We start from the raw sequence: 72,089 nt of genomic DNA on the forward strand, positions 1-72,089 counted from the left end.
TGGGAAGGTGGTGCAGGGAGGAGGGGGAGAAAGGGGAGAAAAAATTGGGGCAACTGTAATAGCATAATCAATAAAATATACTTTAAAAATTAACTTTATGGATATATATAGCAAGATAAGTTGAAACTATAAAGTAACATATACATGGAGAAAAATTTAAAGATATGTTCCTTTCCCGGTGTGGTGTCCTTAGGGGCTCAGAATGAGGTCTGAGAAGGCCTAAGGGTGACAGAGCAGCAGGGTGAGCCAATAGGGTGGAGTCTCTCCAGGAGGCTTTCTGCAAAAAAGGACTTCCTCTTGGAGGAGTTAGAATCATGCTCTCAGTAATATTGAATGCAGCCCTGGCTGGTGTGGCTCAGTGGATCGAGTACCCACCTGCGAATTGAACCAAAGGGTCGCCGGTTCAATTTCCAGTCTAGGGCACATGCCTGGGTTGTAGGCCAGGTCCCCAGTGAAGGATGTGCATGAGGCAACCACAATTGATGTTTCTCTCTCTCTCTTTCTCCCTCCCTTCCAAATAAATAAATAAAATCTTTATTGAATGCAAACAACTGAAAAATAAAATTAAAAAAGATATGGACAAAAATAAAATTATAAGATAATGAAAGACTAGGAGAACCAAGATGGAGGCGTAGGTAGACACACTGCGCCTCCTCGCACAACCAGAACTGACAGAGAATCGAACAACAAGGGGGACCAACACCAAGAAAATAGAAAATAACCATTCATCCAGACTGGTAGGAGGGGCGGAGACGGGCACCGGGGTGGAGAGGACTCGCGTGGCTGTGGCGGGACTGAGACTGGCGGAGTGTGGGACAGATGGCGCAGGCAGTCCGAGCACTAGCAGACCCTGCGGCCCCACATCTGCGCAGATAAACCAAGAGGGCCGGACTCAGAGTGGCGGAGAGTGGGGCAGGCAGAGCAGCGGGTAGCACCCCGCGCGGCACCAAATTCGCCCACAGATAAACCTGACGAACGGCGGGCAGCAAAGCAGACCGTGCAACCCAGGGCTCCAGCTCCGGGAAATGAAGCCTCAAACCTCTGATTGAAAGCGCCCCTGGGGGTTGGGGCGGCAGGAGAGACTCCCAGCCTCACAGAAGAGGTTGTTGGAGAGACCCACAGGGGCCTAGCGTGTGCACAGGCCCACTTACTCGGGAACCAGCACCAGAGTGGCCCAGTTTGATTGTGGGTATCGGAGTGAAAGATTGAAATCCGGAGGAGAGTGAGGCGGGCGCCATTGCTCCCACTGGGCCCCTCCCCCTCGTACAGCGTCACAGCTCAGCGACCAGCGTTACCCCGCCCTGGTGAACACCTAAGGCTCCGCCCCTTAAAGTAACAGACGCTCCAAGACAAAAAAAAAAAAATGGCCCAAATGACAGAACACTTCAAAGCTCCAGAAAAAATACAACTAAGTGACGAAGAGATAGCCAACCTATCGGATGCACAGTTCAAAGCACTGGTTATCAATATGCTCACAGACTTGGTTGAATCTATTCGAAAAACAGATGAAAAAATGAAGCCTATGCTAAGAGAAACGAAGGAAAATGTACAGGGAACCAATAGTGATGAGAAGGAAACTGGGACTCAAATCAATGGTGTGGACCAGAAGGAAGAAACAAACATCCAAGCAAAAAAGAATGAAGAAACAAGAACTTGGATAAATGAGGAGAGGCTTAGGAACCTCCCGGACGCCTTGAAACGTTCCCACATCCGAATTATAGGGGTGCCAGAAGGAGAAGAGGAAGAACAAAAAATTGAAAACTTATTTGAACAAATAATGAAGGAGAACTTCCCTCATCTGGCAAAGGAAATAGACTTCCGGGAAGTCCAGGAAGCTCAGAGAATCCCAAAGAAGCTGGACCCAAGGAGGAACACACCAAGGCACATCATAATTACATTACCCAAGATTAAACACAAGGACCTACAGCCAAGATTACTGTATCCAGCAAAGCTATCACTTAGAATGGAAGGGAAGATAAAGTGCTTCTCAGATAAGGTCAAGTTAAAGAAGTTCATCATCACCAAGCCCTTATTATATGAAATGTTAAAGGGAGTTACCTAAGAAAAAGAAGATCAAAAATTGGAACAGTAAAAATGACAGCAAACTCACAGTTATTAATGGCCACACATAAAACAAAAACGAGAGCAAACTAGGCAAACAACTAGAACATGAGGGTTGTCATTAAGGGAGTGGGAGGGGGAGAGAGGGGGAAAGGTACAGAGAATAAGTAGCATAGATGATAGGTGGAAAATAGACAGGGGGAGGGTAAAAATAGTGTAGGAAATGTAGAAGCCAAAGAACTTATAAGTATGACCCATGGACATGAACTATAGGGGGGGAATGTGGGAGGGACGGGGGTGGGCAGGATGGAGTGGAGTGGGGGGGAAATGGGACAACTGTAATAGCATAATCAATAAATATATTTAAAAAAAAAAGATAATGAAAGACTAAAACACTATTTCTTATTTGTTGGTAGAAACTGTTGAAAAAAATTTTAGCAAGAAAATATTTCAGATTTTGCACTATGAGAGTTTATCTTCTAGGCAATGATGTGAAGAAGAAAGCAAGTTTTCGCTGACCTCCAGATACACAGACATTTGTGCAGAACTGGGGTGTCTTCTTCAGGCTACATCAAATGTTTTAATGCACATATTTTTTCCCACGCTTATACAATTACACACTTTTAAAAAGTGTTTATTTTCCTCTCATCCATAGACTCAAATCTCTTCAAAAGCGAAACCTGTGTCTTCACCATGTCTGTAGCCCGCTCGCTCAGCACAGTGCTGAGAATGTGGTAGGCAGTCAGTAAAACAAAGGCGTCATTAAAGGGGTCAGTGCTTCATGAGCATATCCCATAGGTGAATAGAAGACAAATAGAGTAATACAAAGGTATTGGCATATACTAATACAGAAAATGAACTGCTAGAAAGATCATTTTCACTGAAATTTAACTTGTTGCTTCATGTTTCACAAATGCTCTATGGAAAAGATTCACATACTTTTTCAAAGTCAAATCAATGAGGGGAAATAAATATTGGTTATTTATTAGAACTTTAAGCAAAATATGTTTAAAAGTACATTTTATGCATTCATTAAACTCTAAGAGGAAAATCATTGCCTGTGTCTTGTAAAACCAGCTGTCAGCAATCATCAAAAGGACAAATACAAATTATCTCTGTTGTGGGTTGAATTGTATCCCCCTGGAAGATACATTGAAGTCCTAACCCTGCTACCTGTGGATGTCTAAATAACTTAATTTCCAAATAAGGTCTAAAAAAGAAATAAGAAATAAGATCTGGAAAATAAGATCTTTGCAGATGTAATTAAGATGTACGTTAAATGAGGTCATGCTGAAGTAGGATGGGTCCTTTATTTAATATTACTGTTGTCCTATAACAAGAGGAAAAGACACATAGAGACAGCCATGTGCAGAAGGAGACAATATCAGACACACAAGGAGAATGCCATGTGATGACGGAGGCAGAGACAGGAATGCCAAGGATTGCTGGTAACCAAAGAAGCTAAGAGAAAGGCATGGAACAGATTCCCCCTGGAGCAGGGCCCTGCCAATACCTTGATTTCTGACTTCTGGCCTCCAGAACTATGAAAAAATAAATTCCTCTTGTTTTAAGCCACCCAGTTTAGTATGACAACTACTGTAATATCCAATTAAAATAATATGTTTTCACTCACTTGTCCAGTTTACTTACTTCATTCTTCTTTGTCTGTTAAATCAGAACACTTAAATGAGAAGGTCCCAAGTGATTGGGTGGATGAAGGAGAAAGCAAGAAATTTCATTGTGTTTATGTATTTCTACATAGTTTTATTCAACGATAAAAATGTCTCATCCTATAACTAAAAACAAACAAACAAACAGATAAAATCTGAGAATGGGGTACAGTTTTTCACTTCTAGCTCTCTGTCATACTTATAGCTTATCTCAAAAAAAAAAAAAAAAAAAGAATCTCTTTTTGTTAAAGTCCTCCAGAAAGAATTTTCTTGTTCATTTCTCCTGTGGTCATAAGAACAATGTAATAATTCATAATAAAAATAATTAAATCCATGAGTCATTATAGTTGCTGGACTTCAATGCACATTTGGGTGAAAATGTTGGTTTGTAGATTTTGATCTGTTCTGGTACATGCTCTCAAGGAATGTTTGATTAGGTTTTTTTTTTTTAAGATTTTATTTATTTATTTTTTAGAGAGGGGAAGGGAGGAGAAAAAGAGGGAAAGAAACATCAATGCATGGTTGTCTCTCAAGTACCCATTACTGGAGACCTGGCCTGCAACCCAAGCATGTACCCGACTGGGAATTGAACCCACAACCCTTTGGTTCTTAGGCCAGAACTCAACCACTGAGCCACACCAGCCAGGGTGATTCATATTTAATACAAAGCAGAAGTATTATTAAAGACCTTTCTTCTTAGTCATTTAAAAAATATAAAGGAGTGTGAGAAATATCTTTATGCTTTTCACTTAATATTCTCAGGTATTTTTCTTTTAAAATTTAAGAATCAGAATTAACAAGACACCAAATACAAAACATTAAAATTCAAGACACCAAAGGCAAAAGTTTTGCAAGGACTCAAGTTATTGTTGAACAAAGTATTGCCTGAGAAAATCTTGCCAAGGTATATTTAATCTAACAAAAATGAAACTTGTCATGTCCAGTAAATGATCTGATTACTCAAAGTCTGTTAATATGTAAACCATGCAAAAGACTTTCATCATCAGTACACTTGGATAACACATGGCCCCCAAATTTTCTCTTCACTGGCACTGAGAAGCTGAATATAAAAGTAAATTTCTTCTTGGAACCAGGCACAAAAAAATTGAAAACAAAAAGGGAAATGTCTTTGTCAAATTGTTTAGAGTAAGAGATCCAAGATGGCAGAAGAGTAAGTGGAAGCCACACTAACCTCCTCCTGGGACCTATCTGGAATTACAATTAACTGTAGAAAAATCATCTTTAATAATCAACTGAACACTAGCTGGAGAAAAGCCTTATAACAATGAGAGCACAGAAAAACCCACTTCATCACAATGAGACTAGTAGGAAGTGTGGAGGAGGTGCAAGAGGGCTGGCTGAGCTCCCATAGGTGGAGGCTAAAGTTGTGGAGAGATATTTCATTGGCCAAGGGGTTTCGCCTGAGAAGTGTGGGGTCTAAATTCCAAGCTAGGCTCCCCAGACTAGGCACCAGAGCTGGAAAGGAAACCAGGTAACATCCAGCTGTGAAAGCAGCAGGGTTTCTATCTGCCATGGAGAGAAAACTGGACACTCAGAGAGCCTCTTAAAGGGCCAACACACAAAATTTCATTTGCAACCACTTCCCTGGGCTCTGGCAGAGGGAGGGCAGAGTAAGCTAGAGACACTTGAGAAGAGGCTGGGTTGGTAGCTCAGGGGAGGGAACTGAAAGAAGAGCTGTCAGGATCCCTGTGCTGAAGCATCCCCATACTGCAGAAGCCATCTTTCCCAGGCAGAGCACTACTCTCTGAATTGCATCAGCCTGAGGGGAAGCAATAGCCTGACAGCAGGAATTACTTTGCCCCACCCTGTGGAGCTTAAGACAGGCTGCTGATTACAGCTTGAGGCTATACCATTGATTATCTTAACGACTTCAGCAGATCTCTGAGAATTCTAAAAGACTTCAGCTGACCCTCACCCAGGTGGGTGCTGGTAATAGTTGGTCTTAGTGCACAGCCTCTTTCCTTCTGCCCAGTAACAGGCCTAGCAAGGGAGCCATACACTGAGGATCACTGATAGCTTCAAATAAGTTGGCCAGGGCCAATCATAAGCAGCACCTGACAAAGGCCTACACCAGAGTCTTTGCAGATCTACCAAATACATAGAAACAAATAAAAGAGGCAGCCAAAATTAGAAAACAAATAAACAGACCCAAATGAAAGAACAAGAGAATTCTCCAGAAGAAGAGCTAGATAAAATGGACACAAGCAATTTATCAGAGAGTTTAGAGTAATGATTATAAGGATACTCAACAGAATAGAAAAATGACATAGAAACCATAAAAAAAGGACCAGTCAGAAATAAAGAATGCAATATCTGAAATTGTTAATACACTGGAAGGAATAAACAGTAAGTTAGATGAAACAGGGGATCAAATCAGTGATTTGGAAGACAAGGCAGGAAAAAATTGAGGCAAAGCAGCACAAAGAAAAAAGAATTTTTTTAAAATGAGGAGAGCTTAAGAAATATTTTGGACAACATGAAACATAACAACATCCACATCATGGGAATACCGGAAGGAGAGGAGAGCAAGAAAGGGATCAAGAAACTATTTAAAGAAATAATGAGCAGAAACGTTCCTAATCTGGTGAAGGAAAAAGACAAACAAGTCCAGGAAGCTCAGAGAGTCCCAAACATTTGGACCCAAAAAGGCCTACACTAAGCCACATCATAATTAAAATGGCAAGACTTAAAGACAAGGTGAGAATCCTAAAAGCCACAAGAGAGAAGCAGGTAGTTACATAGAAGGGAACACCAATTAGACTGTCATCTGATTACTCATCAGAAACATTTCAGGCCAGATGGGAGTGGCATGAAATCTTCAAGGTGATGAAAGCAAGGACCTACAACCAAGGCTACTTTACTCAGCAAATATATCATTTAAAATTGAAGTAGAAATAAGGAGCTTCCCAGACAAGAAAAATTTAAAGGAGCTTGTTAACACTAAACCAGTACTACAACAAGTGATAAAGGCCTTGCTTTAACATGAAGAAGAAGAAAGAAAGAGGAAAACAGTCTAACAATAAAATGACACTACCTACCTGTGTATCAATAATCACTTTACAGGTAAATGGCTTAAATGCTCCAACCAAAAGACATAGGAGAGTGAAATGGATAAGAAAACAAAACCTGCATACATATACACATGCTGCCTCCAAGACACACATTGCAGATCAAAAGATACACACAGACTAAAAGTAAAGGGATGGAAAGAAAAAAAAAAAAAGCTAGGGTAGCTGTACTTATATCCAACAAAATAGACTTTCAAACGAAGGCTATATATAGTAGGAGACAAAGGACACTACATAATGATAAAGGGAAGAATCCAACAAGAGGATATAACCCTAGTAAACATTTATGCACCTAATATAGGAACACTAAATATGAGAAGCAAATCTTGATGGACATAAAGGGAGAGATCAACAGAAATACAGTATAGTTGGGGATTTTAACACACCATTGACTTCAATGGATAGATATTTCAGGCAGAAAATCAACAAGGAGACAACAGCCTTAAAGAAAACATGAAATCAAATGAATTTATTGATATCTTCAAAGCATTTCATCCCAAAACTGCAGAATATACATACTTTTTAAGTGCACATGGACAGTTTTCTAGGACAGACCACATGTTAGGACACAAAACAAGTCTCAGTAAATTTAAGATGATTGAAATCACATCAAGCATCTTCTCTGAACACAATGTGATGAAACTAGAAATCAATCACAAGAAGAATACTGAAAAACACACAAAGACATGGAAGCTAAATATGTTATTAAACAATGAATGGGTCGAAAACAAGACCAAGGAAGAACAGGCACACCAAGACCAAAAAAAAAAAAAAAAAAATAGCCCAATTGGAAGAACAGATCAAAGCTCCAGAACAAAATACAACTAAGTGACAAAGAGATAGCCAACCTATCAGATGCACAGTTCAAAACACTGCTAATCAGGATGCTCACAGAAATGGCTGAGTATGGTTACAAAATAGAGGAAAAAGTGAAAGCTATGAAAAGTGAAATAAAGGAAAATATACGGGGAACCAACAGCGAGGGGAAGGAAACTGGGATTCAAATCAAGGGTTTGGAGCAGAAAGAAGAAAGAAACATTCAACCAGAACAGAATGAGGAAACAAGAATTCAGAAAAATAAGGAGAGGCTTAGGAATCTCCGGGACAAATTTCACATTCCAACATCCAGATCATAGGGGTGCCAGGAGAAGAGGAAGAGAAGAAATTGAAAACTTATTTGAAAACATAATGAAGGAGAACTTCCCCAATCTGGTGAAGGAAATAGACTTCCAGGAAGTCCAGGAAGCTCAGACAGCCCCAAAGAAGTTGGACCCAAGGAAGCACATACCAAGGATCATCATAATTACATTAGCCAAGATTAAAAAGAAGGAGAGAATCTTACAAGCAGCAAGAGAAAAGAAGACAGTTACCCTAAAAGGAGTTCCCATAAGACTCTCAGCTGATTTCTCAAAAGAAACCTTGCAGGCAAGAAGGGGCTAGAAAGAAGTATTCTAAGTCATGAAAGGCAAGGACCTACACCCAAGATTACTCTATCCTGCAAAGCTTTCATTTAGAATGGAAGAGCAGATAATGTGCTTCACAGATAAGGTCAAGTTAAAGCAGTTCATCATTACCAAACCCCAATTATATGAAATGTTAAAGGGACTTATGTAAGAAAAAGAAGAAGATCAAAAATATGAACAGTAAAATGACAACAAACTCATAATTATCAATAACCGAACCTAAAAACAAAAACTAAAACTAAGCAAACAACTAGAATAGGAACAGAATCACAGAAATGGAGGTCACATGGAGGGTAATCAGCAGGGAGGAGAGAATGGGGGAAAAGGTACAGCGAATAAGTAGCATAAATGGTAGGTAGAAAATAGACAGGGCGAGGTGAAGAATAGTATACAAAATGTGGAAGGCAAAGAACTTATATGTATGACCCATGGACATGAACTAAGGTGGAGGGAATGCAGGTGGGAGGGGGTGTGCAGTGCGGAGGGGAATAAAGGGGGGATAATGGGACAACTGCAATAGCATAATCAATAAAATATATTTTTAAAAAAAGATCAAGGAAGAAATTAAAGGTACCTTGAAGCAAATGTAAAGGAGGACACAACAATCCAAAATTTCTGGCACATTGGTAAAGCAATCCTAAAAGGGAAATTCATAGCATTACAGGCCTATCTCAAAAAAAACAACAAATAGCTAAAATAAACAATCTAACTTTACACTTAATGGAAATTGAAAAAGAACAACAAACAAAGCCCAAAGTGAGTAGAAGGAAGGAAATAATAAAGATCAGAGCAGAAATAAACAAAACAGAGTCTTAAAAAATGATACAAAAGATCCACCAATCAAGAGCTGATTCTCTGAAAAGATAAACAAGATTGACAAACCTTTAACCAGACTCATCAAAAAAAAAAAGAGAGGACCCAGATAAATAAAATCAGAAATGAAAGAGGGAAAATAACAATTCACACCAAAGAAATATGAAAGATTTTAAGAAAATATTATGAACAAATATATCCCAACAAATGGACAACCTGGACAAAATGGATAAATTACTAAAAACATATAATCTTCCAAAACTGAATCAGGAAGAATCAGAGAATCTAAATAGACAGATTACACCTAGTGAAATTGAAACAATGCAATCTTGAAAAAGAAGGACAAAGAAAGAAGACTCACACTTCCTTATTTCAAAACTTCCTACAAAACTCTAGGTAGTCAAGACAGTATGGCACTGGCAAGGATGAATGTATAGATCAATAGAATAGAATTGAGGGTTCATAAGTAAAACCATACATCTATAGTCAACTAATTTTCAACAAGGAGCCAATCCAAGAATGTCCAATAGGGAAAGAATAGTCTTTTCAACAAATGGTTCTAGGACAGCTGAATATCCACATATAAAAGAAGGAAGTTGGGCCCCTAACTTAAACAATATACAAAAATTAACTTCCAATAGATCCTAGAGTTAAATATAAGACCTAAAATGATAAAACTTTTAGGAGGAAACATAATGTAAATCTTTCTGACTTTAGGCAATAATTTCTTAAATATGACACAAAACACAAATGGCCAAAGAAAAAATTGATAAATTTTACTTTATCAAAATTAAAAATGTTTGTGCATCAAAGAGCAATATCAATAGAGAAAAACAAACCATATACTGAGAAAATATTTACAAACCATTTATCTAATATGCATCTAGGACCCTGAACATATAAAAAGCTCTTGCAACTCAACAATAAGAAGACAACTGAATTAAAATATGGTAAAGGAATTGAACCGAAATCTCTCTAAAGAATATATACAAATGGGCAATAAGCTCATAAAATATGCTAAACATCACTAATGAAGGAGATGCAAAGTCAAAACCACAAAGAGAAACCATTTCATTCCTACTAGATTTGGTGAAATGAAACAAACAAAATAACAGAGAATGGCAAGTGTTGGCAAAAATGTGGAAAAAATAGAAACCTCCTACACTGTAGGTGGCAATGTAAAAACCTGCAGCTGCTGTGAAAAAGTTTAGCAGTTCCTCCAAATTTTAAACAAGAGTTTCCATATGACCTAACAATTCTACTCCTATTTTTATACCCAAAAGAATTGAAAACATAGTCACACAAAAAAATTTACTCAACTATTCATAGCGTAATTATTTATTATAGCCAAAGAGTGAAAACAAACCAAATGTTTTATCAACTGATGAAAAAACAAAATATGGTACAATCATACAATGAAATAATTGTCACTTATATAAAGTACTGATACATGCCACAATATAGAGGAACCTTGAAAATATAATGCTAAGTGAAAGAAACCAGACACAAAAGGCCATTATGCCATTTATTTGCATGAAATATCCAGAAAGACAAATCTATAGAGACAGAAAACAGATTACTGGTTGTCAGGGGCTGAGGGAGGAAGAAGGAACTGGGAACAAACACATTTGTTTTGGACGTAATGAAATGTTCAATAATTAGATAGTGATGATGGTTGTATCACACCATGCACATACTAAAAATAACCTAATCGTACACTTTAACATGGTGAATTTTATGTTATGTCAATTATATTTAAGTTAAAAATTGCTAAAAATGTGCCAGCTATGGAAAAAGTTGTGGTTTTGTCCAGATACAATGTTTTAAATAAAGGAAAAAATTCACTTCCTGCAGACCTTATTCTATGACCATCAGGTTTTTCTTTACTGTTCTATTTCACACTTTGAGAGAACCAGGAACTTCAAAACAAAGCTATTCTCTTTTCTTCCCTTGGAAAGCAAGTAAGTATACAGCCTTGAGGGTAATGAAGCAATCACTGAGAGCAACTACCCTTTTAGGGAATCTGTGCCCAACTCTGAACTCTATTTTGAAGCCTAAGGGTGGGGCTTGTTTGCAAATAGCAGCCATATAAAGCCTGGTAAATTTGGTAGATATCAAAGATCTGGCTGAAGGCAGACGTAATACAGTCTTTGAGTTTTGCCCCTCACTATGGGGAAAGACAGACTTCCTCACTCAAGTTTCATGCTACTTCTCCTTGTCCTGTTTTCTACCAATGCCTCAAACTCTGCAGAACCGTAAGTCTCACTCAAAGTCCTCTCCTCAAGGGTCTGTTCTTTATTTTAATCTCTCCTTTATATCTTTGCTTTCTTTTTCCTATTAAATGCTATTTTTTCATTCCTTAAGACACCTTCTAGTCATAAGCAATTAATTATAAATGGTTAATACATTTTTCCTTTTATTTATTCCATACTCTTAAAATAATAGTCATCAACACAGTAAGTCAACACTAAGAAGCATGTTTTCATTATAAACTGAAGCCTCAGACTCCACATTCACAGACCCATTTTTTTTTTTGGATAGAAAGCATTGACTATAAAAGTATTTAAAGTGTATAGTGGGGTGCAATTTAACCCACATTGTAGATCACATGCATAGAGAAAATACAGCTCCTTCGTTTTTCAATAATTTATTGCATCTTCATCAAGGCCCTTCAGTAAATATTCAATGCAGGGGGAAAGTAATTTTAGCCTTACTTAGTTATAAAGTTGGTGAAATCCAAAAACTAAGACTTCGCTTCCACTTCTCTCCAATCCTCTCCAAGGAATGTGATCTTCATTAATTATTGGTGGAGAAAAGGGGTCAGGGTCCTTTGTTGCAGAGTTGTCTGTCTTCTTAGCCACTGTCAATCTGGCTTCTCCTTGTCTGCTAACATTTATTATTTGAATCTTTAACCATCTAGTTTGTCTCAGTTTAGTCCCTTTGCCAAGGAGTCCCAGAAGTTCTCTCTAGCTGACTTTGACTCACACTAGCTCTTTCTTGTCACATAAAACTCCCAACTCTCTACATCCTGCCTCCAATTCCATGGCAGTTGTTCCAACACAGCCTATGCTGCAGGATCACCTTTGCCAGTCACCCATTTGAGGCTTGTGGCCTCAACACAGCTGCCTTTACTTTTCTTCTGGAGGGCTGCACAATTCTTGGATCCAACAGCAACATGTAGGCACTAAAGTATCCTGGAAAGGTTAAACTTCTACACCTCCCTTGCCTACCCATACTGTACTCCTAGATGACTCTGATGTAGCTATATCCCTGATCGATACAGGGTAGCCTCCAGCGTACCAAATGGGGAGAGGGGTAAAGAGACCTTCTGCTCAGTGTGTTATCTTTATCCACTTATCACAGTTGGTCCTCTCCAGGTCAAAGTACAGGAAGCAGAAATCAGAACTCTGACCAACTGAAGTTCTTTCATTCTTCAGGCTTTGTCAATGCACAATTACTTAGTAACCAGTAGGAGCACATTTCTCTTTCATAATTCTTCTACCTCAACTACAACTGTGGATGGTTCTACCTTCTGTTGATTCCACTCACAGAGCAGTTGGAAATCTGTGGCTGCTGTTCAGTTTTCTGAGTACAGGCTGAATAGAAGAAGCAAGTGGCATTTTGGGGAGTCGGAATGTTAAGCAGTCTGTGTTTTCAGTCCAATACAACAGAAAACTATTCTACCCATTGAAACCCATTACTTTACATCTTTCCCACCAATTAACAAAGAACGAGCTTCATGGCCTAGTTGTCAGCATGTGGAAAACCTCATCTTAACCCTCCAGCATTAGCCCTTGATGTGACAGATGAGAGCTATTTCCTAGAGACCCAGTCCTCCCCTGCCTTGTGTCAGTAACTTCAGAGAGATAGAGGTTACAGAAAAACATGATGAAAAAAGAAAATTAAAAGTGATCAGTTTAATATCTGTAAAATTTAATCACTCCTATGAAGGCAAATAGTTAAAATTCAAACATTCATGATTAAGTAATACATTAAAAGATTTGCTCAGTACAAGTGAAATCTTAGGCAAATTACTCAACCTTGATAAGTCCCAATTTCAATATTTGTAGAATGAATACTAACCAAACCTTTGCGAAATAGTTGTTTGAAATATCAAACATATGTGAAATAAATTTTTTAAATTGTGATCTCAATTAGGCTAATAAAAATAAAAACTGTATGTGGAATGAAATTATAATATACTAATGATTTCTTTCCTACTAATATCAAAGAAATAAAAGGGGAAAGGAGATGGGGAGGTTAAGAAGTAATTATTATTTTATAGAGCCTATAATTAATACTATACTGCATACTTAAAAATTGCTAAGAGGATCTTATATTGTATTCTCATTACAATAATAATAATAATTGAAGAGGGGGAACTTTTGGAAATGATGGGTCTGTTTATAGCAAAGATTGGACTGATAATTTCACCGGCGTATACTTAACTACATACTAATCAAGTAGTACACACTAAATATGTTCAACTTTTTGTTTGTCAATCATACCTCAATAAAGTGATTTTAAAACATGTGGAGAAAATAAAGTCTTTGGAAATGAAGGGTTCAGGTAGCCATAACTTTGGTCTACAAGTCTCTTATGTAAGCAGAGTCCAGAGAATAATATTATAATTCAATTTGGGGAGGGGGAGGAGATAAGGCAATAGGCCAATGTACGAGTCACTCAGATAAAAATTGGTCATTTTCTACTTCCTAAATATGGTCAGAAGTTACTAGCAAATGAGGAGTTTAACTAGGAGTTTGAGGGAAATAGAAAAATGTGCAGAGAAATATCTTAAAGTAATCATCCTAGAAGTTTGCCCCTGGTTTGTTCTTCCTGAGTTGGATGGAAAGAGCTCAGGACACAGTTCAGAATAGGAGAAAGGTGTGTAGAAATGGACACTGGATCTGCCTGCTCCCATATGGTTGTTTTTACTGCTGTCAATGCAGTAAGGATTGTGAAAGACTGTAGTTGTGGTTGTTGGGAAAATTTAAAAATTTATTATTTATCACATCTTAGAAAGAGCAGGTGTTCAGTTGATCAGAAATGTTCAAATGCAAGAAAGCAATTAGGTGAGAGGTAGTGTCTGGATGACCTTGGGTAGTTTATTTAACTGCTCTGAGTCCCTCTGCTTTAGAACAAAACATTAGCATTATGCAATAAGAATCTGAGGTTTTAATGATTTAAGAGTGGCTCTAAAGATTCATGGCATATAATTTTGCCAAGGAACAATTTAAAACATATATAGGAAGACTGCTGGACCAGACTATGTGGAGACTGCACTCGACTCCCAGACAACTAAACTGTCTTTGTTATTCTCTACTCCTAGTTTCACACCTATTAACTTTGTAAAGCACTAAAATTGTGTTTCATGTTGGTGATAGAAAGGAAAGGATAATAAAATAATGTAAAATAGTTCTCTTAATTGCAAAGATACTCTATAAATAAATGGCTTAAACCTACAGGCACTAAATCAGTAAAGTTTTGAGGATTCACATTTTATGTATAATATACTGATTTAGTGAAGGGGCAGAGATGTTACCTCACTGTTATATATATTCAAATGTGGGAATGAATGGGGATCACGTGTTTTAGCTCTCATGAACATGAGGATATATTGTATGTACCTTACAGGGTTGTTGAGAGAATTCAACGACCTAATACAGAGACTGGTTAACACAATTCCTGGCAAGCAGCAGATACTTAGGAAACACAGATTCTCTTTCAGCCCATGGAGGTTCAGAGTGTGGGGAGATTATATTGAGCTGAATGCTGCAGGAAAGGTGTCACTGAAGGATGGATCGAACTGTGACAGGAAAATATGAGTATGTCATAGAAAAGGGAAACTCATCAATGAAGTCAAGACAAAAAAGACAAAGCTCACACAAAAAATTTCTCACAACTCTGAATAATTAAATACATTCAAGAATTTAAGTCAGAAAGATTTTGCAAAATAATATATATTACAAGAAATAAAATAGATAATTTATCCATTGACAAGGTCTTCACCCTAGTATATATTTATAAACATAGAAGTATTAAAACTGAGATATTCAGATTGATTACCTCAAGAGAATGAGAATGAATGAGAATGGGAATCAAATGCTCGGTGGACTTGTGTGACGTGTGTGTACATGAAAATTATTGATAAAACTTGTTGATTAAAAAACTATTGATTTTTTGGGTAGACTATATCTGAGGAACCTAAAAGAAAAAGCATGTATGTTCTTTTTTCTGCATTAAGAAAATTATTTTGCAATATACATGTGTATTACTTTACATAATGGATATATGGTCACTGAGGTTTTCCCATTGAATTTATATAAATCCAGTCATGGTGTTCATGCACAGGCGATGTTCACTTGGATAGAGTTTAATGCAAATTGTTTTATAAGGTGAGCAATCACCCATAATTTATTATGTACATGTACTTTTATGAGTACATAAAAGAAAATAATTTAGATATTAAGACTTTAAAACAAAGAATGCCTATAAAATTGAAACATCTTTTTTAATTCTTTTTTTAATATATTTATTGATTATGCTATTACAGTTGTCCCATTTCTGCCCCCCTCACTCCACTCCATCCTACCCACCCCCTCCCTCCCACATTCCCCCCCCTATAGTTCATGTCCATGGGTCATACTTATAAGTTCTTTGGCTTCTACATTTCCTACACTATTCTTACCCTCCCCCTGTCTATTTTCCACCTATCATCTATGCTACTTATTCTCTGTAACTTTCCCCCCCTCTCCCCCTCCCACTCCCCTATTGACAACCCTCCATGTGATCTCCATCTCTACGGTTCTGTTCCTGTTCTAGTTGTTTGCCTAGTTTGCTCTTGTTTTTGTTTTAGGTGTGGTCGTTAATAACTGTGCATTTGCTGTCATTTTTACTGTTCCTATTTTTTATCTTCTTTTTCTTAGGTAAGTCCATTTAACATTTCATATAATAAGGGCTTGGTGATGATGAACTCCTTTAACTTGACCTTATCTGAGAAGCTCTTTATCTTCCCTTCCATTCTAAATGATAGCTTTGCTGGATACAGTAATCTTGGATGTAGGTCATTGCCTTTCATGACTTGGAATACTCCTTGCCAGCCCCTTCTTGCCTGTAAGGTCTCTTTGGAGAAATCAGCTGACAGTCTTATGGGAAGTCCTTTGTAGGTAACTGTCTCCTTTTCTCTTGCTGCTTCTAAGATTCTCTCCTGTTTAATCTTAAGTAATGTAATTATGATGTGCCTTGGTGTGTTCCTCCTTGGTTCCAGCTTCTTTGGGACTCTCTGAACTTCCTGGACTTCCTGGAAGTCTATTTCCTTTGCCAGATGAGGGAAGTTCTCCTTCATTATTTGTTCAAATAAGTTTTCAAAAATTGAAACATCTTTGAGTCAACTTTAGACTGTGTGCCTGAGGGACCATTGATGAGTAAAAGGTATTCGTATGCTAATAAGATGGAGGTCACAGTATAGAATTTATGTAGCAATAAATATATATTTTTATGAAAAATGCAATTATGGTTAAAAATGCTTGCTATCTTCTATTTTTCTCTGATTTGGCCTTTTCCCCCTCCCAGGCAGTATATGGTGCTGGTCCCCTCCCTGCTCCACACTGGGACCCCTGAGAAAGTCTGCCTCCTTCTGAGCTACTTGAATGAGACAGTGACTGTAAGTGCTTCCTTGGAGTCTCCCAGGGAGAACAGGAACCTCTTCACTGACCTGATGACAGAGAAAGATTTATTCCGCTGTGTCACCTTCACTGTGAGTCCTAGCTGCCTGTCCCTGTTTGATACATTATATTGAGTCATATAGACAGCTAGTGTTCAGTCCCAAAGAATGACTTTAGATGTTAGTGAAAATTTCAGAAAGAGCCAAAGTGAATGACTTTTTAGCTATTGAGGAATGAACCATGAATTTTTTCACCAGAGTAGGGGAGAAATATTTTTGTGCATGCTAAATTTTATACATGGAATTTAATTCCTAAAAAAAAATATGAATAGTTGTATTAGCCACAGAAATTGTATGATTTAGAGGAGTTTTCTTGCTTTGTTATGTAACCATCTCTATTGGGCCAGAGTTGGACAATGCCTAAAAACAGCTTTAAAAATAGCTCATTATAGGACAGCATGTAGCAGAATTTCTCTCTTGCAGAGGGATGTTGGGTGTCTTTGTCCTTGGAATGTATAAGTGGTTCAAAATTCTCCAAGCAAATATAGAGTACCTCTGTGAGGTTGCCCAACTTAGGATACTTAGCTCCTATATTCTCCCATACTTTTTCAGAGATGTTTCTCTGCATTTGTTCAGAATACACGTTGTCGTTCAAAAGGAGTACGATTTAATAAGTAGAGTTCTAAATGAGCTATAGGAGGTTCCATTGATGGCTGCTCTTACTGATATAGTACTCCTATATCTTATATTAATATCTACACTTATACCTGGATAAATATTCATACCTACCTAGCCCTTGGTAAAGCTGAAGGGAAGAGAGAAAGTAGTCACAGTTGAAGGAGTCAGAGGGAGAAGACTGAGCGGTTCCTCAGTAGCATCCTTTGTTCTTTAGCTCCCAAGGATCTCATCCTCTTCAGAGGTGGTTTTCTTCACTGTCCAGATAAAGGGACCAACACAAGACTTCAGGAAGAAAAAGTCAGTATTGGTAAAGAATGATCAAAGTCTGGTCTTTGTCCAGACAGACAAACCCATCTATAAACCAGGACAGACAGGTATGTAGGGAAATTCCACCATTTGGGGCAACACTAAGCAGAGCCACCTCCTCAACAGGTTTTCCAGCCAAAGTCACCATTATCCTGATCTCTTGGCCCCCTGTGTTATTATGCAAATTACCTGCTTTATCATGTCTGAGACTCATCAGAGAATTTCTTTTTCAGTAAAATTTCGTATTGTCTCTGTGGATGAAAATTTTCGCCCCCTGAATGAACTGGTAAATATCTCAATATCTATAGTTTAGGTGGGTAGTGGGTGGTGGGTGGTGGGATGAGAGCACTCACCCAAGGCAGGGTGGGAATATACAGGAAAAGTGAGATGAGAGATTCTTTTTGGAACCTAGATTCCAACTTTACTACAAATTTACAGTCTTATATAAGGCACAATTGAGGGCTAAGAGATGAGGAAGCTCTTTTCTCTTATAACAGTATATAATCAGTCTGGAAATAGCTACAATTATTGCCCTCAAAACACTACACTAAGCAAAATGAAGATGCACAATAAAAAACTTACGTGCTACCCAGATCCGTACTCTGAAGGAGTCTATGACTAATTAAAACACCAAAGAGTTCTGCTTCTTCTAAATATATATATATTATAAAATATATTTTTACTATACAGTTAAACCTAGGTTCTCAAATGTCTTGGTTCTCAAACAATTCAGTTCTTGGCCATGTTGTTGATGGAAAAAATGTCTCGGTTGTCTAACAAAATTGTTGGTCTTGATTCTCTACCTGACAACCCTTTCATGCTGCTACCTGTATGATCTGTCACGTGTCCCTTGGGTAACCAAGAAGATTAGGTTTTCAAACAAATCACTTCTTAAACAGTTCTCCAGAACAAATTAAGTTCAAGAACTGAGGTTCCACTGTATGATATATATTTATACATATGTAATGTACATTGTATATGAAGTCTTCACTTATGTAAATTGTGTATTCCTTCCTTCAACTAGCTTTCAACACAATGGCAAAGAAGCAAGGCCACTTTTAAAAGTTAGATATTAAACAATTTTAAAACTAGAAGAAATATTCTTGGTTTACTTTTAACCAAATAATTCTGGGAATTCCTTCCTATTGAGGCTAAATCATAATGACATATAACTCTATGAATATCCATTTCTAATTTATGTAAGTAAGCAGTATGGTTATATTCTTCACAAGGAGGGTTTTTAGTACCTAAATAATATTATTGGTGAATAATATTAATAAATTTATAAATATTAACAAGTATTATTCTACAATAACATTTTTCAGAGAAATGATAACACAATGATTTTTGAAGAAATACATGCATGCTTTCTCAGAACTATTTATTGATTTCCCTGAATAATTCCACTTACTTTATGTTTCAGGTTAAATTCTGGTATATCTTATTACGAATATTATTTTTCCTTAGTAAGCTGTTTGATCATAAGTCTGAAATTGTAGCCTTTGGTGAAATTCTAACCACATCTCTTCTTTCATTTTTTCACATAGATTCCACTGGTATACCTTGAGGTAAGCAACAGCAAGGGTAGCTTATAAGGAAGTCAGTGCATTTAAGAAAGAGGAAGTTCTGATAATATTCTAGACCGACAAAATGCTGTTAAAAAAACTTTCAGATCTATATTTTCCTACTCTCAGATGTCAGGTTTATTGTGGTTCACCTTCTTTCTGTGTATCTTCCCTGAAGGCAATGTCAGTTACCAATTCAAAACTCATGTATTTTGTCAAGGGCTATCATGACTAAATATAATCCCCATGCTAATCCCCATGCTCTTTTCTTATCTCTAGAACCCAAAAAGGAATCGAATTGGACAATGGCAGAAGCTCAAGTTAGAAAGTGGTCTCAAACAATTGGCCTTTCCCCTCTCATCAGAGCCGATTCAGGGCTCCTACAAGGTGGTGGTACGGAAGGAATCAGGCGGACGTATAGAGCACCCCTTCACCGTGGAGGAATTTGGTATGGATCATGAAAGATAAAAGGGTCATAACTTTTTGGTTCATAGTACTAACACACTTAGATCCTTTGACTTTCCCACAAGTATGTTTAACTTGGAGTAGAGTCAACTATATCTTATTCTAAGGTCATCATCATTCTGTGAACACAGAAGTTTGCAAGAGCTTGATGATCTTCAGTAGCGAGTTACACTTTCCCAAATATTAAAATTCTTATTTCAGTGGAACCATCATCATTTGTTAACATCATTGAGATCTGTGGTGGCCACAAAGCCAACTTTTGCATAAATTGTTAAACTTAATCATCTTCAAGTTGATACTGTACATTGAAAATTGAATATAACTTTCTATGGTATTTTTGTGGGAAAAATTATAGGCATAAAAGTATTTGTATTTCCATTAAATGGTTACCAGTCTCCCTATTTTTGTTATCTCTGTCAACAGTGGTTCCCAAGTTTGAGGTCAAAGTTCAAGTCCCAAAGATAATCACTATCCTGGATAAAAAAGTGCACATATCAGTATGTGGAATGTGAGTTAAATTGTTTTTGTCTGAAATTCATATTTTGCCTCAGTTCTGAGTGGTTATTTACCTACATACACAATTATAAATTACTTTTTTCCTCAGCACTTTTTAAAACTTCTTTCAATGACTCCTCTTTATTTTTAGCATTAAGTTTTTCAAATGCACAAGAGTGGAAACACTCATAGTCATGACTTAACAAATAACATCTTTCCTTACTTGCTGTATCTTTTTTTTTAACAATTCAGGATAAATTACAAAAATCATGACATTTTGACACAGCTGCAACAGTATGGACTTCTAAAAATTAGTGACATTTTCTTTCTTTCTTTCTTTTTATTTATTTTCAAAATGTTTTTTCTTTTTTATTGTTGTACAGTTACAGTTGCTCCCATTTTCTCACCATTACTCCCACCTGCCCTACCCACCCCCACCTCCGACAGTCAATTCCCCGCCCCCATTATCTTTGTCCATGGGTCTTTTATACATGTTCCTTAACTTGACCCTTCCCCTTCTTTCCCCTGTTATACTCCTCCCCTCTGGTCACTGTCACTTTGTTCTTTATTTCCATATCTCTGGTTCTATTTTGCTTGCTTGTTTGTTTTGTTGATTAGGGTCCACTTACAAGTGAGATCATATGGTATCTGTCTTTCACTGCCTGGCTTATTTCACCCAGCATAACACTCTCCAGTTGCATCCATGCTGTCACAATAGTGACATCATGTAATCATGATGCCATTATCACACTTAATAAAATTAAAGGTAATTATTCAATACTGATTTTGAATTTATACTCAAGTACCCTTGATTTTCATTAAAATGTCTCATATTTTCCTAAAAATGTCTTTACACATTGCTTTTGGTTATTATGACTCATATACCTTTTCTTTCCAATTGTCTACAATGGAAACAAATGAGCAAAATAGAACCAGAGGCATGGAAATAACAAACTGACAGTGACCAGAGGGGAAGAGGAAGGAGGATAACAAGGGAAAGAAAGGGAAGGGTCAAGTCAAGGAACATGAATAGAGGACTCATGGGCATGGACAATGGAGAGGGACTGACTGTGGGAGTGAGGGAGATGGAGCAGGGGAGAGAAACTGGGAAAAATGCAGGACAACAGTTAACTGAACTACAATAAAAAAACTTTATTGTATTTTTCCCATTACCATTTAGTTCTGTGATCACCACACCATTGTCCATGTCCATGAGTCTTTTCTCCTTTTTGCTCAATGCCTCCACCCCTTAACCTACCCCTGAACTTGGTGGAAATTTTCAACTGCATACAAAAGTTGACAGAACAGTAAAACATAACTGCATGTGCCCGTCACATATTATAAAAATTATAAAATTTGCCAATTTTGTTCCATTGATTCTTCCCCTAAAGTTTTGTCCTAATATTTTTTAATTTTTTTTTATTTTTATTGTTATTCAATTACAGCAAGCAAACAAAATATAACCAGAGACATTGAAATTAAGAGCAATCTAACAATAGCCAGAGGGGAGTGGGGAGGGGATAGGGGGGAGAGGGGTTTACAGGAGCTACTATAAAGGACACAAGGGATGGGGAGAAAATGCAGACAGTTGTCCTAATACTTTTAAACATGCCTTAGGAAATCTATAAATACCTCAAAGTTTTAAAAATCTAGAGCCTCCTTTTTCCCCATAGTATTAGCTTATGGAAAACCATGGGCCAATTGGCCTATAAATGTGCCACCTGTTCCATTTGCCTGATTACTCCCTCAAGGTACATTGATTTAATTGATTTTGCTCTCTCTTTTAGCCAGTTTTAAAAGAGAAGTTTGACTGTTTTTCATTGATCCTCTGGGTGCAGTAAAGGAACAAATTTTTAAGCACTAAAATAATCTCTATTTTTAATTTTTTGAGGAATTCGCATACTGGTTTTCATACTGGTTGTTCTGATTATATTGTTTACTTGAAGTGATATTAGAAGCATCTGCAAATAAGAAAGAAAATGAATAATCCCCCCAAAGAATTATCAATTATTCCAGTGTATTAAAAATAGAGAGAAATAACTAATGTAAGTATAGAGTGCACACATACAAAAAATATTTATATGCCCCATGATTATTGGTTTTTCAGGACTTTCTCTCTCTCTCTCTCTCAATCTATGTGTTTGTGTGTTGTATTTGTTTATTACTTATTTTTTAATTATCACATAATTTTTATTTGGTAGAAATAACAAGTTTTGATTTATAATGACAAAAGAAAAAGAGTAAGAAAAATAAATAGGCTAAAAGGAAGAAATAAAAATATCCCAAAGCAACTTGGTTGTACATTGAAGTAAAGTTTCAAATGTCTTAATGGGTAATATATTGATAGAGGCATTTTCTAGTCATGTTTCTACTTGATATGACTCTAAAATAAATACAGTTATACAGGGAACTGTAGAGAATAATTGTTCTGTGCTGGGTTGGTAGTGAAAACGTACCTACTTTTCCTTAGTTCCTGATCTATTTCTTACGTGACAGATACACCTATGGGAAGCCTGTCCCAGGACTTGCAACTGTGCGCATATGCCGAAATTTACTTCAATCTTTACACTGTAAAAAAGATTTCTGTGAAGAATTCAGGCAACAGGTTAGTATACAGCATTCTCTCTAGAGACTGTCCCCACCCAGTGAGCTGCCCCACTTTACTGACGGGTGTCAGAGTAAGCTGATCCCCAAATATTCCCCACCAAAAATAAAATATTTACTCTTAGTTAACAAAATTCTCATTTTGATGACTGGTCATAGAGATTACAAATCAAATATGAACATTAAATTCCTAAAAGTCGATTCACCTGTTTAGCCCAAAGTTGTCATGGCACCAGAAAAAAAAATAGTGGATTAGTGACTATTGGCCTGAATCAGTCTGACATTTACCAATTCTTATATTCTTCTCAGCTCAACAGCAATGGCTGCATCACCCAAGAAGTAAACACAGACTTGTTCCATATTAAATCTGCGGGTTATGAAATGACACTTAACGTGGAAGCCAAGATCAGAGAAGAGGGAACAGGTTTGAGTACCAAATTAACATGGGAGATAAAGCAATAGACATTGATTTGTTTCCCATAATAAAATAGGGGTCATAACAGAAGCGGTAGAAAATGAGTTTTAGGACTAAAGTAACTTCAAGAGTACTTACTCTTTTCTACATATTTTTCAGAACTAGAGTTCACTGGACATGGGACCAGTCAAATCACAAACACTGTAACCAGACTCAAGTTTGTGAAAGTGGATTCACACTTTAGACGAGGAATGCCCTTCTTTGGACAGGTAGAGTGTATCTCAATTTATACGTAAATGAAGTGTCTAGTTGTATCTAGGTCAAGGACACACTGATGTAGTCCATACCTGGTTAGTGTTATCAATTAATTAATATGACCAAAATCATTGAACCAAACAAAAGTAGCTACTTTCCATCACAATATCACTGATAAAATGCACAAACACACAATACATTATTATGAGAATCAGAGGCACCGTTTCTTTGTTGAACATGTAACTAATCAAGATGATTCATGTCGTGTAAGTTATGTCAAGTCCCACCCATTTCATAATAAATAAGTATATTTCTGCCATTATCCAGCCAGTATCAGAATTTTAATAGACTTTCTCACAAATGATTCTCAAGTATGGCTGTCAGTATCTTTCTTTATATCTCTTATTCTGTTTAAAATAAGTGAATAAGTGGTTTTCATTTTAAACATTGGAATTATAATAGTATGCAGTTGATGGTTATGGTTCTTGTATTATTTTCACACTCAGGGTATACTTTAAGAATAACAAAATAAACAGTAATGGGAGAAAGTGGGGGCAACTGTAATTGAACAATAAAAAATAATAAAATAAACAAATAATAATTATTGTATTCATATTAACCATTAATTTTACCAGTTTTATAGTTATTTAATTTTTCTCAAAAAAAAATTTTGTGTGGATTTGTTTCAGAAAATAAAAATAGAGTGAGAATCCAAAGTATAAAAAGGAGATGGAAACACATGGGGCTTCAAATGGAAGGAAACAGCTTTGCAGTCAATATGGAAAAGCCGATTCTTGGTCTTTGGTTTTTGTGCTCAGTTAGGGCAGCAAAGAAGTCTGTTCCCATGAGTTCTACCCTCTCTCAGTACTATCCACATAACTTAGCATGTACTTTTCTTTTTTTAGGTGCTTCTGGTGGATGGAAATAATGTGCCCATCCCCAATAAACTCATCTCCATCTCCACAAATGAAGCCAATAACTTTTTCAATGCAACTACCAATGAGCAGGGTCTTGCACAGTTTTCAATCAATACTACCAACATACCGGGTAACCAACTTTTTCTTACAGTAAGTATGAAAGGAAAAAAACTTGAGGACAAAGAAGCCTTAGTAACAGTCATGCACTCAAAAGTGAAGAAGGACACAGATTAAGAAGCTGTCCAACTTGGGATAAACGAGGAAAATTTCATTGAAAATAATAAAGATGTCAGAAAAGATATTGTACAAGTGCCTGATAATTTGGTTAGAATTATTTTTAAAATTTTATGTATTATCCAAAAAATTGTTAGATTTTTTCCTAAACAATATCGGTTTTTCAATGGGTAATTCATGTAATTTGTTATGTTGCTTTGCCACATCTACTTATTTTTAAAATGATTAAAATCCCCCTACACACACACACACACACACATATTGTGTAATGAGCATGAGAGAAATATTTCTATAGCTAATGAGCTTTCATGCTTTCAATTTCAAGCCAAAAAATGGTAAAAAATACTATGACTTATTGATTCTAGCTTAGATAAATGGCATATAAATTGCTTGCTTTTCCAAGGTTCATATGTTAATTCAATTTAAAAATATGTAATGATGTTTGTTGTCTGTGTAGTAGATACCTATTCTTCCCTGTGGTTGAAAATGTGAATAAAGTGTCTCTTTACTTGAAAATTTTCTATGAAGTTAACAGAACTGTAAATTATTAGCCTGATTTATTTAAGTGCAATAATTTTTAAAACAGGAACTTTATTATGAGAGCAAATAGGGTCCACAAAATACACCTAATAAATTCAGGAAAAGTGTAAGTGCACCCAGATAAGATCTAAGGAGCAACTGCTGCAGAGGAAATAAATGGAAATATCTGCCAAGCAATATCTTCAAGATTTATAGGTCCATGAACTACACAGGCCTTAAAAATAAGAAGTCACAACAATGATGAGTCATAGATGCTAATTTGCTAAGGATTATTTATAAACAATTTTGAGACCCGTAATGCAATATGAGTTATTGGTTTGTATGTAATGTGACTTTAATTAAACCAACTTAAAAGGGACTCCTATTATCTGAAGATTTTATCCTTCTAATTGGGACATTTTTTACCTCCAGCTCTGAGCTGCAGGAGAGTCAAATAAGTGATGAGCTGGAAGAATCAGGGCAAAGGAGATACCATTGTAGATAATTTTGTTTAATCCGTGCAAATTTAGAGGTTGACAATAGGTTTAGTTGGTGGTCAACAGGACCAAAGAAGATGCACAGTATATTTTAGAGTAAAAGACACAGATTTTTAACTATTGTTTTCGATGGGAGGCTAACATGAAGAACTTCAAAACAATATTAATTCTTCATTCTTCTGTTTTTAATCAGGCCTACCATGAGAAACGCAACCTGTGTTTTAGCTTTGCATGGCTACAAGAAGAACACCAGGTGGCTAATCACTTTGCAAGTCAAGTTTATTCCTTAAGTGGAAGCTATGTTCAGGTGGAGCCTGTGGACAGTACCCTGCTCTGTGGCCAAACACAGATGATCGAGGCACGCTATATACTCAAGGAGTCAGCCATTGGGGAGCTGAAGGAGCTCACTTTCTACTACCTGGTAAGACTAAAGCCACGGAATATGTTTGGAGCTTCCCAGTAGACAAAATGGCGAACGGGGCCAGTAATGTAAGAATTACTCGTGCACTACCACCTTGCTTTCCCACCCATGTTTCCCTTGACTCTTTGATTTTCATGGGGTTGATTCTCTCCAGCAGAGACTCAATAATCAAAAGTAGGTTGTGTGGGGAATAAAGTTGAAAACTGTGAGGCTCAAGAAGAGGTTTTGTTGTTGTTTTTGATAATTCTTCATTTCAGATCATGGCTAAGGGAGGCATCATCAGATCGGGAACACACATACTGCCTGTAGAGCCAGGGGACGGTGAGTACCTCCCAATCAGTCTCCCCATTTCCTTCCCAACACACCCACCCTTACATCTCAGGGAACGTTCACAAATGAGGAAATCATTTCCATTATCTCTTTATACTAAGAGAACACAAAAGAAATTATATATATCAGCAGAATAATTTTGAGTTATTCAGATTTAAGTTGGTTTAGGTATCAATTGGTTGTAAAATCAGATAAAGAAAATCATGAGCGTAAGGAACTTTAACTTATTGTACAATTGAACTTGTGAAGAGAGACATTAGCCTATTAATTTTACCAATTAACTAGAATGACATTAAAGAGATTAAGCCACCCTGGCTGGTGTAGCTCAGTGGATTCAGTGCAGGCCTGCAAAGCAAAGGGTCACCAGTTCGATTCCCAGTCAGGGCACATGCCTGGGTTGCAGGCCAGGTCCCCAGTTGGGGGCATATGAGGGGCAACCACACATTGATGTTTCTCTCCTCTCCCTTTCTTTCTCCTTCCCTTCCCCTCTCTCTAAAAATAAATAAATAAAATATTTTTTAAAAAGAGAGAGATTAATCCATTGAATACGTAAGCATAGTTCTAAATTGGACAAGACTTACTAACAGCATCCTGACCTATGACCATATTGTCTCATTCTCTCCATGCCCCATAAAAGGCAGTTTTTCCTTATCCTTCCCTGTGAAGTCAGACATTGCTCCCATTGCACGACTGTTCATCTTTACTATTTTACCAAATGGAGAAGTTATTGGAGATTCAGAGCGTTTTGAGATTGAAAACTGTCTAACCAACAAGGTGAGTGTCTTTAACATAAAATAAATAAATAGTACTATAGGAACCACCTATTTTACCTCAGAGGAAAAAAAAATGAGTGCAGAGAAGTAAAATCAGTTGTCCAAAGGTTCTCAGCAAATTAATGGCACAACCAAATCTCCAGTCAGCTAACACAATAATTTTTCAATTACACAAAATTCCTTCCACATAAAACATAATTTAATTTCGTGTCCATGGTGCTCTGCTCCATTGATTCAATTGTGTGAGGTATGCAAGGTGCTATGACTCAAAAGTCTCAAAAACCTGAAGAATACAAATACTTTATCATGAATCAGAGGTAAAAATGGACCTCTAAAATTCACACAAGTTATCTATCCCTTACGATCATCCATTGTCTCCTTAGGACAACACAGCTTTTCAATAGCAAAGGAAAGATGAAGAAAGAGGTTGCTTCCTGACTGACTCCCAAACATAGTCATTTAAAGCTGAACGTTAGGATGACTCAAAAAATGTGGGTTTCTGCAGGATCACACAAATAGAAGTACTGGATGACTTTTACTTCGTGTCCCACAGGTGGATCTGAGCTTCAGCCCAGCACAAACTCTTCCTGCCTCCAGCGCCCACCTGCGCGTCACGGCTTCTCCGCAGTCCCTCTGTGCCCTCCGCGCAGTGGACCAGAGCGTGCTGCTCATGAAGCCTGAGGCAGAGCTCTCCCCGACCTCGGTGAGTTCCCTCAGCCTCAGGGGTTAGAAAGGGCCACATGAGGGGCTCAGAGCAAGGAGAAAGCCCTGTTGGGAGTAAAATGCAAAAATATAATAAAAACATTTACCATTTGTCTAGTTTTTTATGATTGCTCAAGCTCTCTCACACATTTTCTCATTTAATCTTTCCAACATCCCAGAGTAAGTAACATCCTCATTTTATGATATAAAAACTGAGGTTTGTAACAGTTGAGAGACTTGTACAAGCTTACCCAGAAGTGACCTAGCTGAGATGTCATTCTGAAATTGCCTACAAACTTTAATCTCTTCCATGATACAACTTCTACTTCTACAAGGAACCAAATCTAAACCCCTATTACTCATGCTGTACAATAATCTTAATGAAAGCTAAATTTTGTTAAGATCCACTACTTATGTAGGTCAGGAAATGAATTAATAAGTTGCTAAAATAAAATCCTTTTTGATCAATGGAGCAATTAAGACTTTTATAAAATTAATAATATGAGCATAAGTCATGAAACTTTCAATGGATCTAACAATGTATGTTTCTCGGGATCTGTAAAAGTGGTAATAAGTGATTCACAAGTTATTTTCAATGAAAAAAAAATGACCTATCTATCCCAACTTTGTCAGAAATGATGATTCAAGGACTAAAAATTTAAGTCCCTGTTTCGTTCTAGAATTACATCATTCCTAGTGGCAACACTCAGGGTGTGGTGCTAACTCACTGTTGTTATCACCATCATCCCCACCACGGTAAGCACACTATGTACCAGGTCCGTTGCAGGAGCTAAGAACATAGCAGTAAACATATCACAGGCCTTGTCCTTGCACAGCAGTGCCTTTGGAGAGGCTATAACAAAAGCCATATATAATACGAGATTATATGTGGCTCAGAAAAATAAAAGGTGAAATATTGGTTAATAATGAGCATTAGGAGAAAATATTTTTAACTATTTTTATTGTTGACACTATTACAAATGTCCCCATCTCCTCTTTTGTCACCCCCACCCATCCCCCACCCCCCTTCCCTCTGGCCAGCACCACACTGTTGTGTGTGTCTATGCATCGTCTGTATGTGTGCACTGGCTAATCCCTTCTCAAACGCGGGGTTTTTGAAGAGAAACCTGTCAGCAAAACGGGAAGATTCAGAGACTCCTTTTCTAACCTACTTAGAACTAGGTTACTCATATTTTGAAATTTTTCACTATAATTCAAGTAAAATGGTATGTTGTTAGGGGTATATCATTGTCAAAAGGTTATCACTGGAAAATTGTATGGCTTTAATTGCCTTGTGCATCAATATTTAAAAGCAACAATTAACTTCTTGTTTGGGAGGTAGTGTTACTTATCAATGTTGGAAGATAAATCAGTACTATTGCCGTTTCTTTTAGGTTTGCTCTAGTTTCTACTTCTCGAACTTCAGTTGTATGTACTAAATTTTAGCCCTGGCTGGTGTGGCTCAGTTGACTGAGCAGGAGCCTGCTAACCAAAAGGTTGGTTGTTCAATTCCTGGTCAGGGCACATGCGTGGACTGCAAGCCATGTCCTCAGTCGGGGGCATGTGAGAGGCAACTGGTCAAAGTTTCTCTCTCACATCAATGTTTCTCTCACTCTCTTTTTTCCCTTCCCCTCTCTCTAAAAATAAATAAATAAAATCTTTAAAAAAAAAAGAACCCTTGTGTTCACTTAAAAAAAAATGTAACTGTGCGATTGTTGTATCAAGGATCACAATCCTGTTTTTCATAATCAAAATTAATATTCTTCAGAATGGAAGGTTTATACCAAAATTCTCCTCGATGTTAATTAGTATGTTATTAATGGGTCAAAATGTAGCATAGCATAATAATTACTACACAGAAGACAATGACCATATTTCTCTGTTTGAATTGGAAGGTGGCATCAGGAAGTTAACCTGAAACAAGGGAATTTTCTCTCTGCGTGATTTCTTTGGAGACGCGCCTTGTTTTTTACATTCCCTACTTACGGTAGTCTATGCTGGGCTAGTTTTTTCAGCTTCTATTGAAGGAATTTGGTCTGCTGCTTAATATTTTATGTCTACCCGATTCTGTTTAGTCACATAAATTTAACAGTTGTTCCAGTTGCATCATGAAGCTTTGAGTATTATAGAGGTGGGAAGGAATTATGAACAAAATGGAACATTTAGGTTCTTGGAGTTGTAAAGATCTTTCAGCTTTCTTGCTTTGAAGATGACCTGGAAAACACTGGTTCAGCTAATAGAGATAGGACATGCTCATCAATGTACTGGTTTGACTCTTCATTCCTGGTACTCAGGAACGAAGATTAATAAAAAAGTGTAAAGGGGATTTGTGTTAGTTACCTACTGATGCATAACAATTTCCCTCCAAAACTTATTGGTTTAAAACCATAAACATTTATTACCACAAGCAGTTTCTGTGGATTAGGAATCCAGAAGTGACGTACCTCGGTGGCCCTGGCTGGTGATCTCTCATGAGACTGCAGTCAGCATGTTGGCCAGGGCTTTCGTTATCTGAAGACTTGATTGAGGTTGGAAAATCTACAATGAAAATGTGTTTCTCCTACACCTGTCAGGAAGCCTCAGGCCCTCACTAAACAGACTTCTCCACAGGGCCGCCTGAATGTCCTCATAACATGGCAGGTGATTTTCTTCAAAACAAGTGACTCAAAGAGAGAAGCTAAAGCATCTTTTGTGGCCTAGCCTTGGAATTCATATACCATCATTTCTACAGAAATCTTACTAGTTATAGATGTCAGCCCCACTCATTATGGGAGTGACTACCAGAAGGCAGAGATTATTGGGGGCTATTTGGAAGGCTGTCTGCACAGTCTACCCTCTGGCTTCCAGTGATTCATGACCCTGCCACGTGTAAACCCTTCATTCACTTTTCTCCCCCAAATTCCTAAAAGGCTCATTCCAAAATAGCAACAGCTCAAAGACAGAACCTCATTCTTTAACTTGATTCCAGGTTCATATGATGCTCCTTCCCTGTAGATCCTCAAGTACAGTTTCTCTAGCTATAAAGACCTTTAACAAAAGTATACAAAAGTTATTTACCCCCCCCCCAATGTACAATGGTAAAAATAGCATACTGGCACTCCTAGAGTGCTTTTTCTTTTCTTTTTTCCTATTTTTAATTAAATTTATTGGTATAACATTATATAAATTTCAGAAGTACAACTTTATAATATGACATCTGTACACTCTGTTTGGTACACCATCCAAAGTTTATTCTCCCTTGTCACCTTGTAATTGACCCCCTTTACCCTTCTCATTCTCCCCCCCCCACCTTCCTTCCCCCCTGGTAACCACCATTCTGTTTTCTGTATCTATGTGTCTAGTTTTTTGTTTGTTTGTTTGTGTATATGGTTTTTGGTTTCTTCATTTGTTACTGTTTGTTTTATATCAACGTATGAATGAAATTGTACAGTCCTTGTCCTTTTCTACCTGACTGACTTCACTTAGTGTAATACTCTCAAGATCATCCATGTTGTCACATATGGCAACATTTTATGGTTTTTTATGGCTGAGTAACATTCCATAGTGTATATGCCCCACATCTTTTTTATCCAATCATCTGTTAAAGAACACTTCTGTTTTTAAAACTGGAGGAAACAGGAGGCACACAGGAGTCACTGGTCCATAACAATTCTGAGATCCAGTCAAGCAAATGTTGGAAGTTCTTTGATTAGAACTCAGTCTTACTCTGGAAGGAATAAACAACCAGGGCTCTTTCATTTGTCATCCTTTTTGTTTCAAAAAGTAATCTGTGTTTATGATACGTAGACACTGTTCTATTGAATAGAGATAACATATAGTCATTTATGTACCTATGTGATTCTTCTATCCAAGAATAAAGCTAAATAGAATTAGAAGCTTAACAGGTGCCAACAATTCCTACCTAAATTTCTCAGGGCATTAATGATTTATCCAACACAGAAGCAAGTTAGGTCTCCTTGCTATATTTGGTCTAGTTTCATCTCTATACTTTACAGTGAAGTGTTCGTTAATCCTTGGTAATTTAAGATTTTGTTCAATGGAAGTATTTTCCCAAGTATGTTTTACATCTTTAGAACAAAGAACACTCTTAAGTTAAAGGAAATTTTTATCCTCTCTAAGGTACTAACTACATGAAGGTACTCAGAAAAGAGATAACAATTATCATATTTTTCTCAGTTCACTGGATATTTCAAAACAAAAGCAGGTAAAAATTCTGTCTTTAATCTCTCCACTGTTGCAGGTATATGATCTGCTCACTACAAAGGACCTCACTTATTTCCCTGAAAATTTGGAAGAGCAGGAAGACAGACAATCACACTGTGCTTATCCTTATAACATCGGTCAAGGAATTTACCTTGAAGAAGATATCTACGGCTTTCTAAAGGTAAAATCCTTACTAGTCATTATGAAATCTGAAAGTTAGTAAAACCTTATAGATATATATATATAATTTTTCAAATTGTTTAGCCTGACAGTAAGTCAGAGCCAGGGTTAGATGTAATCTCTGCCATTTCATTGAGATATTTTTAGTTATATTTAGTTATTTTAAAAAGGTGATCAATTATACAATTTTAATAAGCCATAAAGTGCTATAATCTTACCGTTCTACACTTCTTGTCCACAGAACTAATGTAACAAGAGAACTATTGGGATTACATAGGGAAATTCTAAGGAAAATATATTTCATGCTATCTAGTCGAGTTTACAAATGTATTGAATTGTCATTTTTGCAGCGCATGGGATTAAAGGTGCTCACCAACTCTAGAGTCCGAAAACCACAGTCATGCTCAGTGGCTCGCCTAATTGTACCCGGAGCAGTAGGAGCTCCAGGACAGCCTATACCATATGGAGGTAAAAAGAAAAAGTTGCTTTTAATTATGTGTCACATCCAACAATAATACTTTGTAAAAACAAAAAAAAAGTACAATGAGATATGTAATGTGACCTTATCTTCTGTTACGATGCTTCTTGCTGAGATCAGTTAGCTGGGAACTGATGTGGCCAGACTGATCAGAGTTTTTCTGTTTGTTTATTTTAGATGAATCAGATACTTCAGGGTACAGAATGAGCTGAAATGCAATATTCTAATATACTATAAGGGAGGAAAAACAAGTTTATAATGGAAAAAGACAATAATTCTAATTAAGAAATCAGAGAAGACATTCATAGAGATGCTTTACCTTACAGAATAGAAAGGAGGAGAAAAAGCATCACTGGTGAAAAGAAACAATGTAAACATGGCAGAAATATCTCATAACCCAGGGGCAAAAAACACCAAAATAAAATATCAGTAAAGAAGCCCTTTTCTAGGCCCTTCAATTTCTGCTTAGAAACATCTGTCCAATCTCCAGGTAAACTTGCAGCGCATCATCCAACCCGTCTCCATCCCTCTCTCAAGCAATTCTGGCTATCCTTTTCTCCAAAATATTATTGCTGTCTATCTGTTAAGAAATATTCATATCTTTTGAGTTTGGGATTATGAATCCGAGGTACTACATGTGAAGTGGGTGTGTAATGCCTTTTTCTAAGCCTCAAATCCTTCATTAATAAATTGAAGTGACTTAAAGGCACTGCAAGAGATTTCAAAATACACAATAAAATAAATAGCAGGTACAAAAACAAATAAAGAATTTTAACTCTTTAAAATTTGTTTTCCATGTTCCTTGACATTGAGTTTATTGTACTAACCATGTAATGTTAATACCCATCTACAAACCAATCCTATCAGGAAGAAAACAATGCTGTTAGTTCACTTTTAAAAGACCATGGACAGTTTTCTCCAAGTATAACCTTCAACAGTAACACCAATTCCAAACAGTTTCTTAGTAATGGCAAATATGATTTTTGTCAGGTAACTAAGATGTTTCATAAATAAGAGAGATTAAGGAAAAGAAAAATTACTATGAAAGTTACACATAAAGAAATTTGACCATATACCATGAAAGTTTAAGGGAGAAGAAAATTTTCTGGAATTTGATAAGAACTTCAGGCACATAATATAACTCAGAAAAAAATAACTTCTAAAATGTATGATGAATACACAAAGGAGATTGAAATGAGTAGATATATAAATGACGGGTATATGAAGCAATGGAAAAGCCAAGAAAAATAGGATATTTTGTGAAAGTCCATGAAAATAATCTGAAGAACATAAACCCATTCCCATGATCATTTGGGAAGTCATCTTGCAACTTCAAAGTGTTTGATGGCAAAGAACAGTAAATATGGAGAATATAACTTTAATAGTGTCCTTAGGACCTGAGAGTGAGCAAGAGAGAGAGACAGAGAGAAAGAATAAGGAAAAGGAAGGTTAATCTAAAAATAGTAAAATTATACTGAACAACAATAGAAATCATTAGTGATTGAAATGACAAAAACTAAGTTACAAATATGAAAGTTATTATTATTTGTGTGTTCAGTAAATATTAATTGAATACTCACTGGCCTAGTTTGTGGACATATGACAAACACTGAGAAGAGAAATCTTCAGTTGTATGAAAGTTATATTTTAATGGGCATAAAGAGAATGTAAATAAAATAAGCAAGTAAATTATATAGTTTATTAGGTGACAGATACTATGGAGAACATTTAAACAGAGAATAGGGTAATCAGTGAATGTCTTACCAAGAGAGTAAAATTTTGGCAAAGATTTGAAGAAAGAGAGTCAACTAAACGACTATCTGGAAGCAAAATATTTCAGAGTCATAAAAAGCAACTCCAGGAATAGAAAACACCTCCAGAGTGCTTATTATATCTCAAGAGATTAGATTAGATAAATAGATGATAGAGATGAGAGAGATGATAAGATAGATAGATAGATGGTAGATAGGTAAGGTAGAGATAGGTGATAGAATTTTCTTAATTCTTACAACGACCCTTTAAGATAAGTGTATATTTTTTATCACCATTTTCTTCTTTTTTGTTTTTTTCCAGCTTTATTGAGATATCATTGACATATATTGACACTATTGTTTAGTTCAAAGTGTACAATGTATCCATTTGATAAGTGTTTTGAAACAACTACCACTGTAGAACTAGCTAATACCTCCATCACCTCACATATCACCATGTCTTTTTTTGTGGTTGTCAGCATTTTTGAAACAGAAAAACTGAACCCAGAAAGAATCAGTAACTCAGCCAGTAAGTACACGGGGGAATGGGAATCCAATCAAGTGGTCTGACTCCAGATCCATGTTTTTTAACTACCACACTATTCTGCCTCTCAGAGGCTCTAATCTCTAAAGCAAGAGATTGTCTGGAATGTAAAAAGAGTGAGGAAGCCAGTGTAGGAGGAACAGAGTAAATAAAGTGAGAACACTCGGAGAGGGAAACCGGAGGAATAATTGAGGTCGGGTCGTGTAGGGCCCTGTAGATCATTGTAAGGACTTGACTTTCTGCTGTGAGTGAGATGGGGAGACTTTCAGGAGGGGAGTGACATGATCTAATGTTGCTCAGAAGGATCACACTACATTCTAAATTTAGAAGAAAATAACTTTTATACTTTTTGCTTCAGAATAAGGAAGGTCAAAAATGAATGCAACTATTACAGAGCTAGATTAAGTGTTTCTTTTTAAGCTGTAAACAGAACGTCCAGTTGAATGTATTTTGTCATCAGCAATGGAGCAGATGGTAAGTGGGTTAGTCCAGGGGTCAATACATTTTAATGAAGTCAGATGGGAAAAGGGGGGGGGGGGAGAGATTTTGGCTTGGCAAATGAATTTTAAAACATTTAAAGTAGAATTTATTATTGTACCGTGAGGAAGACTCAAATTTAACATAGAGCCTGTGAAAGAACAGGTAGAGAGTCAAATTGACATTGAGAATAAGAGACAGTAAGGAGGAAATAGCTACATCCTGCCATGGTTTGTTAACTGCAGTAGCTGGAGAAGTTGGAGAGCCTTTGATATCAGGGGGTGAAATGGGAAATAGTTCATTTAGATGCATCATCCTCTTATATACTTATAATTAAAAGTTAGAGTAAAGACAGGGATAGTAGAACATCAGTGAGAAATTGAAGTCAGGGACAGAGATGACAGGAAGGAGATGAGGGACAAGGACCTGATGGAAAGAAATTATGCTATTTATTAAAGAAATTGCCATTGATGCTTTTAACAGTTAAGAGAAATATTGAGGGAAAGTTCTTTAAAATATGCCTTCTCTTATGAATATTTTTTCACAAGGGAATTCTGAAATATAAGAGGGGATACTTGCGTGGAGAACCTAATTGATATTCAATTTCTAAGCATGGTTTGGGGGCACAACATGGACCAGTAACCTTTATGCTTAGTTCTCTCCCCTCTCCCCCATTTTGTAAATATTTTCCTTGCCTCAGCCATAGAGCTATTCCAAATGGAAATATCTCCTTTGACGTCTTGAATTCTCCATTTCTCCTTTCCATCAAATAAATAGAATAAAATCTAATGATCTAGCCTTGTTATCAAGAGAGCAATGAATTTACAAGTTTCAATATAATATACAGAATTGATACTATTAAATTCTATTCACTTTAGTGGTAATTCACTTTCCAATATAACCACCACTCATGTTGCCTAAAGAGAGTTTTACCTTTTTTGCTCAGCTTTTCTATGGAGAAAACAGTACTTTCTGACAGTATTCTCTGAAAACCTGCCATTTCCCCCACAAACCATAAAACTGTCTGTAGGTGCTCTTGTTCTTCCAGCCTCCTTTCACATAAAATTATGCTATCTTTAGAATACATAGAATTTCTACCTTTAAAAAAAATTCCTCTCTGCTCAAATAACATGGACTCAAGAAATTATTTCTAAAGTTCTACGATTCTTAGAAAAACTGAAAATTTGCTCTCGCACATCTCACACACACATGCACCCTAAAATTAATGGATGCTTTTTCCCTAAATAGATTATTATTTTCTCTTATTTTGATAGGTTTAGCAGGTGTGGGGAGTCCATATATTCCTCACCCTGTTGGATATAGTATAATGCTTGGAAATAATATTCAAAGTCCAGAGCCAGTCTCTGAAACCGTGCGGAGTTATTTTCCTGAGACCTGGATCTGGGAGTTGGCGGTGGTGGAGTAAGTAACATTTTCTCCTCCGTTTGCTATGGGTGAGGCTGTATGTCCCCTCCAGCATTTTCAACTCTGAGATAGTCTTTCCAAGAAGTTTCTTAACCTTTTACAATATAATTGTCTTAACCTATTACCCTTTCATGAGAGACCTAAGAAAAACATATTTATTGTATAAGTTTACTAGTATAATTATCTCTCAGAGCTGAACGAGTCTAAAATAATTATTCCTGCCAGAAAACAGACATGGGGGCTAAAAATATTCAAATTCTGTACTGCCTAATGCCATCCAGAAAGCCTTTCGTAAACAAGATTGGGATAAGCATATAAACAAATCAGGTTATATAAGTGTGATGGTTTATTTGGTGGATCATGAATCTTAAACATGCTTTATGGGATTGTCCAATAATGAGGGTAGGTTGAGGACCAAACTGAATCACATTCAAATATTTCTTTTTAAAATGTACACATGTAATGTGGCCATTGACTGGTAAGGGAAAAGATATAGGTATAAACCCATTTAATCCCTTTCTGTTTCCGACCTCAGTCCGCAGTACGTAATCTAGCATACACGTGCGCCCTTGCACATGAATCCTTGAGTGGATTTCATTCTTAACAGTCCCTTTACGCATATTAATTCTCACTTGAAAAAAAAAAAGCCATGTTACCTGCTCACTTTCTGTTCCTCACTTTGCCATCCTCCCCAGCTCATCGGGTGTGGCTGAAGTAGGAGTAACAGTCCCCGATACCATCACTGAGTGGAAGGCAGGGGCCCTCTGCCTGTCCAATGACACTGGACTTGGTCTCTCTCTTCCTGCCTCTCTCCGAGCCTTCCAGCCCTTCTTCGTGGAGCTCACATTGCCCTACTCTGTGATCCGTGGAGAGGCCTTCACACTCAAGGCTACTGTCCTCAACTACCTTCCCAAATGCATCCGGGTAAGAAAAAAAGGAGGGTGAGTTGAAAAGGTAAATGGAACTTCTTTGGTCAGTCAGCTCCGGATTTGTTCCCAAGACTATGGATAATTCTAGGAATTATGAGCTAGCACTGCAAATAAACAGTGCTAAACAACACGGGGCAAGATCTGAGAGATAACACAATGACATGTGACCTATAGGTATTGAAACCATAGATCTCCAGCCCACATATATTTTTTTAAGTTTCCTGAATCTTGCAGAATCCTGACACAAGATAAACTTTTTGGTAGGAAAATTCTTGATGTTGACACAAAGCTCAGTTTTCTTAATTTCATTGGTGTCATTCTTCAAGCCCTCATCTCTACACTCCCACCATATGTACTTTTAACTTCTCTTAGAACACTTGTAAATTAGGTCATATTTTGTGTAGAGATTCCCCTTTTGTAATACAATATCCTCTAGGTCAGGAACCTTCCCTTCAAAATTCGCTGTATCTCATTTAGAATAGACATGATGTATATTGGAGGAGGTAGGAGAGGTAGGAAGAAAATCTACGTAGGAGGTACGAACCAGCAGATAGAAACCAGGACCTAGTGCTCCCAGGGACAATATCTGCAAGTGTCACTGATCTTCCCTAATCTACATGCCAGCTCCTCCTACTAAATAATCAATCTTGATTTGTGTCGTCGCTAGGTTCATGCTTCTCAAAGCATACATGAAAGTCATGTTTTTTCCTTCCAAATCCCAGTTTAGTGCAGCATCTCAGATGTGGCCCCAACTCTATGCATTCAGTGTCTCTCCGTATTCTGATATCTATCTCTATGCCTCGCTTGTGGATGACAGGTCAGAGTGCAACTGGAACCTTCTACAGCCTTCCTAGCCTCCCAAAACACCAATGGAAAAGAATCCTACTGCATCTGCGTAAATGAGCGGCAAACCGTGTCTTGGGCTATAACTCCTAAAACTCTAGGTGAGTGAGGTTCCTCCAAAATGTTTGCCAATCAACAAGGGTGGTGGATCTCTGAACATTGCTTACATCATATTATCTCTTTTGCTACCCAAATGGGCCCCTCCCACTACTCCCATGACATCTGGGCCCCACAAACCCTCTACTTGGGCATTGGCTATTCTGCATGCATTAGCCTTGAGGTTTTTGTTTTGTTTTGTTTTCAGCTTTCTTTCCAATTGCAGCCAACTGTAAGGTTAAGGTGTGGCCCTTTAAGATCATTACAGGGCATAGTCCTTTTCAGCTATTAGCGATGGCTTGGACTGCTGTCAAGATGAATACTCACGTTTTCTACATTCTTTGTTTCAGGGCATGTGAACTTCTCAGTGAGTGCCGAGTCAGTGCAGTCCCTGGAGATGTGTGGAAAAGAGGTTGCTGAGGTCCCTGAGACGGGGAAGAAAGACACAGTCATCAAAACCCTGTTGGTGGAAGTAAGTCAGTCTCTGACACTTTGACACAGTTTTCTGAGCCCCTAACAGTAGTAACAATAAGAAACAGATGGACATCCCTGATATAGCAAAGGATAATTACTATCATGCTCACACAATTCATCAGATAAGACTAATGGAGTTTCCTATCATAAAAGTGTGTAAGAAACCTTGCTAGACAAACTTGTTAGCATATCGAAAATAGTCATTTAATACAGGATGTGGAGCCTTTCCCTTTTCTTCATCTCTACCTCTCTTGTAAGGATCATATATTTCTCACACCTATATTACATTTGAGTCTCTGCTCTTATTATGTGTCATTTTCTCCTCAACCAATACCCCAGGTTGTTCAATGCTTTGTAGATTTATAGTAATTTGATAATAAGGATGTTAAACATCATGCAGTATAAGCGCCACCCTTCAAAGCAATGAGCCTATGGTTGTCCTTCATTCACCTGGATGTTTATCCCTCTTCTCCATTTTTTTCTTTTCACCCAAGCCTGAGGGTATTGAGCAAGAAAAGACTTTCAACTCTGTGACCTGTGCTTCAGGTAAAAGTCCATCTTCACAATCACTGTGAGAACACCACCTCACAGGGGTATACATTTCAAGTTACCATGCATGTTCATACCTATTGTCTCCCATCATCCTCAGAATGTTTCACTCAGATTGACATATACTGAGTATTTCTTTATATGCTTTTTACAAATAGGGACACTGAGCCCAAGAGAGTGGGTTAGCATGGGTACAGAAGACTAATACTGGGACTTGCTTGGTTCACTATTAGCCTTACCTCCACAACCCAGTGGCTGCTCATTAACAAGCCAGGATGTAGAAACTTAGAGAATAACAGGACTAAGCAGAAAGAAAGCAGAGTTATGATAAGTTTGAATCACAGTTAATATTCTTTAAAATAGTTAACAACAAAACATACAGTGCTTTCTACGCATTTTATTAAAAATGTGTTTCTCATGGCAAAACAACAAAAAACCTCCACTTTGAATTGGGACTTCACCATATCATTAAGAAACAGTTGTAGCTTTTAAATTACATTGGTACATTAGTATTAGTTCTATGTCCATAGTATATACAACAATGTTCTTGTCATTTAAGAAGGACCAATTTAAGGCATAAAATCAGAGACTAATAAAATCAGAGAATTACACAATCGATTCAGAAAACTACAGATTCCCACCAGCTCCTAGCATTCTTTTAGGAGCTACTGTGCACAGCAACAGAACATGGCAAAGTGAGAGGAAAAAGACTCAGGAAGTCGCATAGTGCCAAGAAAAGCTGGACTGTTAAAGGTAATCTCATTGGGAGTCAAAATTCTTATTCCTTGAACACAGGTTTCCTCCAAAAGACATAGTAATAATGCTACTGCTAAGTGGAATGATAACAGTAATAATAATTGTTCTCATGTATTGAGATTGAAGATGTTGCAGAGGCTTTTCGAATTCATATGTGTTTTTGTATGTATTATTTCACTGAATCATCACACAAGCAAGTTAGACTAGGAAGAAGTTAAGTAATTTGTCCAAGGTCCATAGCTAGTAGGCGGCAGGGCCAGTATCATACGGAGGCTGTGTGGCTCTAAAACCCTGTTCCTAACCACTACATTATATTGCTATAACAGATGTGAATTGTCTGTTTCCCAAGGTACTGAAATGTCTGAGCAACTACCCCTGAAGCTCCCACAGAATGTTGTCAAAGAATCTGCCAGAGCCTCTTTCTCAGTTTTGGGTGAGTCATCTTGCATCTAGGAAACTTGGGACAAAAGAACTGCCACCACGCATCTTACCTATCTATTTATGTTCTAAATATCAACTTATTGATAGTGTCTGTTTACATAGGGTCCTGGAAGGCTCACTCTCTCTAAACACAAATTTTTCCTTGCCTAAATGGTACAGTATATGACTTTCAACATAAAAATTATTTGTCTTTAATAATGTTGGCTACATATGAGTTTAAATTACTCTGACATTTAATCTTACGTTCCCCAGGTGACATACTAGGTTCTGCTCTGCAAAATATACAGAATCTGCTCCAGATGCCCTATGGCTGTGGAGAACAAAACATGGTCCTTTTTGCTCCTAACATCTATGTGTTGAACTATCTGAGTGAAACCCAACAGTTGACCTCAGAGATCAAGTCTAAAGCCATTGGCTATCTCATCAGTGGTAAGTGAGACAACAAAGTTTCCTGTGTCACTCTGATGGGTTTCCCCCACTAAGTGTGCAACCAATCATCAGATTTTAAGCTAATATGGTGATTTTTGTAGAAATTAAAAGTTCCCCACCATCTAATAGGATGTTGCATTCTGACATATCCGTAATAGCCATAAAACTAGGACAGATCCCACATGTGAAACTGTCAAATGTCAGTGGCATCTGGATACATCAGCTTACACCTTCAGATATCCTGCCTTTCTGTAATACTCCTTAAAGTGTTTGAGCCTTTATTCCAGGTTACCAGCGACAGCTGAACTACAAACACCTAGATGGTTCCTACAGCACCTTTGGGGAGAAATACCTCAGGGAACAGGGCAACACCTGGTAAGGAAAGAAAATCATTCTGACTTTCAACTATGAGTTCAAAGTATGTACATAGAGGGTGGGGCAAAAAGTGGATTTACACTTGTTCATATGGAAAATAATACAATAATTAATAAATAATAATATAAGAATAAATTTTTGTGTACCCACTACTGTAAGCCTACTTTTGTTCAACTCTGTATATTAGCCTACTTAATTTTTATGACAGTCCTGTGAAGTGAGAGCTATTAGCTTGATTTTACAGAGGAAATGCCATCCATTGTGGATAAATAAATGTCTCTAGTAAAAACAATGAGTAAATGGCAAAACTGAGACTTGGAAGTTGATTCCTTTTATATCCAACACGCCAAGCCTCTCTTCTTTCTCATGTTGCTAAAGGGCCTTAATAAGTTTGTGATCTGCCCTCACAAGTTGTTGATCAGTGCTGAAAGATGCTAAAATTGGCTAGAAAAATGTCAGCCATTACTCACAGTGTGTACTTTACCACCTTCTACTTGATGACCCTCTGCCTCTATCTGTCTATCTATCTGTCATCTATCCATCCTTTCATCTACCCATCTACCCATCCACTCATCTATCCATCTATTTATCCATCTATTTTTCTGTCTATCTATCTATCATCTATCTATCTATCTTGACTAAGTTTAACTACACACATACACACACACACACACAAAAGAGTAAATCAAGGACCATAAAAGTAGTGGAGAGGCAGGATGATGTAGAGGAAACTATTTACTGAAGCAGAACATTAGAAGAAGTCAGTCCAATAGCAGGGTAGCTGCAGAATACAAAGTAAGACATCAGTGGAAAGCAATAAATATAGAAAGTCCAGAATGTGAGAGCAAATATCTTAACCACCCAGGAGAACTAGGAGAAGCCTAAATCTCTAAAGTGATACAGAAATGCTTTCAGAAGCAAGGATTCTTGGTAGTGCATTTAACAACATGCCACAGCAAAACTATATATGGATATAGATGATATAGATAGAAGCAGATGACAGAGATAGAGATAGATGATAGAGACAGAGATAGAGAGAAATCTCCAGGTTAACAGAAAAAGTTCCCAAACAGAGTAATAGCTTTTTTATTCTCATGAGGGTGAATTGGGAGGAGGGGGGTCTATGTGTTCAAAACAGAACATTAAGGTGCTGTATGAAAAAAATGGTCTTAGCATTCCATTCTTCTTCACCCTTCAGGCTCACAGCTTTTGTACTGCAGACTTTTATCCAGGCTAGAACTTACACCTTCATTGATGAAGCACACATTTCCGAAGCCCTCACCTGGCTCTCCCAAAAGCAGGAGGACAATGGCTGTTTCAGAAGTTCTGGGTCACTGCTCAACAATGCCATGAAGGTAAAGAGTTGTGAGTACTTATCCTAAACTTCATGATACATCAATATTAACATTTCTCCAAGAGTGAGGGAGAAAGAAGGCACAGAGAAATTGCCAAGGTGAAATCCGAGGTAATGTGAGAGGACATCCAGGAAGGAGTATTAAACCTGAAAGAAGAATTATAAAGATAAAGAAATGGTGCTTTGCATGAGGGTGTTACTTTGATAGAAAAGATACTGAGGACAATTTGAATAAAAAACAGGAGAGAATATACTAAAATTTAGAAGTAGAATTAATCAAGTACAATTATTCAAAATTCTCTCTCTCTGTTTACAGGGAGGAGTGGAAGACACCGTGACCCTCTCTGTCTACGTCACTATTGCTCTTCTGCAAAGTGCTCTTCCAGTCACTGTAAGACCCATTTCCTACCCTGAAAACTCCAGACCTGACGTTTGGAATGCCACCCTAATAAAAGCCAAGCCTCTTTGCTCAGTGATGAGGCATTTCTCAGCTAGATGAGCTCTTCAGTCAGTCCATTAAGGGGAATTTATACTCACGCAGTGATGCCCTAGGACTATATACTAAACCTAATCCTAAAACACAGGTTCTCTAGCCTTATTTTTTGAGAACTAACTATAAAGTTAAGAGATTTAAAATGTTTCTCAACTTAAATACAGTGGATATTTGCTTGCTCCATCTTCTGCTTACCCTAGTTTAACACCATCACCTCTTCGTCTTCACAGCATCCTGTTGTGCAAAAGGCTGTGGTCTGTCTGGAGTCTGCCTGGAACACAGTGAAGGGGGGCACCCGTGGGAGTCACACCTACACCAAGGCATTGTTGGCCTATGCTTTTGCCCTCATGGGAAACCAAGAGAGGAGAAGGGAAATACTGAACTCTCTGGATGAGGAAGCTGTGAAAGAAGGTGAGAGCAAACAGTAAAAAAAAAAAATTTTCCTTCCACTTACACAGGTTCTTTAAGAAGAAAAGGAATATATTCCTGCCAAAAGCAATAAGGCTTGTCTTGAATTCTTTAGCTGAGTCATATGTTTTGAGATCAGAGCACCTTTTGTAAAAATATCTTGTCTGTGATTGCATATGTTATATCATATGTTAAATACAGTGGATATTTGCTGCAGGCAAATTATGGAATTTTGTTCCTACCTGCTGAAACCAAAATATTAAACAAATATTTATTACATATGCATAGAAAGAGAGAGGGAAGCCAACGCCAGTGCTGACATGGGCCACCTATCTGGCAACGCATGGAGCTCCCCCAGCTAAGAGCAGCTGTGTGCCCCAGGCTCTGGGTCTCTGGGGACCCAGCTTTCTGAGCTCCTCCTTAGTACCCCCTCCACTTGCCAGACTTCAGATCTTATTCCAGATGTGCCTGCTGCCTTGGGAGGCCCTGCTTCCCTTCCCCTCGGGCAAGATACCCATCCTCAAGCAGCTGGTGCCCAGCTCAATGCATTCCAACCACTGCTGGCGCCTGGATCCGAGATGATCAGTGCCCCTCTGGGTGATTTCTGCCACACCATGCACATGGGCCAGGCAGAGGATGCCTTTGGGGATGTCTTGTTCCTCAACAACAAGGCTGGCGAACTGGACAGTGAGTCCCTGGATGAACAAGAGTCCTCCTCATCGTCCAAACACAGCCTTCTGTCTCAGAAGTTTCTGGGCAGAAAGCTGTCGCAGTCGGTGCTTCCCCTGCAGATAAGGGCAGATGAAGTGCTTCCCAGATAAGGTCAAGTTAAAAGGAGTTCATTATCTCCAAGCCCATATTATATGAAATATTAAAGGGACTTATCTAAGAAAAAGAAGATCAAAACTATGAATAGTAAAATGACAATAAACTCACAACTCTCATCAACTGAACCTAAAAATAATAATAATAAGCAAACAACTAGAAAAGAAACAGAATCACAGAAATGGAGATCACATGGAGGGTTATCAGCGGGGAGAGGGAGGAGGGAGAATGGGGGAAAAGGTATAGGGAATATGAAGCATAATTGATAGGTACAAAATAGGGGTAGGTTAAGAATAGTATGGGAAGTGGAGAAGCCAAAGAATTTATTTGTACAACCTGTAGACATGAACTTAAAGGGGGAATGCTGGTGAGAGGGGGGATGCAGGGTAGAGGGGGAGAAAGGGGAGAAAAAATGGGACAACTGTAATAGCATAATCAATAAAATATACTTCAAAAAATTTTTGAATAAAAATTAAAATATAGAAAGTGTATAAATATATTTTTACTTAAGTGCCTATATACTTAGATGAAAAATGGTTCAACAAAAAGCCATACTGAAGAAAGTGCAATAACATTTTCAAAGTGATTTTATCTCATTTTTGCCAGATAAATTATTACAAAAGTCCTCTGAGATTAATAGGTAGGTTTTACTTTTATTTTATTTTTCAATTACAGTTTACATTTAATATAATTTTCTATTAGCCTTAGGTGTACAGCATAGTAATTAGACAGTCATATACTTTACAAAGCAGTCCCCTGATATTTCAAGTGCCCTCTGGCACTGTACATAGTCATTACAACATTGGCGGTGCTCCTTATGCTGTACTTTACTTCCCTGGAACTATTTTGTGACTAAAAATTTGTAGTTATTAATAGCTCCACTTTTCTCAAGGGCCTCCCAACACCCCTTTCCTCTGGCAATGATCAGTCTATTCTCAGTATCTATGAGTCTGTTTTAATTTCATTTATTTGTTTATTTCTTTTCTGTAAATGCCACATATAAGGGAAATCATACAGTATTTGTCTTTCTCTGACTGATTTATTTCACTTAGCATAATATCCTGTAGGTCCATCCATGCTGTTGCAAATGGTAAAATTTCACTTATTTTTATGGCTGAGTAATATTCCATTAAATCTATGTACCAAAGCTGTTTTTATCCACTTGTCTATTGATGGACACTTGGGTTCCTTCCATATTTTGGCTATTGTAAGTAATGCTGCAATGAAAATGGGAATGTATATATTCTTTTGAATTATTGTTTTGGGTTTCTTCAGCTATATTCCCAGAAGTGGAATCCCTGGGTCATAAGACAGTTCCATTTTTAATTTTTTGAGAACCCTCCATACTGTTTTCCACCAGTCTTCACCACCAACAATACATAAGGGTTCCCTTTTCTCTACATCCATGCCAACATTCCTTTGTTGATTTACTGATGATGGCCATTCTGACGGGTGTAAGGTCATATCTCACTGTGGTTTTAGTTTGCATCTCTCTGATGCATAGCGATGTTGAGCATCCTTTCATGTCTATTGGCCAGCTATACGCTTTCTTTGGAGAAGTGTGATAAGTAAGCTTTATATCTATTTCTACTCCAATTCCCAGAAAATACAACAAACAATTAAAGATTGCTGTCTGTCACTTTTATTTTCCACCAGTCCAATAAAAAAAATTGAGAGGTTGATAAATGTGTGCTACGCTCATTCCTCCAACAGCATTCTCCACCTTAGGCCCACAGGACTGAACCAAGTTCGGCAATGTAATGTGAGCTAGTGGGTTTTGAGGACTTATGACAGGGAGGACCTTACTTCATCTTGATATTGTTTTCCATATGATATGAATGCATACTCACTTATTATCTACCAGTAGTTATAATTCTCTTTTTCTCACCCTCAAGATAACTCAGTCCACTGGGAGCGATCTCAAAAACCCAGGGCAACAGAAAGTTATTTTTACCAGCCCCGTGCACCCTCTGCTGAGGTGGAGATGACGTCCTATGTGCTTCTTGCTTATCTCACTGGCCAGCCTGTCCCAAGTTCGGAGGACGTGACTTCTGCATCACACATCGTGAAGTGGATCACAAAGCAACAGAATTCTTATGGGGGCTTCTCCTCCACCCAGGTTTGTGCTTCCCAAGTAATCTTCTCCTCCAGGTTCACTTGTTAGGAAGTTTGAAAACAGGCCAGTTACAAAGAAAAGAGTAGATATTAAATAAATCATTAAATCTTGGAAGAATTATTTAGAGATATTTGAAAACAGTAGGAAAATAAAGGAAAAAGACCTGAGACATTCCCCCAAAACAATTTTCACTAAGCCCTATGTTATCCTATCACTTCGGCTACTTAACCACAAACATCATTCCTCTCTAAAGCTGCATTATATCATTAGCACACTTTGGTCGATGGCCACGCTATAGACCAGGGTTTCTGAGTATCAATATTGTTGCCATTTTGACCCAGAAAATAACAACTGTTGTGAGGGGCTGTCCTGTCCATTGGAAGATGTTTAACAGCCTCTTGGTCTCTCCCCACTAGATGCCAGTAGCACACTACTTCCAGTTGAGACAAGACAAAAATCAACTTTTGTTTTGAATAAGTGTTCTAGACTATAGACTACATCTTTAGAATCCTGTAAGAGATTCTCTAAGGTGGACCGGAACATTGTGTGATTAAAAGGAAAGTGACCACATAGACCTCATTTTGATCTTCACAGAATGATTGACAAGTTCTATTTAACTACTCCAAGGAATTCAGACTTTCCACTTTTTTCTAACTACCCTGAGACCTCCCTTTTTACTCCCCCTTTAAATTGCATCCCCCTAAATTACATCCTCTTTCAATATTTAGGATATAGATAACAAAACTTGTTTTTTAGGGATATTAGATGGGACAAATAAAAAGACTATATAAAGGGAAAAGGAAACTTAGCAAAGTGCAACTTGTCTTTTACTACACGTTTTATTCACAACCAATTTTTCTCATTCTCCCATCTAAACAACCATCTAGTAAATGACAGCCACTTTTTTTGTCTTAACTTTTTCATTGTAAACCTATACTTTTAAAGATATAGAAAGAGGACTATTGATGAGAAAGAGCAGGGCACAACTGGGTACAGAAAAAGTCCCTGAGACAATACAAACACAAGTGAAATTAAATTGGGAAGTTAATTTGCATCAATAATCCCTTATTTCATTTGGAGAAACTGTAGAATGATTTTGATTATGCCTTAAAGGCAGAGAAAAAAGAAAAGCAATTAAAATTAAGAGGGAAAAACCAGTGTCTCCTTGTGATAGCTAACACAGACTTTTGAGGAAAACCCCAGCCACCAAAAACTTACTCATTGGGTGCGGGTTCTCCACTCATCTCTTGCAGGACACAGTGGTGGCTCTTCACGCCCTGTCTAGATATGGAGCCGCCACTTTCACCAGGAGTCAGAAAACTGCTCAGGTGACCATTCGTGACTCACAGATGTTTTCCACCAAGTTCCAAGTGGACAGCAACAACCTCCTGTTACTACAGCAGGTCTCCTTGCCGAAGGTGCCTGGGGAATATGTCATAACAGTGACTGGAGAAAGATGTGTGTACCTTCAGGTGAGACTCTGGAGTTACGTGGAAAAAGTCAACTTTAACCTCTTCTGTTGAAAAGGGAGTGCCCCGAGAAAAAGGAGAAACTAATGGTATCCTTGGTGTTCCTCAGACATCCATGAAATACAATGTTCTCCCTGAGAAGGAGGACTCCCCATTTGCTTTGGAGGTGCAGACTGTGCCCCAAACTTGTGATGGACCCAAAGCCCACACCAGCTTCCAGATCTCACTGAATGTCAGGTAAGACTTTCTCTACATTAAAAAAATAATAATTCTGTAATTATGGTGATAAATGTTAATTAGATTTACTATAGTGATCATTTTGCAATATATACAAGTTTTGAGTCCTTATGTTGTATACTGGAAACTAATATATTGTTGAATGTCAATTATTTCTCAATTAAATTTTTTTAATTAAAGAACATAAACCTTCTGACTGAGTCTTCTAATCCTGAGATCTAAAAGCTACTTGGAACCATCAGTAATTAATAATGCATTTGGAAGCTATTAGATAAATGTAATTTAAAATTAATACATCTATTAATGAAGTTAGTTTTTATCATTATGAAATGATCTTTTTCTCTAGTAAAATGTTTGTGTTAAAGTTTCATTAATTTTTAAAAGCATTTAAAAGCAATGTCTAGTCTTAAATCTGTCAATAAAAAAATTTTCAAATGTTCTAATCAATTCTGACTTATCTTTTACACTAATTTTTATTGAATTTATTGCTAAAGAATAAATTATTTTCCTCAAATATTTTTACTTTAAGTTGAAATAAACCTTTCTTACCTCTTCTGAATATTATATTCTATCTTATTTTTAATCAAATGAATAAATAATAAATGCTAATATTATTAAATACAAAGTATAAATTATATATAACATATATAGGTTGCCCTATCATAAACCATCAAAAAACTTTACAAGAGTCCTCAGAAAACATAGCCTAAATGATATTGCTTTGTATCTAATACTAATGACATTAATATTATAAAACAAATGATATTTCAGACAACCAAACCAATTATTAAACATCAATTTAATCAAAGTATAAAGCATAAAAATCTATCTAACCTCACGTTTTTAAGCCACTTTTGTAAGACATGCAACATTCAAGTCAACTAAAAATATAAATTAAGACATATCAAATAACAAATAAGAGTATGAATGTATTCAAAAGCAGATTAGCAAGCTATACACCCAAAGATTCTGTTGTGATACTTTGGGACGGGGGCTTGAACATCTGTGCTTTCAGTAAGCTGTAGACCTGATGTACATGCAGGATGCTAACTGTCAGTATCATACATGCCCAGGAAACACGGATCTCTGTTGGTAATAATCTCAGGGGAAACTCCATGAAGATGGACAGGTCTATGGTAGATCTTGAAGAAGGATATCTGACTTTCTCTCACATGATAAACCTTAATGCCCTTTTTCTTTGACACTATAGTTACAGAGGGAGCCGCTCTGTCTCCAACATGGTGATTGTGGATGTAAAGATGGTATCTGGTTTTATTCCCTTGAAACCAACAGTAAAAATGGTAGGTGGGTTTTCAACCTACTAGATCTCATATAAAAATACACTCTGTATCTTTAAACTGAGACCATACCGATATCAAGTCCCTATCAATATTATCCTGCCTCAAAAAGTAATTTTCCCCAAACCCAGGAAATTAAATTCATTAACTACTTATTTGGCTCTGAGCTAAGGGACCTCTGTGATTCTAGAAAAATACAAGGGGAGTCCCTATCCTGAGGCCACTCATGGTGTAGTTAGAAAATTAAAGCACGTGGGCATGAGACAGTAAAATAACAAGCAAAAAAGACAGACTATGACTCAGTACCAAATTGATAGTCACAAAAAAATTGGTACCAATAAAACTAATGAGAGCCTGAATCATCAAAGATGCCAGAAGGTCTAACAGGTTACTTGGATATTGAAACATAGTGAAAATCTTGACCTGAACATATCTGGCTTCCTTCTCTTGATAGAAAGCCAAGTGATGTTTTCCACAGTCAAGACATGACAGTGATGAAGCTTGTTTGCAAAACGCAATTCCTTCTCCTCACTAATCTTTTGTATGGCTAATGCACCTTGATTATTTAATCATGAAGACAATAGACATCCTAGCCCCCACAATATTTAAAGAGTAAACATTTGTCCCTTCCTACTCTGTCCTAGATCTATGTTCTTATATCTATTGTCTAATTTTCTGAGTTCTCTAATTTTCTTCAGCTTGAAAGATCTAGCCACGTGAGCCGGACAGAAGTGAGCAATAACCATGTCATCATTTATGTGGAACAGGTGAGAGCTCTGGCATTTGGGCTGAGACTATACACATCGGTGGTCTTTCTAAGTAGGTCTCTTCACTAAAAGATAAGTAATGTAAGCAAAACAATCATTAGGAGCTCCCTTCCAGAAAGTTATTCCAAAGAGAATAAAAGACAAATCTTTTAAATCCACAGAATGTTCTGCTCTCTTTTTAATTATGTTACAATTGGAATATGAGTGTTTCTATGATTTCCAGTATAAAATCAATAGAATAAAATGTTATCATGTGTGTTATTTTAAAGATCCACTGAAAGCCCTGGCTGATGTAGCTCAGTAGATTGAGCACCAACCTGCGAACTGAAAGGTTGCTGCTGGATCAGTTCCCAGTCAGGGCACGTGCCTGGGTGGCAGGCCAGGTCTCCACTTCAGGCATGTGAGAGGCAACGATCAACGTTTCTCTCCCTCTCTATCTCCATCCCTTCCCCTCTCTCTAAATACAAATAAATAAAATATGTATATATATAAAAAACCCACTTAAAAAGAATAAATATACCACTGTGGTTAATTAATGATAGTGTTAATACCTTCATATATTACAATATAAAATAAAATAAAATGTAAATCTCATGAATATCTTCAAATTCAACTGTAAAGCCAAGGGAATGGCTTTACACAAGCAAAACACACACAAAAAAAGTCTTGTTTGGTATTATAATTACAGACAGTACAAAGCCAAGTCTCTGCATCTTAGAAAACATTCACATAGACTGAGAGAGTTAATTGCTTACAGAGGACTATAATAGCATATGAATTGTCTCAGTTGTTTAGGAGAATATCTGGAAGATTTTGTTTGCTAAAGAGTTTCAAGGTTGCCTTTTAAACCCATCTTGACATCCACAAATGTTTGCTTACCTGAGAGACACAGGTGAATAAGAGCCAGAGAACAATCAAGAATATGTTTTACTCAAAGAAGAGAGAGGAGGATTTCTAGCCTCTTTACTACTCCACTTTTCCTTTTAGGTGACACATCAGACACTAAGTTTTTCCTTCACGGTTCTTCAAGACATCCCAGTAAGAGACCTAAAGCCAGCAATTGTTAAAGTCTATGATTACTATGAGACAGGTAAGTGAGAGAAAATGGAGACAAATAGTCCCAACCCAGCACCAAGAAACAGATTCTATTATGACAATAAATCCTGGTTTCAGACCATTCAGTCAATATGATATCTATTTGTTTCTTTCCTCCAAGATATATACAATAGAAACTACCTACAAAGAAATTTATCAATTAACATTTATTGAGTCAGAAACTTAAGAATTTTATTTAAAGGAAAATATCTAGTAACTGCTCTCAAATAGTTTAGAGACATAGAGAACACAATACACATAGAAAGACAGTTAATGATGACTGAGTGTTAGGGAGCTAACGGATAAGAAGTTGGGGAAGTGAAAACAGCACAGAAGGCTAGTACTTAAGATGGACAGACAAAAAAGAAAACAGAAAGCCAAACTGAGGAAGAAAGATCTGGATCCTAAGAGATGAGAACATCTTCTAAAGTAAATAGAAGTAGGAAGTGTTTTAGGCTAGAGCAATAATCTTTGAAAAAGGATTCAGAAAGCAAGCTGGACAAAGTGAGTAGAAGCAGAGTTCATGGGGGGAGAGAGAGCTACAAGCTAATGCTTAGGTCATCTTCCTAAGAATTTAAAATTTGAATAGCTATTATCTGAACAGGCTTCAATCCCTCTCCTCCACTCCAGAGGAGGAAAAATATAGATATGTAAATTATTCTGTTCAACTCTGGTTTATTTAAATGGTGTTTTAACAATCCTGATATGGATATGGATTGTTAAAACTCCATTTGAATAGAACTAAGAATCCTGAAACACCAATTCAAAAGAACCTATGCACTTCAATGTTCACAGCAGCTCAATTTACAATAGCCAAGTTCTGGAAGCAACCTAAGTGTCCATTAGTAAATGAGTGGATCAAAAAACTATAGTGCATTTACAGAATGGAATACTACAGAGCAGAAAGAAAGAAGGAGCTCCTACCCTTTGCAACAGCGTGGATGGAAATGGAGAGCATTATACTAAGTGAAATAAGCCAGGCAGTGAAAGACAAGTACCATATGATCTCACCTTTAACAGGAACCTAATCAACAAAATGAACAAGCAAGCAAAATATAACCAGAGACATTGAAATAAAGAACAAACTGACAGTAATCAGAGGGGAGGTGGTTGGGGATAATGGGGGAAAAAAAGGGAAGGGCCATCAAGGAATATATATAAGGGACACATGGACAAAGCCAAAGGGAGTAGGTTTGAGGGTGGGAGGCAGGGATGAGTGGGGCAGGGGGAATTGGGGTAGGGGGAAAATGGACACAACTGTACTTGAACTACAGTAAAAAAAAAAATCCTGATGCACTTTTTGCCAAAAGTAAAGTGAATAGACCTAATATGGCCTCGGGTTCATAGATTATTTTTGTTTCTCTCTTCACCTAATTCTTTCAGATGAGTCTGCTATTGCCGAGTACATCGCCCCCTGCGCCACAGGTAAGGGGTCACATGCCAGACCATCATACCCCATTAACTTCGCTCCCTAAACATTCTTCTAAATGTAAAATTCTTTACAAGTCTCTTCCTACATCTGAGACAATTCATGTGGCATATTCTCACACAAAGAGAGCACTGAAGAAGAGTACTTACTCTGTAGGTGGACTCTCCAACTTAAGATACCCATTTTGTTATGAGAAAAGTCAGTTTTATTTGTTTGTAGGATAGCCATCACTAATGAGCAACATTTCACATCACAGCTAATTGGTTTCCTTCATCCCAAGGGCCAACTAGTATGATTCCTTTGCTTAATCTATCCCAACACCTATTTTTATCAGTGAAGTTCTATTGGAACAGAGCCCCACTCATTGTATCACTAGTTTCTATGGCTGCCATCATGAGTTGAGTAGTTAGGATATGAACCATATGGCCTGCAAAGCCCAAAATATTTAGTATCTGGCCTTTCACAGAAAAAGTTTGCTGACCCCTCCCTTAGCCCACAGTCACTACGCCGACTCAGCTAAGGGAGTAATTCCTGAGAAACCCTACAACCTTCTTATGTTTCTTTTTCCACCACAGATGCAGAGCAAGGAAATGTTTGAGGACCATATTTAGGCTACATATTTTGGTGGATTCACTGTCCTGTACTCCCATTTAGAAGAAATCAAGCTGTGCATCTCTGTAAAGCAGACATCAAAATGGTTTATTGAATAAATATATATTTCTGGTCAAGCCATTATTTGTTCCATCATTTATTCATTAAACATTAATTGCATGCTTACATAAGAGCTATGTTGTTTTAAATAATGTATGTAAAGAGTACAAATTTGGAACATATCCGCTTGTATTTCAGCTGTGCATATAACATATAAGGTCAAATAGACAATAACTGAAAATAACTTATACTCCGAGAGACCTTAGGAAAAAAATCATTCAATAGTCTAGGAAGCTGGGGAGAAATGTGCTGATTAGAAACTAGGAAGTCATAAATATGTCTTCAGAGAAAACAGAAAACATTTGTCTTTGTCCCCAAGCTGATAGGACAAAATGGACTACACAAGAGACTAAACTGACGACAGTTAAAGAATGTGTTGGAGACAGACAGCATTTTGCAGTGGTTTAAGTCTAGACACTGGAGCCAGACTGTCTAGATTCGAATGCCAGCTCCATCCCTGCCTCACCAGGTGAGTGACTAGGGCAGTGACTTAGACTTTCAGCTTCAGCTTTCTGACAAAAAAATGGGGATAATAGCAGACCCTGCCTCAAACTATTTTGAGGACAAACTATTCTATTGGAAGCAGGGAAAGAGAAAGCTGGATCAAGCAATGGCTGTTAAAGCTTCAGCTCAGGTGAGATGTATGTCACATCCATTTACAATTCTATTGGCTAAAGCAAGTCACATGACCAAGCCTGACTTCAGTTGTAGGTTTTGGGCAGTGTGACTCTTCCCACAAGGAAACACACAAGCCTCATAGCAATGTAAAGAAATATATAGTTCTCTTACAAGAACAATAGTAAATAATTAAGGAAAATAATACAATCACACACAGAGGTAAAGTACAGACATAAATCTACCCAATCGTCCCAGCAGCTTTTATTAAGCAGTTCATCTCTGGCACACTAACTTGAAAGAGCACTCTTATCACCCCCTACAGCATAAACCATATTCCTACATGTTTTTGATGGGCACTTCTGGGAACTTCTAGTCTTTTCTTTGGTCTCTCTGTGTATCTATGTGCTAGGACCACACTTTCAACTAGCAAGGCTTTACAATGTATTTTAACATCTCAAAGGACTAGTTTGCCCTTACTGCGTGTATTTTTCTGAGTTTCCTCAGCTATGCCCTTATTTATTTTTTTATGTGAACTTTAGAATCAGCGTCTCTATTTAAAACAAAAATTGTATAAATGGTGATGGATGGAGACTTGGGGTGGTGAACACACAGCACAGTGTACAGATGACGTGCTGTAGAATTGTGCACCTGAAACCTGTGTAAGTTTGTTAACCAGTGTCACCCCCAATAAATTCAATAAAAAGGAAGGAAAATTTCAAAAATATAAAAATAAAAATAAAACAGAAGTTGGATATTTTTACTGGAATCTTCTCAAATGTGTACATTAATATATGGAAAATTGTCAACTTTTTTAAGATTGACCTCCCTATCCAAGAACAGGGTGTTTTGTGTTTTATTTAATTTTCATTTTTTTCAAGTCTTCCTGTGTGTGTTTCAGTGCTGTTTTAAAGTTTCTTTTATATAGAATATACACATTTCCTGTACTCTTTTTTAGGTAGTTCACTGTATTCTTATTGAAAATGTATATGTGGTCTCTTTATAAACAACTACTTATGAAAATATTTATTATGGACTTCTATTTTATTAAGATATAGCTCATGTATCAAAAAGTGCACAAATATTGATGGCACAGCTTGATGAATTTTTACTTAAGATTAAACCTTAGAAACCATTTTCAGAATCTCAGACAGGTCCTCACATACCCACTCTCAGCCAATACTCATCTCCACACCCAGGGTAATGAATGTATTCTGACCTGTATAGCCATAGATTATTTGTGACCATTTGTAAACTTCATACAAATAGAATCATGCAGAATGTATGATTTCCACAAAAGCATGGCTTTTGGCCTGGGCCAAAATTTAACTTTAAAACCTATAAAGGAGCTAGAAGAAGACATAAAAGACATATTGTCTAACCTATTATTTTACCCAACTATGAGTTTTTCTACTGTCGGTTGACGAAGCAAAACAGTTTTTAGTTATGAAATTAGTTTTCCAGGATAGAGGAGAGTCTGAAGCAATAGAAGGAATGCTTACCGTATACTGTATAATGGAGAAATGGCCAGATTCAGTAGAAGAAGCTTTGAGAATACCCATTATTGGAGCTAGAAAGCCAATTTGTGAGCCTCGATGGCTGAGGGTAATTAGACACAAGGACTCTTAAAAAGAGTGGAGGATTTTTTAATAGAGGTAAAGCAATTTCAATTGTTTTATAGTATCTGAGTGAGTTCACCACTCGAATTATATGTCAGAGACATATAATTTTGTGTTTAATTAATGGAATACAATCTAATCATGACACAAACACAGACAGAGTGAGGAGTGTGGGTGAGCAAGCACACACATGGTTGACACATCTCCCTACCCCTGAGGCCAGCACTATGAGAAACCTCTCTCCTTGGCCTTCTTGTAGACCAAAGTCAAATGACACAGTGCTTCACCATGAAAAACTTGAGAGAAATCTTTAAAGATAATCCACCAAAAATCTAAATTAGAATGTGAGAAAGAATTTGGTAAGAAACAAGAGGTTACTCAATCATAGGGATTAGATGGGACAACAAGAGGAGGGACAGGAGGCCAGGTCAGCCAGAAGCCTAAGAAATACTCTCCCTAATCCAGACCATGTTTTTACTTCATCTTCATATTTTCCAAACAGAAAAGAACAAACTGTGTACTATTCCCCTTTCCTCAAATGATGTACATAGTACTACTTATCATTATGCATTTTGATCCCTTTTTCATAAGGTTAAGTACTGTTGATCCATTTTTACATAAGAAATTGAAAAAAATAAGAACAGAGATTAACATATTTTCCCAATATCTCACTGCTTCCAGGAAAACAGTTGTCTCTTAATGCTAGTGCTCTTGGTAGAATCCTGGGATTAACATTCCAGATTTCCAGGACCATATTTTTACTTGCACAAACAGAAAAAAATCTCTGCATGGGGTGGTAATGACATTATCATTATGGACCAAAGAAGAAATTGAGGAGGAGGGTAATTTTATCACTGTTGTATAAGAAAATCATAACCTGGCATCCTACCACCAGAAAGGTCTGCATGTTTTTATTCAATAGTGTGAGGTTACAGAGATAGGTGAAAATGAGAATTCCCAAAATTATAGTAAGACTAGCCTGCTCTTCCCCCTCCCTTTATGTTTTTCTTTCTTCTATTTTTTCAAAACAAAAAGAACAAAGAAAAAAGTTACAAACCATAATTTAACTAAAACTACACGTGCTCCTTTTTCTTTTCCCCAAATAAGTGAAATATTTCAGTTTTCTAAGCTTTCTTCCTTGACTAACATGGAAGGATAAACTATTGAAACATTAACTGGTGTTTTGTTTTTACTGATGAAAAGGATTTGGAAAGAATGTGATCTGTGCTGATTCTGATCCTCTGGTATTTTTCCCTTTCCTCTTTCAAAAGTGTAGCCAAGCCCTTGTGTTCTTTTGCCTCAAGAATTTTCAAGGTTAGAAGCAGAGATAGCTTAAAAATAACTTTGTGAAAGCCCTGGTTCCTCGAGCAAATTACTCTAGGCTCTCCTGGAAAATGGAAAGAAATCCTTTATATGGAACTAAGAACAGAAGCTTAGGTGGCAGGAAGAATCCAAAACCAGGAGGTGAATGGAGGTTTGTAGGACCCGGGATAGTGGCACCTGGGGTCCCCTTCATCATTGCACCCAGGGGAAAAGACAGGACCTCTGAGTTAAATCACTGTGTGAGGCAGACTCTGGGTCAAGAACTCCCAAAGAAGGCAAACATTCCTGTGTCCAAATATAGCATAAAAGAAACCAAGCAACCAGATTTCAAAGTAGTTGACAGGTTGAACAATGGCATGGTGATTTTAGGAGTAACCAGTTTCAAGCAAAGACTAAAGCAATCTTACAAACTATTTTGCTTTACAAACCCAGTGTGAATAAAGCTGTGATAAAAAACTAAGACTTAGGCACTGAGACAAAGAAATATGGCCCAAATGAAAGAACAGATCAAAGCTCCAGAAAAAGAGCTGAGTGATGAGGAGATAGACAACCTATCAGATGCAGAGTTCAAAACACTGGTGATCAGGATGCTCACAGAAATGATTGAGTTCAGTTGCAAAATGAAGGAAGAAATAAGGGCTATACAAAGTAAAACAAAGGAAAATATACAGGGAACCAACAGTGAAGGGAAGGAAACTGGGACTCAAATCAACTATTTGGAACAAAAGGAGGAAATTAAAATCCAACCAGAATAGAATGAAGAAACAAGAATTCAAAAAAATAAGCTGAGGAACCTCTGAACCACTTTAAATAATCCAACATCCAGATCATAGGGGTGCCAGAAGGAGAAGAAAAGAGCAAGAAATTGAAAACTTATTTGAACATATAATGAAGGAGAACTTCCCCAATCTGGCAAAGGAAATAGACTTTCAGGAAGTCCACGAAGCTCAGAGTCCAAAAGAAATTGGATCCATAGCACATCATAATTAAGTTACCCATGATTAAAGATGAAAGAATCTTAAAAGCAGCAAGAAGAAAGAAAAGAGTTACTTACAAAAAAAGTGCCCATAAGACTTTCAGCTGATTTCTCAAAAGAAACCTTGCAGGCAAGAAGGGGCTAGAAAGAAGTATTCCAAGTCATGAAAGGCAAGGACCTACATCCAAGATTGCTCTATCCAGCAAAGCTATCATTTAGAATGGAAGGGCAGATAAAGTGCTTCCCAGATAAGGTCAAGTTAAAGGAGTTCATCCTCACCAAGCCCTTATTATATAAAATGTTAAAGGGACTTATCTAAGAAAAAGAAGATCAAAACTATGACCAGAAAAATGAGAACAAACTCACAAATATCAACAACTGAAACTAAAAAACAAAAACTAAGCAAACAACTAGAACAGGAACAAAATCACAGAAATGGAGATCAAATGGAGGGTTATCAGTGGGGATGGGGAGGGGGAGAATGGAGGGAAAAGGTACAGGGAATAAGAAGCATAAATGGTAGGTACAAAATAGACAGGCGGGTGTTAAAAATAATATAGGAAATGTTGAAGACAAAGAACTTATATGTACAACCCATGGACGTGAACTAAGGCAGGGGCAGGGGAATGCTGGCAGGTTCAGGGCAGAGGGGGATAAAGGGGAGAAAAAAATGGGACAACTGTAATAGCATAATCAATAAAATATACTTAAAAATAAAAATTAATTAATTAATTAAATCTTAAAAAAGCCCTAAGATTTATTCTCACTAGGACCTTTGGAAAAATGGACGCAGAGTCAGATTTAATCAAATCTAAAGAAAATAAAGCAACATTAAATTTCTTGAGTGCCACAGTTTGTAGTTCCAAATTTACATCTGCTACAGAAATAAGTCTTCTTAAAAATATGCCCACACTTCTATTTCCTGGTGCCTGCAAGTCAAAATCTCTTATTCTCACTCACCATCATTGTAAAATCACTGTGACTAATTCAGTAGTCAACATCTTCCTTCCTTCCTTCCTTCCTTTCTTTCTTCCTTCCTTCCTCCCTTCTTTCCTTCCTTCCTTTCTTTCTTCCTTTCTTTTTTCTTAATTATTTTTATTAATGATCAACAAAAAAAGCTGCACATATTTAATGTATACATCTTACTGAGTTTCAAGTATGCACCTGCGAAACCATCACCATATACAATTCCATAAACTTCACCATCACCTCTAAAAGTTCTTTAAATTACATTTTATTGATTATGCTATTACAGTTGTCCTGATTTTCCCTCTTTGCCCCCCTCCACCTAGCACCCCCCACCCCCTCAGGCAATCCCCCCACCATTGTTCATGTCTATGGGTCATGTGTATAAGTTACTTGGCTACTCCATTTCCTATACTGTACTTAACATCCCCATGTCTATTATGTAACTACTTATTTGTACTTCTTAATCCATTCACCTCTTCAACCATTCTCCCACAACCCCTCCTTCCTGGCAACCATCAAAATGCTCTCTGTATCCATGATTCTGTCTCTGTTCTTCTTGTTTGCTTAGCTTGGTTTTTACATTCAATTGTTGATAGATTTGTATTTTTTGCCATTTTATTGTTCATAGTTGTGATCTTTTTCTTGAATAAGTCTCTTTAACATTTCATATTATGATAGTTTGGTGATGATGAAGTCCTTTAGTTTTTTCTTGTCCAGGAAGCTCTCTATATGCCCTTCAATTGCAATGATAGCTTTGCTGGGTAAAGCAATCTTTGCTGTACGTCTCTGCTTTTCATCACTTTGAGTATGTTTTGCCAGTCCCTTATAGCCTGCAAAGATTCTTTTGAGAAATCTGCTGGCAGTCTTATGGGAAATCCCCTATAGGTAACTTCTTTTCTCTTGCTGCTTTTAAGTTCTCTCTTTATACTTAACCTTTGGCATTTTAATTATGATGTGTCTTGGAGAAGGCCTCTTTGCCTTGGGACTCTCTGTGCTTCCTGGGCTTGCATGTCTATTTCCTGCACCAAATTAGGAATGTTTTCTTTCTTTTTCTTTCAAATAGATTTCCAATTTCTTGCTCTTTTCCTCTCCTTCTGGAACCTCTATGATGCAAATGTTGGAACACTTGAAGTTGTTCCAGAGGCTGCTTATACAGAATTGAGCACAGGACCTCAATAAGTTTCTTTAGTTAAAATAAAATAAAACACACACACAGTTATCATTGCAGTCACTCTCTTTATTCATTATTATATACAAAACTATATAAGAAAACTATAATGTTCTAATGAAAGAAATCAAAAAAGAACTAAATGAATAGAGATATTCCATGTTCATAAATAGGAAGACTCAATATTAGCTAGATGTCACTTCTTTCCAACTGGATCTACATGCTCAGTGCAATCCCAATCAAAATCCAAGCAAATTATTTTGTTGATATCAACAAACTGATTATAAAGTTTATATGGAAAGGCAAAAGACCTAATACAGTATTTAAGGAAAAGAACAAAGTTGGAAGACTGACACTACACAACATTGACACTTTCTATGAAGCTGCAGTAATCAAGAGATTGTGGCTAGGATAGAGAGCCCAGAAACTGACCCACATAAGTATAGTCAACTGGTCTTTAACACAAGAACGACAGCTCTATAATGGAGGAAAGACAGCCTTTTCAACACATGTCTATAAGATTATATCACTTTTCTATTTAAAAGCTTTGACTGGATACTGATTGCATCTGGAATAATATTCAATGTCTTTGCATGATCCAGACCTTACTGCCTCTTTAAAATCATCTCATACCACTATCCCTCCTGTTCACTGTGCTCCATTCATTCAGACTGGTTTTCTTCCATATTCTTAAATGTTCCAAGAATTTTTCTGCCCTATGTCTTTCACAGGTAATAACCCATATACGTGAAAAACTTTTTCTTAGTCTTTTCCTGGCTAGCTCTTAGTTATATACTGCAGAGACCAGCTCAAATGTCACTTCTTTTTCTGGATGCTGATCTGTCTTCCCCATTGCTACCAAGATGAGGCATAAAATTGATCATGTCACTTCTCTATTTTAAAATCTTTAAGTGAAGCCTCTTTACTTAGCCCCCAGATCTTTATGTCTGGCTCCTATCCCCTTCTCTGTTCCTAATTCCTCTTCTTCTGCTCCTCACATCTGTTTTCAACTATATACACTGCATCAGTGAGACCACGCCTTTTCACATCCCTATGTGTTATCTCTTCTTCCCATTCTATTATCTGAATAACTTCAATTCCTCCTTCTAAATTCAAAGCCATGTGCATATCATCCCCAAGAATTTCCTCACCTGTCAGATTTAGGTGTCCCTTACCCCCTTCTCAACACTACATTCAAGTTTTTGAAAGCACTTGATACACAATGATGTCATTGTTCACTTACTGATCTGCCACTCACTAGATTAAGTTCTCTGAAGGCTTTCTATCTGCATGAATTTCAAAGCACCACATACAGAGTGAGTGTGCAAATGACTGTGAAATGAGTTTATTGTTTACATGAAGTGGCATTGTGGACCTGCACAATTTTGTGTTTTGGTTGTGGATTTATAAACTGTGCAGTTAACAATGTTTTCAGATAATTTGAAAAAAATTTAGGACTCATCCAACTTTTCAAATCACTTAGTTTGTTTTCCTTAAGATTCTTTGCTTTATGTTTTTTTTATGGTTAACAGTCACATGGCTCAAATACTAGGACATACACAAACATACACAGTGAAAAATCATCTTCTCACCCTTGATCCTAATTTACCCACTTCTCATTCTCACTGACCAGCCCCCCACCCAGACAACTTTTTTCTTAGTGTTTTATGTAATTTTTTAAACTTTCTTTGTTGATACCCCAACAGATATTATTATTAATTCTTATTTCTACCATAACATAAAAGGTAACATAAACATACTTTTTTATTTTCGCATAGTAGCCTTAGACATGCTTTCATATTGGTGCATAGAGATTGTCTCTTTTCTTTTCACAGTTTCACATTCATTACATTGTATGGATGTCCTATAATCTATTAACCAGCTCCCTATTGATGTAAATCTGAGTGTTTCCAGACTATCGTACTACAAACAACTGAAATGAATAACCTTGAGCATAATCTTTTCACAAGGTGCTAGTACGCTGGTAGACTGAATTCCTAGAAATGTAATTGTTGGGTCAAATGATTTGTGTAATTGTGGGATTTTTCCTTTTCTTTTTTTTTGTTATTGAGTTTTCATAGGTTATATATTTTGTATACATTGACATATTGCCAAATATTATTTTTTGTCCAGCTGACTTACTGAGCTCTCTTATTTTACAAAGTGGTTTCTTCGTTCATTCTCTTATATTTTCCAGGTATAAAATTACTCCATTTTCAAAGTCATTTTACCTTTTCCCATTATACTTAATATTTCTATTTTATTTTATTTTTATTGGTTGAAATCTGTTGGACAAACTTAGAAGTGAAGATAACATTTTTGTCCTGATTTACTGTAAGTAATGTTTCCTTAAGCCAGTACCTTAAGCACGGTACTGACTTTCAGGTGAAGAATATATGTACATATAAAATGCTACATAATTATGAAACTGCCCATTGTTTACTCTTTTGCTGGATATTTTTATGAAGAACAGATGTCTAATTTTGTTAAATGTCTTCCTACATCTATGAAAATGAAATCAATTTGGTCACAGTGCAAAATTGGTGATTCTTTAATGTGCCACTGGATTATGTTTACTAATGTTTCATTAAGATTTTATCAATATTTATAAGTGAGATTAGTCTCTTCATGTTACCTTTGCCAGGTTTGGATGTCTATGCTACATTCAGTTCATAAAAAGAATGTTCAGTTCCTTGCTTCGCTGTACTCAGAAACATTACCAATATTATTGGAATTGGTGTCGGTGCTTTGCTGTGAGAAACTGCTCTACCAGGCCACCTTGACTGTAACGTTCATTCAGGTACAACACTCTTCATATACCAACAATTTATATCCATATGAGTTTACAAAGAACGAAACTCACTGTATTTGAGGAAGAGTTATTCACCTTGAACTCAAAGCATGATTCAGCCAATGGTGTAGATGGGTAAATGAAAGGAAAGAGAAAGAATCAATTACTAGTAGTATAGACAAAGAGGCAGTCATTCTCTAACACGATTTTGGCAAAAATCTGAAGAAATTATGATATGTTTATGCAAAAAATTTAGAGAAATGTGAGTCACATATTTGTTAGCCTAATTTGTGAGTTCATAGCCTAATTTACAATCAAATTACTTGAGAAGAAATTAAGTCAGAGGACTGAACTTTGAGACACAGAAATGTTTAAGTGTCAGGAAAGTAAATCACCAGCAATGGATCCTGAAAAAAACTGACAGAAAATCGAAGGAGTATGGGGCATTGAAGTCCAATGAAGAAATTTCTTCAAGAAGGATTTCAAGAACAGAGTCAGAAAACATGTCAGCTGCTTTTGAAAGACAGAATAAAAAGAGAACTGAGGATTTACCACTGAAATTGGTAACATAGAGATCATTTGGTGACTTTGCCAAAAACTGTTTAGGTCCAATGGAGAAGATAAAGCTTTATGGGAGTGGTTTAGGAAATAATGGGGAAAAAAGAAGCAGAAGCAATAAGTTTGGGCAAATATTGTGACAAAGGGAGCAAAAATACTAGGCGGTACATAGAGGAAGTCGTATAGTCAAGGATTTTGGTATTTTCCTGGATGAAATATATATTTACATGTTGATGAGAATAATAAGGTTAACAGGAGAAACTTTATGGTGCAGTAGAAAGAGGTAAGCAATTGTAATTATGAAGTTTTGGAGCATGCGAAAAAGAGATAAGGTCCAGTACAGAAATAAAAATCATGGTTTAGATTTAGATGCCCAGACACCTCATCCAAGATGATACAAGAGAAGGCAGAATACACAGGTACTGGTGCAGAGGAGCTGGTAGTTTCTGTATTGGGGGAAGATCAGAACTTTGACTTCTGGTTGTTTCTATTCTTGCAGTGAAATCAACAGTGTCATTAGCTGAAAGAAAACAGGAAGGAAGGCACTTGGAACATTGAAGAGATAATAAAAGGTGTAAAACACTGACCTGGGAGAGTGGGAGAACGAAGTTACTCCAGCGATACAGTAGTAGCACTGCAGGGAGGCACTGTGTTTGTACCAAAGTTTGTAATCGTGAATTTAAATCTGTCAGCAGGCTCACATGTCTTTCCCCAGCCATATCCTTTCCTTCTGATGTGAAGGAATATATACTCCCCGGTGGCAGAGATACATGGTTTTTGTTAACCACAAAACAGTGTCTGTCACAAAGTCTGCATTAAAGTGTATGTGCACTGAGTAAATAACACCCATCTTCTCAACTTGGCTGCTTTGCTTGTCAGAATACCTCCAGTACCCAACACAGAGCCTGGTTCATAGCAGTCCCTTAAATATTGACTAGCTGAATGACCCAATCAATCAATCCTTTTTTCCCCTTAACTTCTGTACTTTATACTCAACTCCCTACTGACTCCCTGTGCACAGCTTTACTGGTTATTTCCTGAGAGCCTCAAAATCAAGATATCTAAGACTATTTCCTACTTGTTCTGCACCTGTTATTAGCATTATTATACATGCATTTGCCCTAATGAGAAACCTAGAGTCCTGTTCTATTGATCATCTCTAAAATGAAGGAGTATATCACTATTTCATAAATTTTTTAGAACATTAAGTGAAATAATCAAAACATAGTACCTATAAAATTAGCTATTACTAGCTTTCACTGATTTTAAGATACACATTTTTTCACATTTTTTTAATCAGGATGTCTTTGACCATCAGTAGTGTATCATAATTTAATTACATGGGTTATTTGTTAATGGTGTCTTTTATATCAATGAAGTCTTAGATGTGATAAAGTACAGTAATATAATTTCTCTAACATACCCATTAATATTAAACTTATGCCCAGTATAGTTCAAATCCATATTTTTCTCCCTCTCTCCATCATTGCAACCTTAATTTACACCCTCATTTCTCTAACCTGATCATTGAAATGGACTCCTGAAAGGTCTCCTTGCCTCCTACATCGCCTTTCCCAATGTTATGCCACACTGTTACCAGAGTGATCATGTTTCTCCCGTGCCTAACTTACGTCACTGCCTATGTAAATGCCTAAGGAATAAAATCCAAATTCTTTCTTATAACACACAAGGTTCTAACTCTCTGTCTCCCTCTCTCTAGCGTTATCCCTAAGCCCCAGCCAAGCTTAACTTCCACACTTGCAGATCACCTACCGCCCCACGCTGTTTCACAGTCCCCTGTCTTTGGCCTCACTGAACTACCTATTTAGAATATATTTTGCAAATGTCTGTGTATCAGCTAAGAATCCCTCTGGCAATAAATAACAGAAAAGCAGCTAACGTTTACTTAAACAAATAAGGAAAGAGTGCATAGGTTGACATTCCAAGGTTAATGAATGCAATTGCCCAATAATGCTGGCAGAGACTAAGGCCCTTTCTATCTTTTGGACTGGCTTAGCATGCAGATCTTCATCTTCCTGGTTGCTGTTTCATCATCTCAAGATGACCATTGAAACTTCAAGCATTGCATCAATTTTCCATGCTGGAACAATGAAGGACATGCGACAGTGTGCCACGGAAATTTCCTCTTTTTATTAAGAAAGCAAAAGTTATCCATAGGCCTACTCAGAAATTTTACACTCATATGTCACTGGCCAGAGTAGTGAAGTAGCCACCTATACCTTAAACATGGATAGGGAAAAGAATATTGTGTAGTTAGTTAAGCCAACATCACTAATCATGAGAGAAATGCAGATCAAAACCACAAGAAGGCACCACACCACCTCACACTTGCCAGAATGGCTATCATCAATAAATCAATAAAACAAGTATAGGCAAGGATGTAGAGAAAAGGGAACCCTAGTGCACTGTTGGTGGGAATGCAAATTGGCACAACCACTATGGAAAAGAGTATGGAGGTTTCTCAAAAAGTTAAAAATGAAGTTGCTTTAGGACCCAGTGATTCTACTTCTGGGTATATATCCAAAGAAATTCAAAACACTAATTTGAAACAATATATGCCCCCCATGTTCACTGCAGCATTATTTACAACAGCCAAGATATGGAAGCAACCAAACTATCAATAGGCAAGTGGATTAAAAAAGATGTAGTACATTTATACAATGGAAAACTACTTGGCCATAAAAAAGAAGGAAATCTTATCCTGTGACAGCAGGGATGGCCCTAGAGGGTATAATGCTGAGTGAAATAAGTCAGAGAAAGACATATATCATATGATTTCACTTATATGTGGAATCTAAACAACACAATAACAAATTAACAAAATAGAAATAGACTCATAGACATAGAGAACAACTGACAGTTGCCAGAAGGGAGCAGAGTTATGGGGTTTAGTGAAAAAAGCGAAGGCATTAACAAGTACAATTGGTAGCTACAGAATAGTCACAGAAATGTAACTACAGCGTAGGGAATACAGTCAGTAATATTGTAATCGTTAGGCATGGAGCCAGGTGAAGACTTGAAACAACAGGGAGACCACTCCACAAAGTACATGGCTGTCTAACCACTGTGCTGCACACCTGAAACTAATACAGAGTCATACTGAATGTAAACCGTAATTGAAAAATAAAAAATAAACCGGAAGTAAATAGTAGAAGATGCCACAAAAAAAAAAAACCCACAATGAGATACCATCTCACACACATTAGGATGGCTACTATCAAAAAACCACGGAGAAATTGGAATGCGTGCACTCTTGGTAAGGTTGTAAAACAGTGCAACCACAATGGAAAACAGTATGGTGGCCCCTCAAAACATTAAAACTAAACTATCCTGTGATCCTTGCTTCTGGGTATATAGGTCCCCAAAAATGGAAAGCAGGGTCTCCAAGGGGTATTAGCACACTCGTGTTCTGAACAACACTATTCACAGTACCCAAAAGTTAGAAACAATTCCACTGTCCATTGATAGATGAAGCTGTGATATAAACATACCATGCATCATGTGACAGTATTTTCTTCTCGTTTAAGCCTGGTTCATACAAAGATGAGTCACAGGAGGAACAGCAAACGTAAGTTCAATTTCCCTCTCAAAGAATCCTATGTCACAATGAGGAGCTGTTTCATAGAGTAGACTTAAACATGAAGAAGTAACAGTTGTTACTCCTTTGAAATAGTTTCGATGGAATACTATGTTTATGTTAACATTCAAGTGAATTGTAGGAGAAACTTTCTTAACTGGGCTTCACATAAGACACTTACCATATGAAATAATATTCTCCATTTCAGGAAATAAAACCAGTGAAATATTAAATGCCTGTGGTTAATAATAATCTCTAATATCCCCAAACAATTTTGTTTCTAACAGTTGAGTTATATGCTTGTTCAGAATCATTTTGGTATAGTGCCAAATAGATTGTGCAGTTGCATTATTATAATTACACATTTTAGCAATAATCACACAAATGATAAAACATAAATATAGAAAAAAATTTCAGTTTTTATATAAAAGCTATGTTGAAGTCATTGGAAAGGCTCAAAGTAAATGAATCATTTAAAAATGCCATTGAATTTGACTTACAGTAAATAACTCTAAATTCTAAAGAAAAGGGTAAAGAATCTAGTAAGATTAGCAACTCCAATTGTTTCCCAAACAAGAGGGAACCTGAAACTACAAATGTGTGGAGATGTGCTTCAGGAAGGAAAGAGAGTGCACAAGATTTAATCAGGTCATTTAAACTCCATTTATAAAATTGTGTCATAAAATAGTCATTCCAATTACAAGAAATCTTCAACTTATTTTATTTAATAAAAATTAACATTTTTAAACTTCCTAATAAAAATTGAAATATGTAACATCAGCAAGACAGCAGAATAAGAAATACCCAGAATTTATCCTCTCACATAAACTGCAATCTGGCAAATGTGCACATACAAACTGTCGTTATTGGGGCTCTGAGATCCAGGTAGAAATCTGTGACCTTAATGGAGCCCAAGACTGAAGAAAGCTACTTTGAGAAGGCAAGTATACTTCCCATTAGCAAACCCACCAATCACGAATCTGGCTGCAAATCTGGAAGTAGCCCCACCTCCCTGTGGACTCAGCTTCAGCCTTGCTCATATATGACCCTTCCATCAGGCCCACCTGTCCACAGAACTAGCAGGAACCATGTCTATCTGTGACCTGAATAACAGGCCTGTCTACCACAGACCTGACCCCACTCAACCACAGCCCCAAAGGCAGTCCTGTCCTCCAGGGCCTCTGGAAAAACAACACTCATCTGCACCCATGGTCCACTGAACCAACTGAGGATCCAAAGCATCCATGAGAACCTGCCTCCAGCCCATTTGACCATGATCTGTGACACCCAGGAGCAGTCTTATCAGTCCACAAACCTGGCAGGACAAAGAACCTGCCAAAAGCAACCTATAAAGAATGAAAGAGAGACTGCCCATTCAAATGCAGGGACACCAATGCAAGGCTCAGAGGATCATGAAAAATCAGTAACAACATGACTTTCCCAAACAAAAACTAATAAACATAGATGCAAAATCTCTCTTAAAAAAAAATCTAACAAAGTAATTTGAATACCATGATCAAGTTGGATTTATCCCCAGTATCTGAGGGTGCTTCAACATACACATGAGTCAATCAACGTGATACATTACATTAACAGAATAAAAGATAAAAATCACATGATCATCTCAATACATGCAGAAAAAGTATTTGACAAAATTCAAAATCCTATCATGTTGAAAACTTTCGATAAAAAAAATACTTAAGAAAAGCTCACCACTGACACAATAATGGTAAAAAGTTGACAACTCCACTCTAAAATTCACAAAAAATGCAAGGATGTCTCTGCTGTCTCCTCTTCTATTCAACACAGTGGTGGATGTCTTAGCCAGAACAATTACCCAAGAAGGATGAGGAGGATCGGAAAGAGGGGGAGGAGAAATAAAAGGCATGCATATTGGAAAGGAAAAAATAAAACTACCTCAGTTTACAGATGTTACGATCATATGTAGAAAACCCTAAAGATTCCAAACACACACACACACACACATACAGTTAGAACTAATAAATAAATTCAGTGAAGGTGCAGGATACAAAATCAACATACAAAAGTAAGTTGTGATCCTAAACTCTAACAACCTATCTGAAAGAATGCTAAGATGGCATCAAAAATAATAAAACACTTAGGAATAAACTCAACCAAGGAGTTAAAGATCTACACAGTGAACTATAAAACATTGATGAAAGAAATGTTAAAAGACACAAGTAAATGGAACGACGTCCTTTGTTGTATTGCAAGAATTAACATTGTTAAAATGTTCGTGCTTCCCAAGTGATCTATAGGTTCTATGCAATATCTATCAAAATCTCAATGACATTTCTTGAAAAAATAGAAAAAACAATCCTAAAGTTCATTTTGAAACATAGAAGACTGCATATAGTCACAGGAATTTTGAACAAGAAAGACAAAGCTGGAGGTATCACACAGCCTCATTTCAAAACATATTACAAAACTATAGTAATCAAAATAGTATGGCACTGGCATAAAAAAGGAGATAGAGACCAATGAAATAGAGATAATCCCTCCATAAATGGTCAACAAATCTTCAACAAGAGTGCCAAAAGTTTACAATGGGAAAAGTAATCTGTTCAATAAATGATGTTGGGGAAATTGGACATACACGTGTTAACCTTAAAAATCAAAAGTGGGAGGCAACAAGTGTTTCAGGCAGAAATCCAAATAGTGTTCTGTTATGGAATAAAGGCAAGGAGTGTTTATAATAGAAATGAAGGAGGAAAATAATTACATAAGTAGAAGAAATGAATTTTTATGAATGCTAATAAGCTGTTATTCTTTAGATATACAATGCTATTTACTGATAAAGAATGACTTTAATAGCCATTCTTCATAGTCAGGAGGTCTGCTTTTCTGTTAACTTCACAGTTGTTGGGAACACAATATAGCTTTGGCCCAGTCTGAAGGTTGCTTTGGCCAGTTCCAACATTCCAAAGGTTCTAGAAGTAAGATGTATGATGCAGTTCCTCTGGAATGCCTGCCTGACTCCATTTGAAAGGGGTTCCACCTATGCCAATTCTTCACACATGCAAAAGAATAAACTGAAACCCTATCTTACACAGTACACAAAAATCAGCTCAAATGACTTAAACACTTAAATGTGAAATTTGAAATAATACAACTCTTAGAAGAAAACAAAGGAGAAAAGCTTCTAGACATCTGACTGGGCAATGATCTCCTGGGTATGACACAAAAAGCACAAACAACAAAAATGAACAGAAAAGGCAACCTATGGAATGGCAGAAAATATTTGTGCATTACACATATGACAAGAGGTGAATACACAAAATATGTAAGAAACTCATAAAACACAAAAGCAAAAAAACCCAGCAAATAATCTGATTTTAAAATGTGCAAAGGATCTGAACAGACATTTCTATAAAAAAAAAAAAAAAAAAAAAAAAAAAGACATACGAATAGCCAATAGCTATATGAAAAGGTGTTCAACATCACTAATCCTCAAGGACTGGTCTTGTTGATAGAAGATGACTGGCAGAGTCATTTTAAAAAGGCAACGTGACAGTGCCTATAAAAAGTTTTAAATGCTTGTACTCTGATGTAGCAAAGTCACAGTATAAATTCATCCCACAAGCATTGTTATCCATGCCAATATTTACAGATTATCTTTGTAATTCATCACAAGGCACCTAATCAATGCTATTGTTATTGTCCCCCTCCTACTTTAAATAATTAGTCTTACAAATGAATGTTTAACTATTTCTAGTTTCTTAAAAATCAATTTAAGTTCTAAATCACATGTTAAAACACATTAACACATGAACACATTAAAAATCAAAACATCATAAACATATTATACATTATAAAACCATGAAAACTTTTTAAATGATTGTTTTTATTTTGTATGCTATCAACATCAATGTCTTGGCTTAAGCCCCAATCATTCTGACTAGTAAAAATATTGTCTTGACTATTTGTTCTTAATATTGTCCCCTTTTTGGAACTAACAGATCTCTACTTTCCTGGCCATTTCTCCCTTTCTCTCTCTGTCTCTTCTTGTTCCATTGGCGTGCCCCTGCCCATCACCTAGACACTGGTATCCCTCGGGGCTCTGCCCTGGGCTCCTTCTTTTTCATCAACAAATCCCAACAGGGTATTATCATCTATTTCAATAACATCAGCTTTCTCAATATACTGATAAAACTTTAATCCATATAAGTAGGCCAGATCTCAATAAACTGGTGTTCAGATTACTTTAAATTTACCCTACAATAATAACTTTGTACATTCTGTAATCACATTCTCACAATTTTGTACATCGTAACCTAGGATACTCAGAGTTAAGGATGAAAATGATCAAGACAGAGAAATTGATAGAGAAATTTTATTAGCTAAGATACAAGTTTCACTGCTTC

The 72,089-nt window shown here is 37.0% G+C and overlaps 1 protein-coding gene across 1 annotated transcript; it reads left to right on the plus strand.

Moving 5' to 3' along the window:
• Positions 1-11,216: 11,216 nt before the first annotated feature.
• On the plus strand, positions 11,217-54,148 carry LOC112321967 (PZP alpha-2-macroglobulin like). The gene is made up of 36 exons (XM_045186952.3): positions 11,217-11,351; positions 16,669-16,852; positions 17,652-17,811; positions 17,977-18,029; positions 19,291-19,311; positions 19,588-19,756; positions 20,197-20,281; positions 22,765-22,873; positions 23,182-23,296; positions 23,447-23,556; positions 24,448-24,609; positions 25,903-26,130; positions 26,388-26,451; positions 27,098-27,234; positions 27,787-27,936; positions 32,176-32,319; positions 32,669-32,786; positions 36,843-36,990; positions 37,689-37,917; positions 38,740-38,866; positions 39,212-39,333; positions 39,830-39,881; positions 40,990-41,073; positions 41,334-41,510; positions 41,798-41,885; positions 43,084-43,240; positions 43,556-43,630; positions 43,963-44,143; positions 46,861-47,084; positions 48,335-48,553; positions 48,660-48,787; positions 49,998-50,088; positions 50,784-50,852; positions 51,840-51,942; positions 53,331-53,372; positions 53,952-54,148. Exons 1-36 carry the CDS (start codon positions 11,266-11,268, stop codon positions 53,972-53,974), a joined length of 4,434 nt encoding a protein of 1,477 aa, XP_045042887.2. The 5' UTR covers positions 11,217-11,265; the 3' UTR covers positions 53,975-54,148.
• The last annotated feature ends 17,941 nt before the right edge of the window (positions 54,149-72,089 follow it).

The sequence above is a fragment of the Desmodus rotundus genome, chromosome 3 (assembly GCF_022682495.2).
Source record: "Desmodus rotundus isolate HL8 chromosome 3, HLdesRot8A.1, whole genome shotgun sequence".
NCBI lineage: Eukaryota > Metazoa > Chordata > Mammalia > Chiroptera > Phyllostomidae > Desmodus > Desmodus rotundus.

Excerpts from the sequence above, each read along its gene's own strand:
- LOC112321967 (XM_045186952.3), top strand. The coding sequence starts at position 11,266 with ATGGGGAAAGACAGACTTCCTCACTCAAGTTTCATGCTACTTCTCCTT. Across the intron at positions 26,452-27,097 it reads GCCTGTAGAGCCAGGGGACG|GCAGTTTTTCCTTATCCTTC; the intron begins GTGAGTACCTCC and ends GCCCCATAAAAG. Across the intron at positions 41,074-41,333 it reads AGCCTCTTTCTCAGTTTTGG|GTGACATACTAGGTTCTGCT; the intron begins GTGAGTCATCTT and ends TACGTTCCCCAG.